The following is a 72,089-nucleotide window of genomic DNA, read 5'->3' on the forward strand; positions in this document are numbered from 1 at the left end:
TAATTACATGCATCTAGAAACTAACATTCTCTCCAAAGATCTCAAATTGGCAGCACTTGGGCAAAATCTAACTGCACATGGGTTCTGTCTTCAGACACAATATTTTTAAAAAGTTTTAACTTATTGACAATCAATATACAAAAATGTTCTGAATAAGTAATAAGACACTTAGACTAGCCTAAAAAGTGGAAGATTTGGCAACAATGGGGGCATATATATTACATGTCAAAATTGACTGGAGCTGAGTATTTCCAGGCTTGCACTTGCAGGAAGACCATATTACGGTTCCTGTGATACATTCTTTTCCTTAAACCTGGACCTACTTCAGGCAATTATGTTACCTGCCTGGTTATTATAGCCATTTCATTCTGTGATTTCTGAAAAAGTAGGTGCCATGTAGATACCAATTCACTTTACATAAATTATTTCTAATCATTACAATTTTATAAATTGGATTCAATATGAATATTATTATTTTAAAGATTCAGAAAATACTGAGAAAAGTTAATAAAGTAAATGCTTATGAAAGTTACTGCTAACTAGTAGGAGAGCTGAGTTTTCCAGTATATCACATAGACTTGCATATGGCTAACCATATTTTTAGTGTTGGCAAATGATAAGCAGTGAATATGGAAAATGTATTTTTTCACATATTAATGAAATTTTAGTGACCATATCCAAAATGTCATTTGAGATATTTATTTAAAATGTTTTAGATTAGAAGAGGCACTGAGGTACTTCCAGGAAAACAAACAAAAAAACTTACCCTGAATGACCCAACTAGTACATGGAAGAGGTGAGCTACACAAACATGAAATATAGATAATCACTATACATTGTAAACTCCTCCTTACCTGTTATCATGTTCTAAATCAACCTGAGTGGAAGCACTCCTTGGACTATGTGGTACAAAAATTGGATGGAAAAACAATTCTAATCTTCATGACTTCTTAGAATTTGAATTCTGTTTAGGAATTTCAAACCACAGAATTACCATGTAATGGAGGAACAAGGTTTAAATAGCACTGTGATAACCCATCATAGATCTCCCACTGTCTGGACTATTTGTCTTCCTTTTAGGAAACAAGGTAATACTTTCATTTATCTTCTTTGTTATTCTATATAACTTGTAATATTGTAAAACCTAATAACATTGTTCTAAAAAGTATTTTTAAAGAAACTAATGTCAGTGTACCTTAAGATTCTTTGAGAAATTGGTAACTAACATAGCTACTGATTTATCTCCTTTTCAGTGCTTCTGAATATAATCAACATATAGACACTGGAAACTATTATAGAGCTCTATCTTATGATGAAATGCCACAATCTTATTTTAAGGATGAGTTCATCATAATGAGGCTTTGGGAAATCCAGGGCACTGCGTATTTGATGTATGACCTCCTGAATCATTTTCTTCATCTGTTAATCAGACTCATGTACGTAACAAAATGGTTCCAGAGACTAGAGAAAGAATTTACAACATACCTAGCACAATGTCTGGCAATAGCAGTTGCTTAGTAACTACAACTATTTCTATGGTTCTCATTTATCAACATGCTAAAAGCATTGCTTTAACTTTTAGTTAACATTTGCCCATGTTCCAATTTCTCTCATCCATGGAAAATAAAATGTCTTAAGTAAAATTGCGGTAAATGGCTATATATAATAAACTTATTTCAAAATTTTAAATTATAAAATTTAATATATATCTAATCTTATTTTAAAACGTACTCATTATGAAATGCTTCTAAAGTGAGTGTCATATGCCTCATCCTGTAAGAATAAACAAACATATCTGAGATTCTTTAGTAAGAATGAGAAATTAATAACAAAATCAGGCAATGCAAATCTTAAGATAGAGAATAATTCCCGTGCATACACATTCTCTAGATGTGCATAGGTAAAGATCACCAGTAAATTTAACAGTTTGAGTCAAATAAAATCTTGCCCTTTAAGAATAATTAATTTCATATTTGTAGATCTACAGAGTAAAACACTGTTATATGTCAAAAAGGCATTAGAATAACTTTATTTCACTTTTCAGTTCTCTGTTTATCCACTGGAAAAGTTGAATTGATAGGTGGTCAGCAAACCTGGGGGACTTATATGTAGTCACAGTATTAGAGATGGAGCTGGAGGGGATCTTATTAATCAAATCTTTTTAGTTAAACGTCTCTTTTGCTAGATATTCAAAGTGAGGTTCAGTGAGGTTCAGTGACTTGCTCAAGGTTCAGCAGCCTGTCCCAGGCTGAGCTGGGATCAGCAGGCCTCCTTGTACCCATCACAGTGTTATTTCCAACTGCTAATTCTTCCCCTTATGAGGGAGCCAGGCTCTTTTTGCCTCACCTGAAATCTGATTTCAAAATGATTTTGCATTTCTGATAGTGATTCTCCACAAGATTAAAGAAGAATTGTAAATAATATGGCCTTATTAGTATAAGCATAATTTATTATTTTCACCACTGTATCTTCATGTCTAGAATGGTACCTGACACAGGGTAGCAAGTATTCATTGAATAAGTGAGTAAATTAATAAATAAATTAACCATTTATACATAGGGTCAATTATTCTACTAACTTGCTAAGCCCAAAAAGAACTTCCACAATTTAGAAACTAAGATTTTCCATTATGTTGTGTTAATTTCTCCTTATAAAAAACTCATCATATTCATATCCATGTGTTTCTCAGTGAATCTGCTTTTATCAGTCTTCATTTCCCTTTCCAAATTATCTAGTACAAAGATAAATTAACACATAATTAACGAGGAAATATGTGATTTTAAGGAGAGTAAAACTATTATTGATTAGCTCCATATCTGTTCCACAGGACCAAGTAAACATGAAGTTCTTCCTTTTTACCTGCCTTTTGGCTGTTGCTCTTGCAAAGCGTGTAAGTATAATAAGATATTTATGAGTATCTATTATTACCTGAATATAAGAATAGTGAATCTTTTATGCAGACAACAGCAGGGGTAGGCAGCAAGGAAGTGTGACCTTTAAAACCTATAATCAAAGATGGCGTTGGACCCACCCTACACAAGATATCAAGGTGGACAAAAATACTTTTTATAAAGTGTTCTCCTTGTAGGGTTGGAAAGATTTTAGTCCTAGGTTAAAAGGCATACACTTTCTTCCATATCTGTTTGAATTTACTGGGGAACTATTTTCACTCCAAGAACCACTTCCTAAAAGTTAGAAACATATTAAACCATAACACGGACATCTTTCAAACTTCAGGAGAGCGACAGGTAAAATGTAGATTCCCAAACCATCTCTCAAGCACATGTCAGAATTCCGTCATTCTTGACTACAGTACCTCAGCAAATATGACGTTTAGACAGGAAACAAGCATGTGTTGAAGAGTGCTAACTTTGAAAATTACTTGCCAAATAACCTAATGCAAAGTCATCCCTTAACTTCTCAAAGCATCGTATTCTTCTAGTGAGAATGTAATAATAATATTCATATCACACGATGATAAAGAAGGACTAGATTCTTCATGTGAAGTGCTTCGAAGACACAGGCACATAATCTATTAACTTCCTCAGGAGTAACTCAGTTTTTCCCTTACCCTGCAGCCTGTGCTGCGAATCCCTCTCCCATACCGAGGGTCTCACTCCCTACAAGTGCACTATATCATCAGGGTAACCAGAGTTCTTTGCATCCTTTGCATTTCCATATCTCACACATCAATCTTGAAAAGTTTTTGTTATTAAGTTTAGAGCCAATCCAAGAGCATAGCCAGAGTAAGAATTCTAGTTAGGCAAACAGAAAAATATAGTAATAATGCTTCAGTGATCAGTCTTACACCAAGCTTCATTGTTTCTTTCTTCTGTTTACAATCTCCTAGTCTTAACTACTCTTCTCCTTTTCTCTCTAAATCAGTCATTGTCAGTCTTTCCCTTAAGATTAATTAAATCTAGCAATTAACATAAATGAAATAAAACAAAATGTGATGGTATTATAATATTTTAAGATTCTGTAGCACATCTGCACATACATCGTATTATATTTTAAACTGTGATAAGATTAATATCAAATACTTAAAAACTAAGAACCCAACACTTCCTAAAAGCAATAAATACATTAAGCTATAAAAAGGATTCAATTGAAGTACAGAATGATTTGCTTATTAATATTATAGCATATAATATTACAATAATAATGAAAAAAATCAACTAAACACTACACATTTCCAGAAACAAATTTCTAAAAGTCTCTTGCCATCAAAACAAGAACAATAAAAACAGAACAAAACAAAACAAAAATAGTGAGATAGCTTGGCATTTTAAATCTACCATAAAACTGAAACTTGTATTTGTTTTTGTTTCTTTTATAGGAGATGGAACATGTCTCCTCCAGTGAGGTAAGATACTTTGGTGTCAACATAAAATCCTTTCACTTAGTAAAAACATAATATGCCCTAAACTCTTGTCCATAAAATAGTTTTTCACCAGTGAGTATAGAACTACAGTCAGAGACAATTAGAAGTGAAGCCATAAAAAAAAAGTAGATACGGAGGAGTAAAGACCAAAAAATCTACACATTCAAATCACCAAGATTAGATTTGTGCATTTTTTTCTAAAGACCTCTCAATATTAATGATGTTTGTTCACAAGTCGTGATGAACATTTTGTGAGTACAATGACAGGAATCCATTCTATGTTTCTGCAATGAGGACTCAAGCTTTTCTGGAACTACGTTAAATGTTACTTTCCAAATGACTTCCTGGCCATAACAGATGCCCACAGACAACTCCAAGGTCACCTAAGCATTTTCTTGTTTTCCTGTGATGTATTTAATCTCTTTTAAAAAGACAAAAGAAAAAACATGATAACAATAAAAAAAAGAACATTGGAAATTGTACAGAGGAAATAGGAAATATTTTCTTTCTTCTCTGTGGATGATATTTGGGAGAGCTTTTGATTCAGTTATTCATAAACCAAAGCACAATGCGAAATTAGTTAGTTATCTGAAATATAATAATTATGTAGAGGGAGTGAAACTTTGGCTAACTTTGTTGTGTAATTCAGGTAAAAACTAATACGTTATCTACCCAATGGATAATGGTTGTAGATTGATATTTTATTACACTAGAATGAATTCAGTTTAGGTAAATAAGTAATATTGTCTTTCTCTTTCTAAGGAATCTATCAGCATGTCCCAGGAAGTAAGTCCTAAATTCTTAAATTAAATATATTTTAACTTTCTTTTTTTAATCAAAGTTATAAAATAAATTTATTTACTTCGTAGAAACATAAGCAGGGAAAGAATGTGGTCCTTCATCCCAGCAAGGTAAATCCTGATTACTTTAGTCTGTTAATCTTTGACTGATGAGATTGCTTTTTCTATCAAACATGGGTCACTTTCTCATTCAGCCAAAAAGAGTATTATTTTTAATTATGATTGTGAAAACGGTGATGTTTTCATTGTTTTGCCAAAATGCTATGGACTAACATGAAAGGAATTCCAGGAAAAGACTTGTGAGCCATTTTTGAGCAACAATGTTAAAGCAGAATATCTTAGAAAGAATTTCTTGTTAAAGGTTCATCACCTTTACTTTTCTTCCTTAATTCTGTACCCTTTTGTTCAAAAAATTATATTTTCTTTGCTATCACTTTATGCCCAAGAATATTACCCTGGATTTCAGTAAATGCTATATCCTTTTGGTCTTGTTTTCTTTTAGGAGAACATTTGTTCCACATTTTGTGAGGTATATATTGATTTCACATCAGTAGTACAATGTGAAGTAAAATATAGTATTAGAACCACATTGAAATTAACCTGGATTTGGAAAATATATTTCAAGTCAATCAAATTTGAAAACCAAGATTATCTTTAAAGAATGAGACCAAAAGTATACTGTCTTCTCTTAATTCTATGACTAATTCAAATGAAGAAAATATATCTTCGCATGAATCAACTAATACATTTGATTCCCAGATTCTATGAGGAATGAAGAACTTGTCTTTTAATGGTTTTCATTCTTGAAGTCTCAAACTTATTTTCTTCTTTTTAAAATTATTTTTCTATTGCAATATTTTCTTAAAATTGACTCAATCAATTTGTTTATCACAGAAACAATATATATTTACTTCCAAAAGCATGTTAGTTGGGCTAGTGATTTATTTTTCCTAATATATAATAAAATAAGTAAGGACTATTAAAATGAGAAAGAAAAGCTTATCCATGCCTTGCCTTAAATTATCTTGTGCATTCATTCATTCCCTTGACAAAGCATTTATTCAACAAGAACTATGTCCCCAACACTACCTTAGCCTCTAGGAATACAATAATAAATATGATACTCTCTGAGGATACAACAATAAATACAATAAACAACGATAAATACCACTGGTTGTATGTTTATCACCAAATAGAAAATTCTATTATAATTCATACAAAACTCTTACAATGTACGTTGGTGCTCTTTGACAGAGATATCAGGTATCTGACTCCAGAGGAAAGTACACTTTAAATCAAGCCAGTGTCAAATCAAGAACCTACCATTCACCTTCAATGTAGTTTTAGCCTGAAAAACCTCTCAATATTGCTTAGGGCAGTGTTTCTCAAAGTGCTACCCTTCAACTAGCAGCATCAGCATCACCTGGGCATGCTTATGCACTTTAAAATTTGAGAACCTCTTGTTTAAGGGGGGGTGAAAGAGGGAATGGTCACTAGTATAATAAAGACATGCTGTGGTAGAAATATCCAAGCAATGAGCACAATGGGAAAAAGTGTCTGGAAAGGAAGAAGCATAGCCATGGCCCGGAGCCTTGTGTCCTGAGGCATAGCCTGAAGACTTCCTACTTAGTGTCTAGGAAGCCTGCTTTACCGTTTCTCTACGCTTCAGGTCTGTCTCAAATGGAGAGCCAATGGCGGCCTCTCATAAATAACAATTGTGCCCTGTAGAAAGGGTTTGCAGGATTTAGTTTGCCACACACCTCACTAGTCCTACTTTGTAATATTTTTGTCACCTGTCTACACTCCCTAGGCATCTGATACTGTATGAATAACATAGAATTGATGAAAACTTTAAAATGAAACATATTTTCAGTCACATGTTATTAATTTGACATAGAGTGAGGGCTCTCAATAATTTATTTAATCTGTAATAAATAACATAATTTCTCAGTAGCAGTAGCTTGGGCCATAAATATATTTAATTAACTGCCCCTTCTACTCTAGTACAACTCTAAGGCTAAATCATGCAAGTTAAGTTAATTCTTCTTTTCTTCCCCTAAGGAAACTGCTGAAGTTCCCAGGGAGGTAAGTAATTTTCATTCAAACAAAATGAAATTCATATCACCCAGCCCTGTTTTCTTTTTGTGTATTTTTATAGCAAGTGCTTTTGTTTTCTTAACAGAAAGTTAGGGTTACTGTGGAAGATAAGCAACACCTGAAACAACTGGTAAATTTCTCGTACAAATTATAATTTCAAGTAAACCATGATAGTATTGCTGTTTCTTCTCCCAAATGTTCACACAACTCATTCCATCCCAGTGAGTTATTTACCCCCAATTTATAGTAAGTAATATATTTTCTGTTACTTTAATTTCCAGCTATTATCTTATCAAACTTGTGGATTTATAGTTTAAGAAAAATGAGTGTTGAGCAATTATCCAACTGATTTTGAAGGAATTACGAACTTTAGAAAATGTGTTTCAAGTTTAAATGGTGTGAGTGAGATACCGGTGTAGTTGAGGTATCACATTTTTGTCCACTCAACTTCTCTTTGACAACAGTGTCATAGAAAGATATCACAAGTGTAAAGGTTTCCAAGCCATATATAGGAGGTCATGTAACCCATCCTCTGTGGACTAGAGAAGCTTGCTGTGTGCACAAGGAAAGAGCACCTGCTTTGGAGTTAGCAACTTGTATTCCAACCACAACTTCACAAATCATTACTTAACCTCTCCAAGCTACAGTTTCCTCAACTAAAAATGAAGATAGTTATATTGACCCTGAGGAATTACATTAGATGATATGTATTTCAATTATGCAAAAAATGCTTGGAGCACAGTAGTTAGGTGCATGTAAAAAGAAGGTAACAATTATTGTTATCATATCCCTACACAGAGCAGACATACCTGCTAAAACCTTTAGAACAGAAACAGTCTTTCTTTGAATACTTAAAAATTGGGACTCCCCAGATAATACCTCTCTTTTTAGGAAATTCTGACTGCTAGAAAGGCCATTCTTAACTTTGTCAAAATGCTTCTAGTAGCATTTTCCTTTTGTACCACTCTTTTAAGGTAATTCTGAATTCATCCAATAATTATTCCCAGGCAATTCTAAAGACCAGTCGACATTCTACATGCCGATTTATTTTCAAATCTCTATGAAATTAAAATTCTCCTGAGTGAAGATGCCACTGTGGCTTTATATTTAATCTCTAAAAAAATCATCAGAGTCAGATCAAAGGCTCTGGAATTTACTAGAATATTTACTGAGCTTGATAGATAGATAGATAGATAGATAGATAGATAGATAGATAGATAGATAGATAGATAGACATAGCAGGCACTATGAAAACTGCTATATATTTTAACAGATATAATCCTACATGGTAAATAATGCTCAGATAAATTAAGCAGTTTGAGCAGGGTCATGGATTCCAATACCCAGGATTAAGGGAATTAAAGTTCAGTTCTATCTGACTTCAAAGACCAGACTTCTTACATACATGGAAAAGAAAATGACAGACACTTACCTTCTAATTCAAGAAATGTTCCTTTCCTTTCTTATACATATTTTTGTTTTTTCCACATAGATATTGTTCTGGAGGCCTTAATAATCAGACAATTTCTTTAATTTTGCAATTTATTATAAATGTAGGAACAGTTACAGTAAATGTTATGTTACTAAACTATTCTTGTTAGGTAAATTTGCCACCATTTATAAATTATCTAATTCAATAAAGTTCTAAGTAACTTGGTCTTCCAAAATCTGCTTTTGACACAAGGAGGAAATTCAGCATTGGAGTAAATATTGATAATTTTCTTTCTCTCTAGAGCAAAATCAGTCAGTTTTATCAGAAGTTCCCCCAATATATCCAAGCTCTATATCAAGGTCCAACTCTTATGGACCCATGGGGTCAAGTTAAGAGAAGTGCCGTGCCCTTTATTCCCACTGCGGTGAGTGCTGCTTTTTTATTTGTTGTTTGTTTGTTTGTTTTTCTTTTTGTTTTTGGTGAGGGATGAGTTCAGGATAAATATATGTAAAATAGCTAGAGACAAAATGTCCCCAACAAGTTTTAACTGAGAAAGCAGAACAAATGAGAATAAAATCTTGTAGTCCAGAGATTAAATAGCAAACAAAAAATAGCCCAAATGTAGTAACAAATAACAATAGTAACCATAGTGACAAATAAGTAATTTAATTTGAATTGTCCTAAGTGTATGTTCCTACATCATTTTGCTTGGCTCCTCAAACAAGTCTCTAATATAGGAGGGGATAGTAATCATTAATTTCATGTAACAAAAATATTGTATTGTTAAGAAAATACAAGGAAGTGAAGTAACTTGCCCAAGTTCCAAGTATTCTCTACCATTTTTTTTCATAAAACAGTCTGTCTTAAGGAACTTTCTCTCATATGAGGAATAAATAACAAAAGTTTTCTTGACCCTTTCTTTGGTTACAGAGCAGACAGCGTCTCTCTACCAGTGAGGTAAGGCATTTTACTATAAAGGCAATACCCTGGTAACTAGCAAGATATTATACACTTATTATACACTGTACTAGACAGTCTTTGATGTAGTTTTTAAGCAATAAATCTAGATTTACATAATATAGGAAAATCAGATCTTCAGATCTCTAAGAAAAATCTGGGGAAGGCAGAACAAAAATGTACACATCCAAGGATACAAAGATTAGATCTGTGCTAGTAGACCTTGCCAAAAATGTTAATACTACTTCTTTTTTAAAGATCACCATTAATATTGCTATCACACCAGAAGACATGGTGTAGATCTTACATTTTATAAACAGAGTGGGAGGAATCCAATGTATCATTCTGAAATAAGAACTCTAATTCATCCAGATCCATACAAACTGCCGTTATCCAAACGTCTTCCGGCATATCACACATGATTAAATACATTTTCACATCACACAAGAAATTGCCTAGTTTTACTCCTACTTAATAATGACTAAAAAAGTTCAGAAAAGAGAAATAACAATTTTACAAGTAAGATTAAATGCATCATTTCAATTTTTTTTAAGGAATCTGCCAGCTCCTCTCAGGAAGTAAGTCAAAACCACTTATATTAAATATAGTTAAGAAATTACTTTTTAGTTTGTTATGGTTATAAAGTAAATATTACTTATTTTGCATAAATATAAGCAGGAAACAATGTGGCTATGCATCCAGTCAGATAAAATGTATTTATATGTTTATTGGTTCATTGATAAGATATGTCATTCATCACTCACTTAAGAAATATGTATTTAGCAAGTATTATGTCCTTACATGATCTTAGATCTTTGGGATACAACAGCGATTTAAAACACAATAAAAATAAAATTAATTATTCTTCTTTATAAAAGAGGGGTTTTCTGCATATATTCAAGATGAAATTATGTATAACCAATACAGTGAGAATAAAATATCTAATTCTTTATTAAATTTTTTTAAGGAAAATCCAAAGAAGACTGTTGATATGGTAAGGTATTATTTCTATATGAAGCTCTATTTAATTCATATTTTCAAAAATTAATATGAATAGTTAGGTCTATCTGAAATGTTCTGCTTTTAATAAAATAGAGTTATATTTGTAAGTTACTTAAAAATATAATTTCTCTCCACCTTTTAATTTGTTTCTCTCAATTGCCCTGAATTCTTTCAATTAATCCTTCCATGTAAGCCAGACTTTCCACATAATTTTTATATGGTTTCCACTGCCTCTTTCTTTTTTTTAATCAAACTTTTACTATTTTTTTGAACTGGAAATTTTACTTTTTCTTTTTTACCTGTCATACTAATATCCTTTTTGTAATATGAGAAAGATCTTTAATTCCACAAATATCAAAAATATACTGCTAGGGATTCAATTATCCTGGTCCCCAGATTTTGACTACTTTTTTTATTTTTCAAGGAATCTTCTAGTAGCTCATACAGTGAGGAGAATGGTACTTTTAATATAAAACAACTAGTTTATTGAGAAATACTGTATTTTTCTGCTGTTAATTATTTTAAGTAAATTTGGTATTGATAATTTTTTAACAGAGCCACATCAAAATAGCCAGTAGACATGAAAAACACATGTAAGAAATATACACAGAGTCATTTTAGAGGTCTGAATGAAGTAGATACATAGCCAAGAGTAGCTGTTTTAGCCCATGCTTTTGATAATGTTCAGCTGGACTCTGGTTCATTGGTAATAGGCATTTTTAAAATAAGCCAAAGCCAAATCAACATCCTGTCAATTGCCTTCACCATAGTTCTACCCTGAGTCTCTCTCGCTATTTAAGGGGTTGAATACTGGATTGGGTTATGGGTTGTGTAAATCACAGGTACAAGAACATTTGCTGTGTTACAATGAGCCAAGTGCGTAAGCACAATGGGAAAACTTCCTGGGAGAGGATGAAGCATGGATTGTGGCCCACAGTCTTGTGGCCTGAGGCACAGCCCAACATCTTCCTCCTCAAGGAAGGAGGAAGCATGCTTTACCCTTTCTCTCAAATTGGGGGTACCCGGGCACTAAAAAAAAGAAAACAATGGTCTTCCCAGAAAGGGCATGCAGGCTCTGCCACATACCTCAACAGCCTGATTAGTTTTAGTTTTACTCCTTTCTCTCTCTCTCTCTCTCTCTCTCCCCCACATTTGCATCTGCATATACTCCATGAGAATTTGACATTATATGAACAATATAGGTAAATGGAAAATTCAAAACATATTTTCAGTCAAATATCATATGGACACAGAGAATGCTCTGATAATGAATATTTAAACTCATTAAATCCATAATAAATTCCTATAAAGTAGTACTTTGTTTTTTGGTAACAGTGGTTTGGCCTTGAATTATTAAAATAATTAGCTCTAGTTCTCTACTATAATGATATAGACAAAATTACTCGTGGGCTATCTAAGTCAAGCTGATTCTCATTTTCTTTCCCTAAGGAATCAACGGAAGTACTCACTAAGGTAAGTAATTTCCGTTCAAACAAAATTAATTACATATTATCCCATATTTTCTTTTGTATTTATCGCAGTTTATTTTTATTATTAACAGAAAACTACATTGACTGAAGAAGAAAAGAATCACCTAAAATTTCTGGTAAATTTTCCATGCAAGCCTTTGTAGCACAACCAGTCTCAGCTTGGACACTGCTGAACTGTGATCCTCTCAAAAAACAAAAAAACAAAAAAACAAAAAAAACAGAAAACCGCTATTTTTAATAAAGTCTAATTTCTATAAAAGTTTTCCCTATACTTTGTCAAAACTATTACAAAAACATTCTCCCATTGTACTAATTGGATCATTGCCATGTATCCACCCAACCATTATTCCCCAGTTATTCTAAAAACCCATTGATTTTTCATTTTGTAAAAACAGGAAATTATCCTGAAGGCAGATGCCACTGTGTTTAATACCAATTTTAATCTCTATAATAATCTACAGTTGGACCCATATAGATGGTGCAAAATACAACACAGAGGAGAGGGATATTTATTAATAGGTGACAGGCACTATACCAAGTGTTCTCTCTATGTTAATTCATTTACTTCTACAAGGTAAGTGACACTCAGAGATTAACAATTGACTCAGTGTCACAGATTCTTCTAAGATAAATCACACATTCTATATGACTCTAAGGACAAGGGTGTTTCCACCAGACATGGAAAAGAAGCCACAATCTGAGACACTTATTTAGTAAATTAAGAAATTATCCCCTTGCCTTCTTACACACACCTTTTTTTTCTTTTCTCTCTTTTTTTTTTTCTGCTTAAGTATTTTGGCATCGGGGTCTGAAATAACCAAAGAATATACTTAATCCTACAGTTTATTTTATGAATGTAAACATAGAGTTAATTTTATATGAATAACCTCTCCTTTGCTTAAGTCTGTTTGGTATCATTTAGAATTTATCCAAATAAATAAAGCTTTAGTTTATTTGGTTATGTCCAAGTGTGCTCTGACACATCGGATAATGGAAAAATTATAATTTTTTCTAGAACCAAATCAACCAATATTATCAGAAATTAACCTGGCCCCAGTATCTCAAGGCTATTTCTCAGTATCAGAAAACTATGAAGCCGTGGAATCACGTTAAGACAAATGTTATCCCCTATCTGGTGAGTTCTCCCTTTTATTTTTAATTTTAAAAACCGAGTTATCTTTTATAGTAAAAATAAGATAGGGAAATTAAATTCCAACAAGCTCTCAAGTAGAAGTTGAAACAAAATTAAGTAAAAATTCTAGGCTGGAAATTAAATTAAATTAAATTAATCATATAGTACAAATATAGTTACAATAAGCAGAAATAATGATATAATGATAAATTGTGTTTATATTAGATTTAAATTTCTTAAGTGTTTGCTTATAATATTTCAGTTTATTCCTATAGCAATTCTTCAAGGTGGGTCAGCATAGAGAATATGACTTCCATTTCACAAAAGTATCTGAAATTCCAAAAAGTAGCCTGACAAAGCTCTAATTAACATTTCTCCTTTATTTCATTTTTTTTAAAATGTGACTTAGGAAACTTTTTTAACATTAGGAATAAGTGGGAGAGCAGGAAATTGCACCCAGAGAACTGACAGTTTAACATAAAAATATAGGATTGGAATCAGAAGCCCTGACATAAATAAGCTTTTGACTTTGGTCAAGTCACTTCATTTATCAGGATTTTTAAAATATGATTTAATTTATTAGATATACATGTAGCATTTAAAGATATCTGCCCCATGATTAGAGAAAATAAGAATTTAGCATCTGTAGTTTGAATATGAGATGCCAAAATGATGCTCTAAATATTTCCATGGAGTGGTAAATATTCTTTTTGTTTTTTATTATAAGCACATAGCTAAAATATATTATTCCTTTCTCTTTTAAAGAGATACCTTTAAGATTCTTGAATTAACTGCTTCCACTTGATTATGGTAAGTATCTTTAGGCTTATAATTTAAACAATAAATAGGAGTTTTGTATGAAGAATGCATAATGTTGTTAATAGAGTTTCAACTTTAATTAAGTCATACTTGGTTTATGAAATATTTTAAATTTTGCCTACACCTCTTTGATTCACAAATGTAAGTGATCTGTGTATTTGCATGCATCTTATAAATATTTTGAAAATAAATTATAGGAAAGTTTCTCTATAGCTGATAACACATTCAGCCAGAAGCAACAGCTCTGGGTGGAAATTGTCACAAGCATAATGGTCACAGGGATGTTAACTTATCACCTTCGAGTTCAGACTCAGAATTTCAGTTTGGTGGAAGAGAGTTTTCCTACACAAGCTAGTTTAAAACAAATTCTCTGCATTATTTTCTCTGGAAAAATCACCACTGTTTTAAATACACAAAACCTACTTTTCTTAGTGGCTCTCTTTGACATTTTAACCATTGCTTTAAAGCCATGATGAAGGGCCAAGGAAACAAATATACAACAATGTTGCTTTTTTGTGCAGTCACCTTTTCTTTTTCTTACGTTGTCCTTGCAGTATATAGGTCATCTCCAATCTTGGAATTCGGTCTCACTCAAGTTATCTTCTTGTTCCTTTTATATGTCCTGCAGTGAGACAAAGTAGGTTTCAGAGAAATGAGTAATAAATGTGGTAGTAATTTATTGAGGCCTTACAATGCTAGTCACAATTCTAAGCCCTTTGCCTATATTAACAAATTTCATATTCACAAAAAACCGAGGAGATGGTTAATATTATCAGCCAATTTGAGATAAGGAACCTGAGGCCCATGGAAGTTAAAAAAATTGTTCATAATCACCCTGCAAAAGTGGAAGAGCCAAGACTCTAACACAGATTTCCAGTTCTAGGACTCCAACACACCACTATTGATGCCAAACTACACCTAAAGTCCAGCTAGGGGATTTTTTGGCTTTAAGTACATTGTCACAAACATGATTTGCTTTGTCATGTCATTTTGGCTCTCCAAATGATGAAAAGGGGTCAGACAACTTCACAAAATGATTTTATGTGAGAAAAATAATAACTATTATGAATAAGAGCTGAAATTAAGCTGTATTTTATAAACAGCAATATTTCCATTGCTATAGTTATTTATACATTTATTTTACACTTTTAAAAAGCTGATCATGTGTTCTATACTGTGAGAGACATGAGGGAGACAGAAATAAGGTAACAAACTTATCCTCATTAAGCTCTATTCTAGACATAGACACAGGAATGGCAATACGAGGTGCCAGATGCTAAATTAGAGGCATGAGAAGTATCTGGTAGTACAAAAAGGTCAAGTGATGCATCAGACTTAAGTCATAAACTAAGTCTTTCAGATAATTAGAACTAGACTAAGCAAAGCAATGGCAGAGGAAAAAAAAGTCAAAAGGTATTGAATTGGCAGAAAAATTACAAAAGAAATAGAGAAATCAAAATATGCACAATAGATTTTAAAGAATTTAATAATTTTAAGCAATTTCTTAAAGTATCAACCCAAGGTAATTATGCATAATGAATTTTTTTCCCTAAAACCTAGATTTCAATTAGATAAAACGGTTTTAAATGTAGAAAGCATTTTATGTCTAATAAACTATTTAGAAAATAAGAATAAATTTTCCTTCAAAACTGGCTGAAAATGTAAATATTTACCACGTAATGAATAAATATAAGTATTACTTTTATGTGCTGAATTGAAGAACCTGGCTATCAATTTTCACTCATTCATTAAATTGTTCCACAAATAGTTATTAAAACCTTACTATGTGCTAGGTGTCATGTTGGGCACTAAAAAATATTAACTAATAATCATTATAAATAACAACATTCTGCTAGAATAGGATGGATGGGTATGTGTGGGTTCTGTATACAAGCATACATTATTTCTTGAATATAAATCTAATAGATAATATAGTATTATCTTTTTCTTTTTAGGCTTGACCGGAAAATCTATCTTCTACATTTTCTTATCTACCACTTTACTTCATACTGCCAACATGTTTGGAGAGGCCCACTAATAAGACAGAAGTGTTGAGGGAAAGGAAGACTGTGCAGAATATTTCCTGAATTATTTATATTCTCCCTGTTAGTTCATGTTGAATATACTGGGTTTGTATGGTGGTTTCATAAAACTTAGCTGATGATTATTTTAAATGCTTTCCCTACTCTTTCTGAGTTGCAGAACTACATTTCTTTTCCTCTGAAAATAAAATTTCAAATGCACTCTTTGGTGTGTAATCATCATTTCCATTGTTCATACTGGCCCACTAGGCTATGGATGATAATATTAACAGTCCTTTAACAATCACTTTAAACCAGCTTGGCTACCACCAAAATAACTGTACACTTTCTGGGTAATGCAATTTTACTTCTCATAATGGATAACCTTGAACACTATAAATTATATTCTCCAAACACAGCTAGGTTTACAGTACTATTCAACCATTGTTTTACCAACTTTTGATTTATTTGATTTATTTATTTAATCTGCCACAGCATTAATCCCAAACCTTCACCAGAGCCCTCAATCCTCCTCTCCCAGGTCACATTTTCACACTAAAGTAGGGAGTCAGGCACTGAGAACATAAACCTTCCAAGGCCCCCCATTAATGGTATCAACAAATGGAGAAACAGGAAAAGCAAGTAAGTGGATTCATGCATGGAATGTAAGGGAAAACTCTAAGGAGGTGACATGTCCAAGAAGACAAAGGGATAGGGAAAGATAAAGGAAAGTGGATTTAGGAGGAAGGGATAAAGATGAAAATTATTTGAGCTTAGAAATTTGTGTTAAGCATCTGCTTATGATGGGAAGACATTGGAGGAGTTTTCACAGGGGAGTGACATTATATGATATGTACCTTTGGTGAAAAGATTTGAAAATTGGAGACTTTTTCTTTGACACGGTAGAATACTCCAATCCTTTAACCCTCTCATTGTATTCCATTCTATCCAAGCCCTCTTTAGGCTCACTTCTTCTTATTCAAGCTGAACACTGAAGGGTTTTTCAGAAGGAGGTAACATATGCCATATATTTTGAAAGGGTAAGAGGTAGAAGCTAAGAGAATTTTTCTTTGTCTTCGTAGAACACTCCATCCCTTAACACTCTTATTACATTCCATTCTCTCTATTTCTTATTCACCTCACTTCCTTTCTTGCACAGCTCAGAATTCACCCTTGATTTTTTTAAATATCATCTTGATAACTCATGTAACTCTTTGCACCTCTGCACTTAATCCTACCGGAAAACATCCAACCAGGAACTAAATTTCTATTGCCACTCCATGCAAGGAGCTGAGCATTGAAGTAAGTTTGTTTTTTAGCATTGTTGGTCACCAAAGACTACTTGTCAGACTTTGTCTTGTTGGCATTAGAGTTAGCTGCCTTCTTCAACACTCCCTAAACTTCCAATTATCTCACTGGAAAAAAATTTGCCTTTCTACTTTATTGACAAATATTGTGTCCATCAAGCCTAAACACTATCCACCTCCCTAGTATGACACTTCAATAACTTGATCTAACTCTGAATGTAACTTTAACTGTCTCCTTCAAGTCTCAAGGGATGTGGTGATCTTCCTCTAGTTCAAAGCTAACAGCTTTTTTGGTGCTTTTTATAATTTCCTCTGTAATCTATCCTTTTCAATAATGTTCAGTGGGGCAAAGTAATAATGATGATTATCATCTCTAAAACCAATTGAACAGCTATGTGCAGGGTAATTTATATATTTGTCTCAATTATCCTTACAATTATTAATATTACTCTTATATTTCTAATAGCTATTAATATTATACCTTGCAGATGAGGAAATTTTAGTAGAAAAAGAATAAGTTGTCCCCAGGGGCATCATTCTATTTGGACCTGTTGATATTTACTTCCTGGTAATTCTTATAACGGTCTTTATCTAGCTACTTTTTATAGGTATTTTGCAGGACTTCTTTTCTTTCTCCTGCACAAACATTGATGTTCTCTAGGGCTCTGACCTCAGCCACTTCTTTTCAAATTCAACATATTTTTTCCTAAATGATCTTATCCACTTTAAACACTTTAATTGCCACATACAATCAGCTGATTAAAATCAACTCCTAATTATCTAGATAATTTCAGCTCTAAATTGCTGTCCCCCAATATTAGACAGACATACCCAATTGACTTCTGAAACTCTCTATATATGGTTAGCTTCCCAAATTAAATTGTAAACAATATTAGGGGTAATATGTAAGCAGAACTTCACTTGAGTCCCCAGTGTTAAAACGTTATCTGGTATTTGGATGAATTCCATATATTTCAGACCTAATATTTTATTACAGTAAATTAAACTGGAGCATAGCATTTATCATAGCTCCTAAAATTTTATGCCATAGCACATGGTGAAAACACCTTTAGGACCTGAAATGTTTCCCAGTAGGTGATACCAATCTCCCAGTGAATCTATAAAAAGAAAATCTCAATAAAGCACCCATAGAATGGCTACTTTTAAGCAATTTTATTTCCTGGTAAACCCTCCAAGACAAATTAATTGCAAAGTGTAGCCCTAGGTAAGTAAATGAGGTGACTTCCACTTAAGGAAGTTTAGCCAGAAGCCAATTCGTTGTTGAAAGACATCTGCCAAAAAACATAGTTTTGGTTTTGATGTCATTTATGTTAGGTAATGCTGACAGTAGTTAAATAGCAGGACCAGATTTTATGTGAAGGGTCTTCCTAGTCAGACTAATAAAGCCATACATTCTTTTGTCACTCTCTAGAAGAGAAGTACAAAATATATTGTATATTTTCTGAAACAACCAATTTATAATATTAATGTTCATAGGGTCAATCAAAATGAAGCTTTTATTTTGGGCCTGCATTGTGTGTGTCGCTTCTGCAAGGGTGAGTAAATGGACTCTTTAAATTACAGCAATAATATACCCATCAATTAATTATAGACAGGGATTCGTGTTAATGATATAAATTATCATAGTGTTGATAATGATGCAGCAGAGAGATATGTTAATGGGCATGTGGTTTGCTGTGCCAAACTTTTCAAAAGAAATTTTTAAAAATCTGAATTTAAAAAGTTGTGTAATCTGAAAATGAATAAACAGCAAGGAGAAGAAGTGAATTCAGAAATGCAGTGGGCTGGAGAAAGATAAAATTAAAGGGAACCAGAATTCCATGTAGATGATCTTCACTGGTTATGTCTTCAAATTATACAAAACTGGATTAGGCTTCCTCTGGCAGTGAAGTCCCACTGCTGGAGGTATTTATGTAGAGTCACAAGGAATACTTGATGGAGTTAAAGTAAATGGACATAGTGACTACCAGTGTATTATAAATAGATGAGCCTCTAATGTAAGAAATAGCTGATGGAAAATTCTTAATCTTAGCCAACAAGTGAGCTAAATATCCTCTTTTGGAAAAAGAGAAAATTATGACATCTACTCCATAGGATGGCTTTGAAGATTAAATATGATAATTATATAAAGTATTTAACAGAGCACCTAGGATATAGTAGGAGCTCAAATGCTACTTGTTATTATTAACAATTATTATCTGATTATTGACTGATACTACTAATTATCACCCTGTGCAAACTTCAAGATATTTTCCAATCTCCTAAAATCACCTGAATTAAATTCTAATTGCTAAAATAGTAAATGATGAGTTTCCTACACTATCTTGTCATTCTTATCTCATGCTCTGTTGTATAATCTGTGAGAAATTCATAAAAGATATTGAAGCTTAACTGGAAAACAAGTGGACATATGGTCCTTCTGCAACTGTTAAGAGGTGGCTACAAACCACATATATACACACAAACACACACACAAATGCAAACAAAACCTGAGAGGTGAAAGAGAACAGCAAAACAAGATATATGAAAAAGACTGAATGATTTTTCAGATGGTAAGATTTATGTACATGTAGAAAATTACAAACCGAAATCTATCAGCCAATATAAAATTTCCTGAGACAATGGTCTATGTTAAAAACATATAATGATGATAACAATAATAAACAAATAATTTATACTAGTGATTTATATTTCAAGAAGAAATTAACTATATTAATAATACAGTTGTACAAATTCTTCAGTAATAAAATCTGGGTACAGATGTTTTCAAATGAATAACCATAGTGAATTAATTTTTTTCCTTTTGCTTTAGAAGTGTTTCTACTTCATTGATGAGGTAAAACTTTGTTTTCATCTGTGTACAAATGTATTTGTTTTTACCTTAAAGTATATTTTATGTTTTAAAACTCTCTGATTTTTTACAAGGCAATTTTGTGACAACTATTGCTGTTAAAATATTAATGCTATTAATCTCTTCTTATTTGATAGAAAAATATTTGTGGAGTATAAATATATTTGTGTTAAACATATTTACTGTAAGGTCTTTATTTCTTTTAAATGAGCAGAAGCATTAAGTAAGTGTACTCCCTTTAGAGTGTGATAAAATTTTTGCTATACCCAGGTTTCCTCCTCATGCCTCTATAAAATTTTATGACAGTATTGTACTAAGTTTACTTCAGCAAACTAAGTGATGAATCTGGGAAGGCTTTGCCTGTATGAAAGATTAGAGCAGAAGAAAGCATGACCTAGGAACCACCAGCAGGAGAAGTATGTCCCAAAATGTTAGATGACTTCTGTGCAGCAAATACTCATAAATTATCACTACGCAGGACACCAAAACATTCATCACTTGACTGATATTAGAATTTTTTTAGTTCTTTGTCATTTTTGCCTCAATTCTGATGACAGGAGCATGCTAATAAAATGATACTGGTATCTATCCACAAGCATGCAGTAGATAAACATGACAATCTAGCAAGGAAAGGCCAAGAGATATGATCTGGATGTGCACAGTTTGAACCAAATACCATTAGATATATGGAGAAGAAGTAGAAAGGTTGTGAAAATAATTTTAAAAATGAAAACAATATGAGATACTACTTTGAATTTCTTATAAGAGTTAAGATTTTAATCATAAGAATCTAGGGCTCTCTGGTCACAGTATGAATCATTGACATTCGTCTTTGTGAACACTCTGGAACATCTATCACTTGTGTATTATTCATCATACCTTCAGGTGACAATATGATCCAGGAGCAAATATTTTATCTCAGTAATTCAGGAAACCAACCTAAAATTGGAAAGAATATGGTACACAATATTAAATTTTAATGAAGAAGCTTGATAGCTGGGAAACAGTAACCCAGACACAAGCAAAGAAACCTTGTCTGTTTTTTCCAGTACCTAAGATCTAGCATGTGGACAGCACAGAGGAGGCACTCACTTTATACTTTTTTTAAAAAAATTCTTGAAAATCTATCAAGAGAAACAAAATATCCCAAAGCTACTGAGGAAAAATCTACATTCATTGAGAAGTTATATTGCAAAGCCTTGTTTAGTCCCTAGGGATTCTGTGATAAACCTAAATGATGATCTAATGTAAATATCTGGTGTAAATAAGTCACTAGCCACAGAATTAATCAAAACATTTGGTTCCCTGTACATAAGTATTTATAAATAGTTATGAACAAGAAAATTTAAAGAGAGTGTAGAAACACTGGAACCAGTAGGACATTAAAATCGGTCATTGCCGATCTACTTTGTAATAAGGTATTTAGAATAACAGGACTGGGTCTACACAGTCATAGAAAAACAAGGCAAACAACTATATCGCTTAAGAAAGAAAATTCCAGGTTACTCAGAGAGTTTTGGCAGTTATAGTCACTCTGAATGCCAGTAGAGATCTAAAGAAAGATTTTTTTAAGGGGCCTGAAACTTAAAACCAACTTTGTTTTCTTTGTTGTTTTAGAATTTTGTCTCATCCAGTGAAGAGGTAAAATATATCTATATTTGTTTATATTTTAAGAAATATACATATATTTTAAGAAATATATTTTATATTATTAATTTTCTTTTTAAAATAGCATTTTCTGCCTAATAACGTTAAATAATTCAGTATTATTAAGTTTTTCCCTGAAAAGCTAAGTAATTTCAGAACATGTTATCTTTTCTTGCTGTGATGGTCTCATTTAAAAATGCATCTATAAGGATGAGCATATTTATATTTACACATACTGTAATTTTTTATTCATATTGATATCCTGCCCAATTTCACTGCCAATTCATTAAGTAAATACTTTTAAATGAAAATTATATAAATAAAGTTTTATATCATAGAAATGTATTGCTGATTTTAAAAAGGCAGTATTTTCCAACAAATATGAAAATTGGGTCTATGTTTATCAATAGTGCATGTTACTGACAGGTTAACTTGGAATACATGAAAAGAAAATAGCTCCATCAACCAGTTACCATTAAAATAAACATATGATAAGAAATATTAAACATGGCTTATTATATTTTAAATGATATTTATGATATATAAATTTTTACTTTCTTGAATTATAATTGGGCTATGCAATGAATCAAAGAATCTAGAGTCTTAATATATAAGCAAATATGTACCAAATTTGCTCAGAAAACTGACAAAGTTATAATAGGAAATAAAACTTCATGTGTGTGAGACTAAGAAATGTCTTAATTTTCTATAAATTCTTACATAAGGTTGTGACCTTGGAGCTCCCTGACAGTTTTACATACATGTAATAGACAAACCTAGAGAAATTAAAGGAAAATGAGGAGGTCCTTCTACCAAAAACTAATCATGTGAAATGTAATAGTAAATGCATTAGTAATATTTAGAATTTTCTCATTTAAAACACAAACACTATCAGGAAAATTAAATATGAAAAGCCCATAGTATATATTGTGAAATGATCATCACAATTAGTTAACATCCATCACCACGTATAGTTACACTTTTTTCTCGTGATGAAAACTTTTAAGATCTGCTCTCTTAGCAACTGTTAAACACACAATACAGTATTGTTCACCATAGCCAATTATATCTCAATTGGAAAAAAAAAAGCCAGCAGTCATCATCCACATCCAGTCTGCTTTCCTTCTTAATAACAATTTAAGATGCCTAGCCTTGAAGGAGTAGAAGCTTTGAGGAAGGGTGGGAGGAATTCAGAAGGACACCTAGAAAAGGTATAACTAAGTGAATGCACCCCTGGGGGCACTTTAGAGACTCAGCGGGTCCTGAGGGGATCCAGCTGGGTGTGCTGTGCAGATAAGGAGGCTTGGAAGGACTGATCCTATACTGTGCATCTTCTTTTCTTCTATTGTTGTCCTGGCCTAGCTGGCATATTGTGCAGTTTATAACACTCCAATTCACCGACACACAAAATATTTCCTTCTACATTGAGGTTTATTCCATTTTCTTCAGAAATGATTAGTTCTTATTTTGTAAGTGTTGCAAGCACATTAGCCTTGAGAATGAGACTAAATTGGAATTCTTTAAAAAATCACCTTCACTCATTGTACATCATCACAGTCATAACATAAGTAAGTAATGTAGAGATAAGATAGAGGTAATCAACTTAAACTGACTTCTTTGCTCTCGTTTAGGATTACAGCGGCAATCCTGGCAGTCGTTACCCAGTTAATCCAGCTCTGAATATTCCTTATCCCATGCCAGACAGTGATTTCGCTCTTCCTGTCTATCCTACAAGGAATAAGTTCCCCAATTATCCTGGGAATCCTGACCGTGATACCGGGGTACCCTCATATCCCTGGGTTCTCACTGCTCCTGGAGCTCCCCTCTACCACATTCCTAGTTTTCCCATACCTTCTTGGTTGTCCCGTCATCCTCTCCTTCCTTGGGCTTTCCGCCTTGTTCCTCCCTCAAAAAGACCTATGGGACCTTATTTCGCACCTGATACAGCTGCACCCACTGCAGCCGATCCACATGTACCTAAGCCTCTTGCCCCACCTACTACAAACCCACCTACTATCCCAGAGACTGAGCCACCTGCTGTGACAGAGCCTGATGAAGCAGAGCCTGCAGCAGCTGCCCCAGGACCTCAGCCCTCTACTTCTCTTGACCAGGTGGGTTGCCTCAGTCTTACTCCTGTGATCGTGAGAAGTGTAGGAGCAGGAAAGAAACACAGTCTCTCCACAAGCAAACATATACTGTATCAGCTGAAATATTCTGAACAGCTTTATTGAGATACAATGACATACAGCAAACTACCAATACTGAAAGTGTATACTTTGGTAAGTTTTGACATATATATATACACCCATGAAAAAAATCACCAGGATAATGAATATATCCACCACAGCCAGAAGTTTCCTCCTGTTTTTTTTTAATATTCCCACCCTCCCCTTTTTTCCTGTCCTTGATCTATTTTCTGTCAGTACAGATTGGTCTGCATTTTCCAGAATTTGATATAGGTGGAATCATACTGTATATACTTTTGCGTGTCTGGCTTCTTTCACTCAGCACAATTATTTTGAGATTTATCCATGTAATTATGCATATCAATAGTTCAGTCTTTTTATTTTTTTTGGAGAGTAGTATTAGATTATATGGATGTATCATAATTTTTTACCCATTCATTTGCTGATGAACATTTTAATTTCCAAACTTGATGCCATTTATTTATTTCCAATTATATATTGCATACTGTACTGGCTTAAATTGTGCAGTTCAATATTAAATAAAAGTGATTAGATGGACAGCCCTGCCTTGTTTCTGACATTAGGGGAAAGCTTTTATTCTAGGATACCATTAGGTTACTGTGATTTTCACCTTTAGTAAACAGGAACAGAGAAACATTTTGATCTAAGGCTAATTTTTCCCATTGCAGAGATCAAACTATTCTGAGTGCCCTGTGAATTCTGAGCTTTTTTTACTCTGGCTTATGTGATCAAAAACTTTTTCCTGCCCTGTGTGAGCACTAGATATTGTTCCATTTTGTCCTTTCAGGTGATTCTTTACCTGACCTGAGGTAGTATCTTCATATGAATAATATATACTTGGTTGAAAACCTTAGGATAACCTATTTATTTATTTATTTATTTATTTATTATTTATTTATATTAAAGTATAGTTGATTTATGATATATTAGTTTTAGGTATACATCATAGTGATTTGATATTTTTATAGATTATACTCCATATACACTAATACGTATAAAATAGATAACTAATAAAAAAAAAGTTGAAAGAAAAAAAAAGTTATTACAAAACAGTGACTATATTTCCCTGTGCTGTACAATGTATTTTTGTTGCTTATCTATTTTATACATAGTAGTTTGTATCTCCTAATCCCATACCCCTATCTTGCCCCTCCTCCCTTCCTTCTCCCCATTGATAACCACTAGTTTGTTCTCTATAATTGTAAGTCTTTTTCTGTTTTGTAATATACATTCATTTGTTTTAATTTTTAGATCCCATATATAAGTGATAACATAGAGTATTTGTCTTTCTCTGTCTGACTTATTTCACTAAGTATAATACTCCTACGTCCATTCACGTTGTTGCAGATGGGAGAATTTCATTCTTGATTATGGCTAAGTAATATTCAATTGTGTGTGTGTGTATATATATATATATATATATATATATATATATATATATATATATATATCTCACAGCTTTATCCATTCATCTATTGATGGACACGTGCATTGTTTCCGTATCTTGGCTATTGTAAATAATGCTGCTATGAACATAGGCTAACATTTTTAGATCTTTGTATCTATGTCTTTGTCCCCCTTTTTCCTTCAGATTCTCTGCCCTGTGAATTTCAGCTATCTTGGTCTTCCTGGGCACCCAGGTCCATCTCCCTTCACTAAGTCCTGGAAACAATCCAGGCAGTAAGATAGGACAATCATAGGGTTCATCTCCTTTGCTTCCTGTCTCTTAGGGATTGCTGTTCTTCATAACTTGATGTTTAGATCTTGAGGAACTGTTGCTTCTGATATTTTTATTATTTTTAAAATTTGTTTCAGGCAAGGGGGTATATCCAGTTTCTATTCCTCATATTGACCTAAAGAATAGTTCTCTTAACTTTTTAAAAACAATGATTTTTTGAAAAATATGTAGAAGCACTTTGTCCCCAAGTTTTAGTAAATGTGCCTATTTTATAAAAGGGAAAGTGGGGGCTTCCCTGGTGGCGCAGTGGTTGAGAATCCGCCTGCCAATGCAGGGGACACGGGTTCGAGTCCTGGTCTGGGAAGATCCCACATGCCGCGGAGCAACTACGCCCGTGAGCCACAATTACTGAGCCTGCGGGTCTGGAGCCTGTGCTCCACAACAAGAGAGGCCGCGATAATGAGAGGCCCGCGCACCGCGATGAAGAGTGGCCCCCACTTGCCACAACTAGAGAAAGCCCTCGCACAGAAACGAAGACCCAACACAGCCATGAATAAATGGATAAATAAATAAATAAATAAAAATTAAAAAAAAAAAAAAAAAAGAGTCCAGCCTGGTGGAAATTGTACAGGACAAACAACCCGATTGCTTATAAAAAAAAAAAAAAAAAAAAAGGGAAAGTGGGATTCCAAAGTACTTCGAAGATACTCTGAACCCCTGGGCACAGGCTGAAAACAAATGAGAGCTTAAATCCAACAGTGAATAATTTCTAAAGTATATTGTTACTAATTGAATACTCCTAGTAGTTGTTTCCTAGAAGGGGGTACCAACTTTTCTTCTTGTTCCCTTGTTCTGATAGGGATCAGAATCAAGTTAAATGGTTGCTTGGAACTACTCCAGAGAAGTCTGAAGAGCCATCCTTATTTTCCAAAACTCCACACATTAACATGTTTCTTCAGTAGGTTTCTTTGACACAAAGCACTCTCCTTCTACCAGTATATACATACCTGTAGTTCATGACTCACACGAAGGTAGAGAGAAATTTAAGAAAGTATGGATAAAAAGAAATTGATAAAAGAGGGCCTTGAAAACACTGCTAAATATCTTAGACTGTTTCCTGTAACCAAAGGAATTTATAAAGGACCTTCATTGAGTAATTTGACCAGTTCTTTGTTTCCAAAAGCTAAGTCTGATGGCTTAGAGGATTCTAAATATGAGTTATGAAGAAATCACCAGGGCACAACTTCTTAAGGAATAAAGATTACCCAGAAAAGATAGGTCCAATACTAGGAAATGAAGTACATTTTATCATTTTGTTGTTGTTGTTTGTTTGTTTTGTTTTGTTTTTTAGGTAAAGAAATGAAATTTTCAAGAGAAGAGAGTACCATGCATTTGTTTCTGTAAGTCATACGTGATCATGAGATTTTAAAATCATGAATTATATAGATGTCATCTTCTGAACCCACTTTTGGATATATTTTTACTATATGAAATTCAAAAAGTGGGGTATGAAGAGATACTACTAGTCTGTGCCTAAGATCTCTGAAATTAGGAACTCATACCCTGTGTAAGAAACTCAGGCAACTTTTGGACAGTTCTTCCTGACATTGATCCAAATGGATTATGACTTGAATATCCTAAAATAATAGAAGTCAATATAGGGAAGAAACTTCCTTGGGGGAAGGGGGTTGAGTTATGGGTGAAAGAAACCATTGTTAAAGTTCTCACAGATCATTTTGTATGTTATTTATTCAACTGCCATTCTTACCCCACACTGAGAACCACTGCTTTAGAAAACAAATAAACAAAGAGGCAGTTTAGATCTCAAATCTCCTGTCCCCACCTCCTCCCCTGCCCCAGCCTTGCCTCCCACTTGTCATTACACACTGTCCTGGGAAGAAAGGCACTGGTCAACTAGCTCATTGGTTACACTCATTCCAAGCTCTTATTCCTTTATCCTTTTGTAAAGCTCTTCCAATTTTACTGTTATAAATATTCACTGGACAGGAAAATGGCAAGGCTTTATTTGACTGTCAGCCAAATCAGAATTTCTACTGAGGTGACATCAGTACTTACAGTAGAATTGAAGACCAAACTTGATAGCCTTTAGTATTGTTGATGATGCCTCTTAACAGCAGCTTTGCCAAGGAAATTAAAAGGCTTAAATGTTGAGTTAAACCCTGTCTACTGCTATATTCTTTGGGGTTTTTATTTGTTTTACTCTTATATAAGATAAAAGGATATTGATTAGGAAATTAGTTCAAGATATTATGTAAATTTAACAATTTCATATTTTCAATAAGCATTTGCATTTCATTCCTTATTATATTAATTACTTAATTCACAACAGATAAAGGAAAGAGTACTACTTTTCTGGAAGTCTCTTAAGGCAGAGAAGGAATTCTACTTCAACTCATTCAGTATTAGGAGACTGTTGATCTGAACCCAACACTCACACACACAAAAAGTTCTGTATAATACATACATACGTGCAAATAAATCATAACATTGAATTAACATTGCATTTTTAAATTGTTACAAGAATGCGTAATATCTACAAGAAGATAGAGGAAAACAAGCTTGATTCTCTTAAATGTGTCGTTGAATAGTAGCATGGATTTGTAGATGACCATTCAATATAATCCCTTAACATTAAAATCATAAAGAAGCAAAAGCAATTTTCTATAATACAAGTCATTTGGTATGTTTTACACAAAACTAATATTTTTTTTTCCTTTTTCAGGAATAACTGGTGCAGAAATCAGTGAAAGCTAGAAAAATTTATTTTCCTTTCCAAAAACTACCATTCTATTATATTAAAAATATACTTCAATAAAAAAATAAAAGTTAAAAAAATCAGTCTGACCATATTGGTTGGTTTGTGATATTTTTTCATTGGACTGAATTCATATAGAAATGATGTTTATGGTGTATTATTTTTCCAATTCACGATCTTAAAAGGTTACTTCCTAAATATGTACATAATAATTGTCAGAGATTTAAACATGTGATGGCAATATGCGCCTTTCTTTTGAACAAATCCCATCTAAAAAATACAGCACAGAGGAGTTTCAAGATGGCAGAAGAGTAAGACGAGGAGATCACCTTCCTCCCCACAAATACATCAGAAATACATCTACATGTGGAACAACTCCTACAGAACACCTACTGAACGCTGGCAGAAGACCTCAGACTTCCCAAAAGGCAAGAAACTCCCCACGTACCTGGGTAGGGTAAAAGAAAAAAGAAATAACAGAGACAAAAGAATAGGGACAGGACCTGCACCAGTGGGAGGGACCTGTGAAGGAGGAAAGGTTTCCACACACTAGGAAGCCCCTTCGTGGGCGGAGACTGCGGGTGGCGGAGGGGGGAAGCTTCGGAGCCGCGGAGGAAAGCGCAGCAACAGGGGTGCGGAGGGCAGAGTGGAGAGATTCCCGCACAGAGGATCGGTGCCGAGCAGCACTCACCAGCCCGAGAGGCTTGTCTGCTCACCTGCCGGGGCGGGCGGGGGCTGGGAGCTGAGGCTCGGGCTTCGGAGGTCGGATCCCAGGGAGAGGACTGGGGTTGCCGGGGTGAACACAGCCTGAAGGGGCTAGTGCACCACCGCTAGCCGGGAGGGAGTCCGGGAAAAAGTCTGCAGCTGCCGAAAAGGCAAGGGACTTTTTCTTCCCTCTTTGTTTCCTGGTGCGCGAGGAGAGGGGATTCAGAGCGTCGCTTAAAGGAGGTCCAGAGACGGGCGCGAGCCGCGGCTATCAGCACGGACCCCAGAGACGGGCATGAGACGCTAAGGCTGCTGCTTCCGCCACCAAGAAACCTGTGTGCAAGCACAGGTCACTATCCACACCCCACCTCCCGGGAGCCTGTGCAGCCCGCCACTGCCAGGGTCCCGTGATCCAGGGACAACTTACCCGGGAGAACGCACAGCGCGCCTCAGGCTGGTGCAACGTCATGCCGGCTTCTGCCGCCGCAGGCTCGCCCCGCATCCATACCCCTCCCTCCCCCCGGCCTGAGGAAGCCAGAGCCCCCAAATCAGCTGCTCCTTTAACCCCGTCCTGTCTGAGCGAAGAACAGACACCCTCAGGCGACCTACACGCAGAGGCGGGGCCAAATCCAAAGCTGAACCCTGGGAGCTGTGCGAACAAAGAAGAGAAAGGGAAATTTCTCCCAGCAGCCTCAGGAGCAGCGGATTACATCTCCACAATCAACTTGATGTACCCTGCATCTGTGGAATACCTGAATAGACAACGAACCATCCCAAATTGAGGAGGTGGACTTTGGGAGCAACGATATATGTATTTTTTTCCCTTTTTCTCTTTTTGTGAGTGTGTATGTGTATGCTTCTGTGTGTGATTTTGGCTGTATAGCTTTGCTTTTACCATTTGTCCTAGGGTTCTGTCTGTCCGTTTTTTTTGGTTTTTTTTAATTACTTAAGAAAATTTTTTTTTCTTAAGAATTATTTTTTATTTTTTATTTTAATAACTTTATTTTATTTTACTTTATTTTATTTTATTTTATTTTATCTTCTTCTTTCCTTCTTTCTTTTATTTCTCCCTTTTATTCTAAGCCGTGTGGATGAAAGGCTCTTGGTGCTCCAGCCAGGAGTCAGTGCTGTGCCACTGAGGTGGGAGAGCCAACTTCAGGACACTGGTCCGCAAGAGACCTCCCAGCTCCACGTAATATCAAATGGCGAAAATCTCCCATAGATCTCCATCTCAACGCCAAGACCCAGCTCCACTCAATGACCAGCAAGCTACAGTGCTGAACACCCTATGCCAAACAACTAGCAAGACAGGAACACAACCCCACCCATTAGCACAGAGGCTGCCTAAAATCATAATAAGGAAACAGACACCCCAAAACACACCACCAGATGTGGACCAGCCCACCAGAAAGACAAGATCCAGCCTCATCCACCAGACCACAGGCACCAGTCCCCTTCACCAGGAAGCCTACACAACCCACTGAACCAACCTTAGCCACTGGGGACAGACACCAAAAAAAACAGAAACTATAAACCTGCAGCATGAGAAAAGGAGACCCCAAACACAGTAAGTTAAGCAAAATGAGAAGACAGAGAAACACACAGCAGATGAAGGAGCAAGGCAAAAACCCACCAGACCTAACCTAACAAATGAAGAGGAAATAAGCAGTCTCCCTGAAAAAGAATTCAGAATAATGATAATAAAGATGACCCAAAATCTTGGAAATAAAATGGAGAAAATACATGAAAAGTTTAACAAGGACCTAGAAGAACTAAAGAGCAAACAAACAGTGATGAACAACACAATAAATGAAATTAAAAATTCTCTAGAAGGGATCAATAGCAGAATAACTGAGACAGAAAAACGGATAAGTGACCTGGAAGATAAAATAGTGGAAATAACTACTGCAGAGCAGAATAAAGAAAAAAGAATGAAAAGAATTGAGGACAGTCTCAGAGACCTCTGGGACAATATTAAATGCACCACCATCTGAATTATAGGAGTCCCAGAAGAAGAAGAGAAAAAGAAAGGGACTGAGAAAATATTTGAAGAGATTATAGTTGAAAACTTCCCTAATATGGGAAAGGAAATAGTTAATCAAGTCCAGGAAGCACAGAGAGTCCCATACAGGATAAATTCAAGGAGAAACAAACCAAGACACATATTAATCAAACTATGAAAAATTAAATACAAAGAACAAATATTAAAAGCAGCAAGGGAAAAACAACAAGTAACACCTAAGGGAATCCCCATAAGGTTAACAGCTGATCTTTCAGCAGAAACTCTGCAAGCCAGAAGAGAGTGGCAGGACATATTTAAAGTAATGAAGGAGAAAAACCTACAGCCAAGATTACTCTACCCAGCAAGGATCTCATTCAGATTTGACAGATAAATTAAAATATTTACAGACAAGCAAAAGCTAAGAGAATTCAGCATCACCAAACCAGCTTTACAACAAATGCTAAAGGAACTTCTCTAGGCAGGAAACACAAGAAAAGGAAAAGACCTACAATAATAAACCCCAAAAAATTAAGAAAATGGTAATAGGAACATACATATCGATAATTACCTTAAATGTAAATGGATTAAATGCTCCAACCAAAAGACACAGGCTTGCTGAACGGATACAAAAACAAGGCCCATCTATATGCTGTCTACAAGAGACCCACTTCAGACCTAGGGACACATACAGACTGAAAGTGAGGGGATGGAAAAAGATATTCCATGCAAATGGAAATCAAAAGAAAGCTGGAGTAGCAATTCTCTTTTCAGACAAAATAGACTTTAAAACAAAGACTATTACAGCAGACAAAGAAGGACACTACATAATGATCAAGGGATCAATCCAAGAAGAAGATATAACAATTGTAAATATTCATGCACCCAACATAGCAGCACCTCAATACATAAGGCAAATACTAACAGCCATAAAAGGGGAAATCGACAGTAAAACAATCATAGTAGGGGACTTTAACACCCCACTTTCACCAATGGACAGATCATCCAAAATGAAAATAAATAAGGAAACACAAGCTTTAAATGATACATTAAACAAGATGGAATTCATTGATATTTATAGGACATTCCATCCAAAAACAACAGAATATATATTCTTCTCAAGTGCTCATGGAACATTGTCCAGGATAGATCATATCTTGGGTCACAAATCAAGCCTTGGTAAATTTAAGAAAATTGAAATTGTATCAAGTATCTTTTCCAACCGCAATGCTATGAGACTAGATATCAATTACAGGGGAAAAAATTGTAAGAAATACAAACACATGGAGGCTAAACAATACACTACTTAATAACCAAGAGATCACTGAAGAAATCAAAGGGGAAATCAAAAAATACCTAGAAACAAATGACAATGAAAACACAATGACCCAAAACCTATGGGATGCAGCAAAAGCAGTTCTAAGAGGGAAGTTTATAGCAATACAATCCTACCTCAAGAAACAAGAAACATTTCAAATAAACAACCTAACCTTACACCTAAAGCAAGTAGAGAAAGAAGAACAAAAATCCAAGAGTTAGCAGAAGGTAAGAAATCAAAGATCAGATCAGATATAAATGAAAAAGAAATGAAGGAAATGATAGTAAAGATGAATAAAACTAAAAGCTGGTTCTTTGAGAAGATAAACTAAATTGATAAACCATTAGCCAGACTCATCAAGAAAAAAAGGGAGGCGATTAAAATCAGTAGAATTAGAAATGAAAAAGGGAAAGTACCAAATGACACTGTAGAAATACAAAGGATCATGAGAGATTACTACAAGCAACTATATGCCAATAAAATGGACAACCTGGAAGAAATGGACAAATTCTTAGAAAAACACACCTTCCGAGACTGAACCAGGAAGAAATAGAAAATATAAACAGACCAATCACAAGCACTGAACTTGAAACTGTGATTAAAAATCTTCCAAAAAACAAACAGGTGAATTCTATCAAACATTTAGAGAAGAGCTAACACTTATCCTTCTCAAACTCTTCTCAATGGCGAAAAACTGAAACCATTTCCTCTAAGATCAGGAACAAGACAAGTTTGTCCACTTGCACTACTACTATTCAACATAGTTTTGGAAGTTTTAGCCACAGCAATCAGAGAAGAAAAAGAAATAAAAGGAATCCAAACCGGAAAAGAAGAAGTAAATCTGTCACTGTTTGCAGATGACATGATACTATACATAGAGAATCCTAAAGATGCTACCAGAAAACTACTAGAGCTAATCAATGAATTTGGTAAAGTAGTAGGATACAAAATTAATGCACAGAAATCTCTTGTATTCCTATACACTAATGATGTAAAATCTGAAAGAGAAATTAGGGAAACACTCCCATTTACCACTGCAACAAAAAAGAATAAAATACCTAGGAATAAACCTACCTAAGTAGACAAAAACCCTGTATGCAGAAAAGTATAAGACACTGATGAAAGAAATTAAAGATGATACAAACAGATGGAGAGATATACCATGTTCTTGGATTGGAAGAATCAACATTCTGAAAATGACTATACTACCTAAAGCAATCTACAGATTCAGTGCAACCCCTAACAAACTCCCAATGACATTTTTCACAGAAATAGAACAAAAAATTTCACAATTTGTATGGAAACACAAAAGACCCCGAATAGCAAAAGCAATCCTGAGAAAGAAAAACGGAGCTGGAGGAATCAGGCTCCCTGACTTCAGACTATACTACAAAGCTACAGTAATCAAGATAGTATGGTACTGGAACAAAAACAGAAATAGAGATCGATGGAACAGGATAGAAAGCTCAGAGATAAACCCACACACATATGGTCACCTTATTTTTGATAAAGGAGGCAAGAATATACAATGGAGAAAAGAAAGCCTCTTCAATAAGTGGTGCTGGGAAAACTCGACAGCTACATGTAAAAGAATGAAATTAGAACACTCTCTAACACCATACACAAAAATAAACTCAAAATGGATTAAAGACCTAAATGGAAGGCCAGACACTATGAAACTCTTAGAGGAAAACATAGGCAGAACACTTTACGATATAAATCACAGCAAGATCCTTTTTGATCCACCTCCTAGAGAAATGGAAATAAAAACAAAAATAAACAAATGGGAGCAAATGAAACTTAAAACCTTTTGCACACCAAAGGAAAGCATAAACAAGATGAAAAGACAACCCGCAGAATGGGAGAAAATACTTGCAAATGAAGCAACTGACAAATCTCCAAAATTTACAAGCAGCTCATGCAGCTTAATACCAAAAAAAAAAAAAAACCCAATCCAGAAATGGGCAGAAGTCCTAAATAGACATTACTCAAAAGAATGTATACAGATTGCCAACAAACACATGAAAGGATATTCAACATCACTAATCATTAGAGAAATGCAAATCAAAACTACAATGTGTCACCTCTCCCGGGTCAGAATGGCCATCATCAAAAAATCTACAAACAATAAATGCTGGAGAGGGTGTGGAGAAAAGGGAACCCTCTTGCTCTGTTGGTGGGAATGTAAATTGATACAGCCACTATGGAGAACAGTATGGAAGTTCCTTAAATAACTAAAAATAGAACTACCATACGACCCAGCAATCCCACTACTGGGCATATACCCTGAGAAAACCATAATTCAAAAAGAGACATGTACCACAATGTTTATTGCAGTCCTATTTACAATAGCCAGGACATGGAAGCAACCTAAATGTCCACTGACAGATGAATGGATAAAGAAGATGTGGCACATATATACAATGGAATATTAGCCATAAAAAGAAATGAAATTGAGTTATTTGTAGTGAGGTGTATGTGCCTAGAGTCTGTCATCCAGAGTGAAGTAAGTCAGAAAGAGAAAAACAAATATCATATGCTAACACATGTATATGGAATCTAAAAAAAAAAAAAAAACGGTTCTGAAGAACTCATGTGCAGGACAGGAATAAAGACACAGGCGTAGAGAATGGACTTGAGGACTCGGGGAAGGGGAAGTGTAAGCTAGGACAAAGTGAGAGAGTGTCATGGACATATATACACTACCAAATGTAAAATAGATAGCTAGTAGGAAGCCGCCGCATAGCACAGGGAGATCAGCGGGGTGCTTTGTGACCACCTAGAGGGGTGGGATAGGGAGGGTGGGAGGGAGACACAAGAGGGAGGAGATTTGGGGATATATGTATACGTATTGCTGATTCATTTTGTTATAAAGCAGAAACTAACACTCCATTGTAAAGCAATTTTACTCCAATAAAGCTATTTTTTAAAAAAAGGGATACCACGATTATTAATCTTCTTGTTATATTTTAATAATTATATGTGTTTGTGTGTGCCTGTGTGTGTGTATTGAATGTACAATTATTTAGATATTAATCAATAGTCACGGTATTACTTTTAATAGGCTCAGCATGCTGTGGTAACAAATAGTCCCCAAAATATTAGTGTCTTATGTAATAGAAGATTATTTCTTACATGGCATTACATTCTGATGCAGCTGTGATATATGACTTTCATGTGCTACCTCTGGAACTCAAGGCATCCAAAGTCCCAGCATCAGGATAAGAGAGAGTAAGGGGACACATGAAACTTCCTGTGGTTAATTGCCATAACCAGATAATGGCACACATGAAACTTCTCACTGTCCATTTGTCAGAATTAGACATGTGGCTCCATCCTACCTTCACATAAAGGAGAGAATGGAGACTTTACTCTCTCGGGAACCATAACACTACGTCTAACTGTGATGTAGTAGCATTGGTATGTGTGTTTCAGGGGCAGAAAGAGAATTTGGAGAGCAGTCAAATGGAACTAATGCACCTTTTGGTTTAAATTTTGAGTGACTCAATTCAAATTTTTTATATTCTGATATGAACCTCTGAAACATCTTCCTCCTAGAACATTGATTTGTATATGTCTTCAAATGAATCAAAATTTTATTCCGTGTTCTTTTACTCAAGTGTTTGGTTCTAATATGATGGCATCTGTGGACTATATCATGTACACTAAAGAAAATGGATAGCAACAGTAATACCTTTGGGATTTGAATTTCTTTACTTTTCCTATTAAATCTCTTTTGTAAGCATATAATTTACTGTTGTATTTTATTTCATTTCCTGAGGCAGTAAAGGCCATTATTTTTTGCTTGCCTTTCCTAACTTTCATGTCTCTGTTTTTACTAGTATCACATATGGTATCACACACTTTACCACTCATCTAAACATAGCTAATTCTTTCTGTGAAAGACCCAAGAACAGCAAATCATAGACTAAGTAACATAGCTAAAGTAAAAGACCTTACCTTGCTATTCCCTGAACTCTGCTCCAAAGATATTCATTAAAAAGAATAGCTTTTTAATCTCCTTTGTGCCAGGAACTGTTCTAGGAACATAGGTGTGAACAAAAATAAAAATAGCAAGAGGCCTACTCTCACTGAAATTACATTACAGTGAAGCTAGGCAGAAAATAAATAAATGAAAATTTATTTCATTTGAGGAAATGAGGGTAAAACAGGTGCTAGAACAATAAAACATGGTGCTGTGAGAGAGAGTTTTGAGGGATTTCTAAATAATTTGACACAAAAATAAGCACCTGCTAATAACATACTTGAGTGTAGGAGCACATTTTCTGACTCTTCTCAATGAATCAGAGAGGAGGCTTTAATTGGATACCTCTTCAGATTCTCTTTCTTATATATGATGTATATTAAAAAAATTATTAAAGTCATGTGGGTCATTCAGTATGCAAAATGCGGTAAATCTCAATGATTTTTATCCATTGGCCAAGAAATTACCTTCACTTCATTCCTTTTATTCAATGAATATTTTTGATTATCTATTACAAGTCATGCATATAATAGAGGTGCTGGGGATAAGCATCTATGACAGTAAGACCAAGTTCCTCTCCTCGTGCACATATATTCTAGAGGTGCACTCAGGCAGTTAACAAGTAATATGCAGTAAAATATAGATATTAAAGAAACTTATAAAGAAAAAACACAAAAAGTTAAGCTGGCAGAGAGTGACGGAGGGAGAGAAGATACATAATTTAGGGGGTCAAAGAAGTCTTCTTTGAGCAGGTGAGGGTTGGTCAGAGAGCTGAATGGTGGGAAGGAGTAAGGCATACAAAGCTCCAGGAGAAGAATACTCCCGGAGGAGTGGCTGAAATTGCAAAAGCTCTGAAGTAGAAAAGAACCTGCCAAGCTCAGAGAAAAAGCCAGAACACTAGTGTGGCTAGAGTGGGTGAACAAGGGAAAGAGAAGTAGAAGATGACCTGCCAAAGAGGTATGCAGGCCCTGTACATTGATAAGGACTTTTGTACTTTGACTTACAACCAGAAGACATCAGAGTGTTTTCAGCAGAATGCCGCCCAATAGCCCATCCTGCTTGGAAATACGTGAGGTTTTCATGCTGAACTTCTTCACTTTCCAACCCAGACAAGGAAATACAATTCTACACACACACCAAAAATAATTATTAATATTTTGCCTAAAATAAGAGGCTTAGATAAGAATATAGTCATTTAATAACACAAAAGAGATGCAATAGAGTCTGACGTCTTTTCAAAGCATATCCTTGGAAACTCTGCATTTTGTTTTCAAGGATGATTAATAAATGTCTTCATCTCAAAAAGAAAATTACCAGTTTGATATTATCTGACCCACCTATAAACATACCAATGTGACATCAAGTGACTTACCCAATACCCTGAAAGTTACTGGAGATGTGTTTGGGGTGTCAGAAGATTTCCCAGGGAGCTTCTCCTCTCTATCAAAAACTTCTTCTGCACCCACAAACGTCATTAATAGTCTACTTCTAGGAAAGTTTGAGGTGGGAGCTTTATCCTGCCTGCCCATTATGCATGACAATTTTGTAAAGGTTTCTGAGCCTAAAGCAGAGGTTTAAAAGGTAAACTTCAGCCTTCATAGCAGAGAAGACTGACACCAACACTACAGAGTGAGCAAAGACAGAATGTATTTGAGGACCCAGAATTAAAATCAGCAAACCATAAGGAAGAATGTTATTCTATTCATTAGCATAAACATTATGTTTCTATTTTTCCTTAGTATTTAAATGATCATGGGCATGATCAAAATGATAATCATATTGACCACCTGACCATAGAACGGACTCTCCCTGATTCCCTGGTGATCAGTATACCTCAGTTTTGAGCACACTATTAGCAGATGCAAGGTAACTTATGATTTATCCCCGAATGTAACAAATCAACTCTAAATTTCTTTGTTTTTAAGTTTTTAATAAACTCAGATTAAATATGTGTAATAAGTAGCATAGTAAATTGGTTTAGCAGTTACATAATATGGATGCTGGAATCAGATAAAATAGGTTCAAATCCCAGATTCAGTAATTAAAAACAATGTAGCTCGGGACTTCCCTGGTGGTGCAGTGGCTAAGAATCCGCCTGCCAATGCAGAGGACACAGGTTGATGCCCTGGTCCGGGAAGATCCCACATGCCGCGGAGCAACTAAGCCCGCGTGCCACAACTACTCAGCCTGCGCTCTAGAGCCCGCGAGCCACAACTACTGAGCTTACGTGCCACAACTACTGAAGCCAGCGCGCCTAGAGCCCGTGCTCTGCAACAAGAGAAGCCACCGCAATGAGAAGCCTGCCTGCCACAAGGAAGAGTAGCCCCCCTTCACCGCAACTAGAGAAAGCCCACGCGCAGCGATGAAGACCCAACACAGCCAACAATAAATAAATAAAATAAATAAATTTATTTAAAAAAAAAAAAAAAGAACTTCCTTTTCCCTCTAGGTCTGAAGCCTGTTTAAAAAAAAAAAAAAAAACAATGTAGCTCAAGGCAAATTATTTAATTTCTCTAATGATGATTTTCTCAACTAGTACTGTAGCAATACTATTGCCTAATGGAGTTGTAAGTACCACGTGAGATTAGGTTGCGTATCTGCAAAGTATTAAGTATCTACTAAATTGTTAATGTTGTGACATTTTACAAATCAACAGGATTTTCCCTCCAAAAAATGTCTTGGCTGTGTAAATAAAATCAAACAGTTGCATATGGAAAAATATTCATTTGTGGCTTAACCCTCTGACTTGTCTACAATATAAAACAAAACATTTTCAGAAACAGTTTAACATCAAATTACTTCTGCTCTTCCAGAGCAATAGGCCTTTAAAAACAAACGTTGGCTTGCCCACTGTTTCCAGGCATTATCTTTGATGCTTTCACATAAGATCTATTTTTTTTAACAATAAACAGAGGATAAACATTATTCCAATCATCCTTTACTCCTCTGTTTGTCACATGCCACATATGAGATCATCAGTAACTCATAATACCACTACCTTCAAAATATATCTAGAATCCAGTCACTTGTCATGGTCTACACTGCAAGTACCTTGGTTACAATCACTATCATTTCTCACCTGAGTTTCACAGTAGCCCTCAACTGAACTGCTTGCTTCTCCTACCCTTTTAGAATCTATTCTCAACACAGTTGCAACAGTAATTCTTTCAGAATAGGAACCATATCTTGTTGCTAAGAGAGTACATATCAAGTTTTCTCACTACATACACACAAATGGTAAGTAAATGAGAGGATGGAAATGTTAATTAGTTACATTGTGGTAATCATTTCACCATGTACATGTATATAATATTATCACATTATACACCTTAAATATATGTAATTTTTATTTGTCAATCTTACCTCAATAGAGCTAGGGGGAAAAGTTGCAGTGAAATTAAGTAAAAGTCTTTCTGCAAGTAAATGTCACGCCTGATATTAAAGGAGGAGAAACTGTGATTAGTTGGTTGTAATTGTGGCTAAAATCATCAAATAATTATGGAAAGGAGTAGATTCACTCTAATAAATGCAATAGAAAATCAGGACAATGCACATGAAAAGGGGATTCAAGTATGATGTCTGCAAATCCTTTCATTTCCCTCCAATCATATTATTAAATGTTCATAGGTACAAATGAATTTTCACATTAAAAAATATGAAATGCTAGTGGGAAGCAGCCTCATAGCACAGGGAGATCAGCTCCGTGCTTTGTGACCACCAAGAGGGGTGGGATAGGGAGGGTGGGAGGGAGACGCAAGAGGGAGGGGATATGGGGATATATGTATATGTATAGCTGATTCACTTTGGTATAAAGCAGAAACTAACACACCATTGTAAAGCAATTATACTCCAATAAAGATGTTAAAAAAAAATTTTTAATTAAAAAAAAAACATGAAATGTACTTCTTTGTATTGTCTAATTTCAATCCCTGCCACCTCATTGTAAGCTCTGTTTCTATCACAAATTCTTACTGAAGAAAGAAAACAAAGCCCCCAATGGTGGCTCTAGAAAAATCTCAAAAGCAAATTTCATACTTTAAGTAGGGTGTTATGGGGAAGAGGTACAAGCCACCACTTTAACTTTGTGCAATATAATTTCAAATACTTATGGTAATCAGTGGTCCTATTTTACACGAACCCAAAGATCTCAGTGCTTTACCCTACATGCCAAAATCAATTTCGCAGACATTTAATTATTTCAATTGTTTCTCCGTGATGCCCTATAAATCCTCCAAACACCTCAAATTACACATCTAGACACAGTAATATAAATAGTTGGCATTTATTTGCCTAATTTAGAATGAAATGATGCTTATTTCAGGATAGTTGTTCCTTAACTCCACCAATCCTAAGGGTCAAGAAAATTACAATACACAAAGGACAATTTTTAATGATGTCATCTTTGGGAATAATTATAAAATAGTCAAATGTCTTCAGTGTCCCCAGGCTCAAAAACCTATTCCCTTCTACCTTAATAAATGTTCCCGCTTGTCCTATTCTATGCCTATCTAAACCTGGTCTTTCGAAGACATCTTAACAAATATGAGTGACCTTTTCCAACCACTTCTCTCTGGGCGCGACCTGCACTTCCATCTCTAACCTTCTGAGGTTCTAGGTCCTTAGCACCTACTCATTTAGGTAAATGATTGAGCATTCTTTGTCAAAAGGCAGCATTTAAAAGAGCTCGAAACTTTGATATAAAAAGGCTGCATTTGAAGAGTTCAAAAGTTCTAATAAAAATGAAATCATACTCTTGGAGAAAATTCTGGCATCAGTGAGCAGCTGATAAGCTCATGGATGAAAAAAAAAAAATCTGGCTCTTGAAATTGCCAAACCACATAAACAAGTGACAAAAACACAAGTGACATCTATGCCTTTGGGTATGTACACAGGTGACTGGCCTCTGGTCTGTCCTTTTAAGCTTTAGTGAAATCAGTATCAGCACTGTCCACAGGACACTTTGAATAAGCCGCTGAGTTTATCTGAGGTGAATTCAGCTCTCCTGACTTTTCCTCATGACTTTGTTTCCCTTGGCTTTTCACTGGTTGACAAACAACCTGTCTCTCTTCTTGTTTGTGATTGTCGTTATTGATTCTGTGGTCACATTTATTTTCCTTGTACTAAACTTTAGTCCCTGGTATATGCCTTGAGTAAATTTGTCCTTTGTTGCCATAAATGACCTTAGTCTATGCCCTTCTTAGTGGAATTCTTACAGAAGTTGGATACACCTCCTAATGTTGTCACAGGCATTGAGCAATCATTTTGTAAGCTTCTGAGTTGGCATTGAATCTCCTCTAGCATTTAACATTCTAAAAGCCTGTTCCATTAAAAAATATATATATATATATGTCTAGATTTTAACTGATTCTCACTGCAAGGGATACCACTAGGTTGCCTTATCTTTCGAATGGTCCTGTATATTGGCATGACTTAATAAACAGTAAAAGTCAAACAAATGGCACCTGTCCATCACGTATTGGATTTCAACAGATACAGAGCTCTTCCGACAGAAGCAGTCTGAACTTTTTCTAATTTTTACACCTCCATACTTTACATACAGAAAAATACCAAATATACAGCTACATTTATGATTACCAGTGAGCTGCATAACCACAAATCCATCCAGCGTAATTTGGCCCTTAGCCTTAGCCTCCATAACCTCATATTCATCAATATATCTGGCTGGCTAAAATTAAATTTGAGTTACCTATAGTTATTTGGAATGCATTTTATATGGTATGGATCTTGCATGACTCAAAAATATAGGATGTAGCATGATTAATTATATTTTCTGTTAAGAAAGAACGAATCATACTGAAGGACAAAAATCTGTTATGTATAGCTAATGAAGAGAGCGCCCTCAAGTGGTGATATGCGGATACGGTAAAGACCTAACCTGCTTTATAGCTGACAGCTTTATCAAGTCATGGGTCCATCCTGTGCCAACTGCAGCCATTACTAGTTGAGTTAGCCTTAAAATCTATCTCAGTACAACTTGTTAAGTAGCTATATGCAGTCAGTTGTGACTGGCACTTAAGATCTAATTTTTGTTCCTTTAATTAGCCACAGAATCATTTAGATAAAATCCCCAAAGGTAATCCGATTCACCAGGAACTTACTAGTAAGACTCATGTGTTCAGGTTTCTCATTTTATATTTCATTCAGTAATTTTCTTTACATTTTAATAATTCTATGTTAACGATTTGAATGTCTGAAAACAAACAGATAGGAAGAAAAACTTAATTCTGCAACTAAACGACATCACCAAGGTGTATTTTCTCTCTCCTCTCTCTCTCTCTGTATCACACACACACACGCACGCACACACATGCACGCACACACACACACGCACACGCACACACACACACCATGTTTCAGCATCATTTCATTTAGGGATCTCTTAGCCTAATACCTGTAGTTTATTCTTAACAAGACAATCTAATGATTTTTATTCTATCATCACCCATCTATATACAAATAGAGTCATACAATTTGTAGCATTGCTGGTTCTATGCATAGTTCATAGATACTGAGGACTCACATCCTAAAGTAAAATTATTGACAAAAAATATAAAAGTATACATTCATGAATGGGAACCCTTAACTAGCTGTTAGTATTTCAAGAGTGAAGTTGTAACTAGAAATCTTAGAGAGCTGAGAGCGTCAAGACCATCATTAGATCAGTGGAACTCAAAAATTGCTGAGACATCAATAACAGAATTATAGAACTTAAAGTTCAATGGGAGACTGTGAATGGTCACTGAACTGATTGTCTGTTACAGAAATTGAGCACCAGGAGTTGAGAGGTTGAGATGAGTGAAGTGGAAATATTAGCAACATTAATAATGGTGGTTACAGCATCTATTTAATGAGTAACCATTACATGGGCATCAGACAATGATAAAGTACTTCCTGTTGATGAAGGGCAAGGAGGGACCGATGAAAGAGGCAGAACACTCCAGATTGGTAGATGGCAGTTTTAATAAGAGAGAGAACTTACATACAAGGCTTGTCTTGGGTGCCACTAAACCAGTAATCTCTGTACCTGCCCACCAGAATCTTAAAAGTCTATATAAAGGTCTTTAATTGGGTTCAGTCATGTATACTGTTCATATTTTCTTGACAACACATTTCTCTCTCAAGGCTGCATCTTTGAAAACAGTTCTGGTTGTGGGGACAGTGAGTAAAAGGTACATTCCCAGGACAGGGGAGGGGACGAGAAGCCTCTGATTGCCTGGGCCCAGCTTGCTGGTCAGTCATCGCATCTTTTTGATGACTTCCTCCAACACAATAGCTCCACAAGGCAAATATTATTAGCCTTATTTTACAGATCATCAAACTAAGGTCTGGAAAGATGACATAGTTCACTTGAAGTCACTTAGGTAACATATCACAGAGCTAGGATGGTCTATTGCCAATGCAGTTCACATGGCAGTGAAATAATAAAGACAAGCTAACTTATGCTGCAGTAGCAAACAACCCCCAAAACTTGGTGGCTTCAAACTGTAAGATTTATTGCTCCCTTACACTACATATTTACTGTGGATCAGTTTAAGTTCTGCTACATATTGTTCTCACCGGGGGAGTCAGGTTGAAGAAACACATACTGACAGAAAAGTTACCATCTATGACATTGCCAGTGGCCACAGCAGAAAGAGAGAGTGGTGAATTATCTAAAAGCTTCCAGCCAGAAGTGACACATGCTATTTCTTGCTCATATTTAATTGGCCAAAGCAAGTCACTAAATTTAAGGGCTGGAAAGTAGAACTTTACATATGACCAGGAGGAGGAATGGAAATATTTGGTAGACACTACTAATGTCTAACACATGTACACTTTGCTTAATGGATAGATGCCAGATGCCAACAGGATGAAATCCAAGCATGTTTATTTGTCTTAGAAAACCCAGTATGATGTGGTCTCTGATTATCTGCCATACATCATCCCATCAATTTCCCACAGGAATCCTATATTCCAGTGATCTCAAACCAGTAATTATGCCCCCAAACTATCAAGCTATGTCATGCCCCATGCATTTGCACATAAGGTACACTTTGGGATTTTCATTCCACTTATATCTGCCTGATGAATTTCTCCTCTTCTTTCAGGACCCAGCTCAGGGTTTTCCTGCGCTATGAAGGTTTATCAGCACACTCCATCCCTGACCCACATGTGCCAGGGCCGTACCTCTATTCTATCCTCATCAAACAGTATCACACTCATTTGTTTACATGTTATTCTCATCTATTAGACTGTAAGTGTTCTGAGTGCAATATCTCTGGATCATTGCTAGTACTCAATAAATAATGTCTGGATGAAGGAATAAAGTCATCTGTATTTTAATAGGGGATACCAAGATTTAGCAAAAAATATATATCATAAGTATTAAACTGTCATTAATAAACCAGGGAAGGTTTGAAAAAAATATAGGATGGTAGGAGATAGGCATATCAGCAGTAGCTTTTTATCCTTTACTGTTAAAACTAACAATTTTTTCTAAGTAACCATTTTTTTTAATGCAACCTGGTGATTTCAAACTGGAGTGGAAGGTCACATATATATGAATAGTTTGTGAGGCTTTTTCAAATGATTGTTATCTCTTAGAGACTTCTCCCTGGAAAATCAGATGTTTCAAGTTTCCCCTAAAATGATTTATTGAGAATTATTACCATGGTGAGCAATGAGTTTTCTCATCTAGTAACATTTATTTTCTGTAGATATGCTGGAGATAAGTATATAATTTGTCCCATTTTACAGAAAAGGGAACAGTTTCAGAGAAGTTAGTTAACTTGCCCAAATTACACGGCTGGTAAATGCCTGAAATGGGGTTCAAACTCAAGACTTTTTGATGATGAAGCCATGTTATTAATAATTCCATTTGTACAATAAATGCAGTAGATGTAGTGAATAAATTTATCATACTCATGCATTTATGATGTTCTAATAAATCACCCTATGCTGTGTTTTATCAGAGGGTCTTCCTTTCACAATGTTTTTATCCAAAGAGCATTGATAAGGTATAAACTTCAGGTTTTATCACTTATATAGGTGATAGTTTGGGACTTACAAATTTTTCTGGAATTGTAACAGCTGTGGTTTTTGCCAAATTCTAGGGCCTCTTTTGGGTCTGGTGCTGCGTGGTAGTTACACATCTAGAAGTCTTATGACCACCCTACCTACCCCAGCTGTCACATGTCGCTGGGTAGACTATGCCCTTGAAATCTTTGGTACTTTTGACATTTAAAAGAAAAAAGTAATGCATTTGTTTTCCAGGAACTTCTCCTACCAAGAATTTCCTAATAGCACAATGTGACTGCCAAGGTTTCTAAAACACATTCTCCTAAATGCACACAATTAGCCCCAGGCCAGATTTCCACAGTTATTCATTTCCAGACTCGAACTGTATCCATCTGTGAACAAAAAAATTTCTATCTGAAGGCGCATCTAATCTTTGAATCTAAATCAGTTCTCTGAAGTACCTATGAAATATAGAACTAGGAACTTTTTTCTACCATCCAACATAAAGAAATTCTATATTCCTTTACAGACAATTTTTTCAAAATTCTACTTAGAGATTGCACTTGTTTATTCTAGCTTTCAGTGATTTCCTAGGCTTAGAATTGGCGTGAAGGCCCCAAGCAAATGCAAATTGCTTATTTCAACAAGTCTTCTTCACTGGGGCAAATAAAACATGACTGCTCAGTGAATTTTACCTTACAGAGAAATCAGGATGAGCAATTACTGAAGAAGGAGTGTCCAATTCCTGCTGTCCTTGCAACCAACAGGCCATGCTGCCTCAAAATTATTTCCCACAAGTCGTTTCATTCACATTGGTTTTTAGGAGAATCATTTCAACCCAACCTAACACTTATTCAAAGCCCAGGCTTAGACAGATAACCCATCCTCAGACGTTTTGCAAATCATTACATAATGTTTATTCATGGACTACTTTAGTCTTCTTTATAGAGATTAGCTGCCTGTTTCATGAATGTTTCTTGGTAATACTTTTTCATCCATTCATACCTTCAGGGTTAGAACTTATTTTGTAGCGTTTTTATTGTAATTATGTGTCTTAAAGACGCTATTTTTTAATCTTTGCCTGGTAAGTGACAGCCTAAGAAAATGATATTTTCCACAATAATGTAAAATAGGCATCACAACAGAAAAGAACATATTAATAATAAATTATCAATGGAGGTTAAATTTCTTCAACTCTTATGTATGCATGGATGTTACAATAGGGTACAAAAGAAGACAAATACATTTGTGGAAATGTAGGTTCATAATCATCAGACCCATGACAAAACACTATTCAATTCACTGAGATTTTTTTAAAATGTGTACATACATGAAACTGTAAACATTAAGGTTATGGAATAAGACTTTAATAAATTTCCTGCCTTAGTGTAGTATGGTTGTTAAGAAGAGTATTTTGGGGTTGCATAGATCTTAGTTCAGATGTTGACCCTGGAACTCATCAGTCACATATCCTTGGGAAGATTTCAGAATCTCTGTGATCAATATTTTATCCAACTTTAAATGAGAGTATCAATATCTACAGCTCAAGATTGTGGGATGATTAATACAATTTTGATGTATGTAAATAAAACACTTAGTATAACACCTTGCACAATATACATGTTAGTAAGCAATATTTTTGTTCTAATTAACATCATCATTCAGAAATAAGGGCTGAATGCAATGCTTTACAGGAGTTTGCAAGTAAATGTTTGCATGTATGGTATACATATTTATATATGGGAAAAGAGAGAATACAAGAGGAAGAATATGCTCTGGAAGGTTATAGCACATACGTTCAGAAATTTGATGAGGTATCCAACATAGTAATAAATTTAATTTCAGAAAGAAAGTAGAACTCTATGTAAATAATATTACTAAAACATCCAGTTAAGCAGATACCTTATGAAAACACAATATTGGTGTTTCCACAGAGTTTCTATATTTCTGAAAGCAGTCCTGATGAGGAAAGTTGTCTGTGGCACTGGTTTATTTGTTCTTGGCTTATGCTGCCTTAAATAATTGTTTTTTCAGGTGGAAGATCTTCTTGGAAAGAGAATAGGGAAAATCACACTTCCTTCACTGAAATGTGACCAGAACAATAAGCAATGTTATTAGGTGACCTTCCTGGTTCGTAATCTCAGCTGAGAGCACTGAAGCTGTATACTGGAACAATAATCTTGGATATATTTCCTCACGTCAGAATGAGTTTCTTAAGACTATTGAAGAAGCAGAAATAAGTTGTCTGACTTAGTATCTCTTTCTTAGAAAACTCCCAAATGATCTAAGGCAAGCCTCTGAAAATTCAGAAATCGAGACATATTAATTATAACAGGATATATGTCAGGGATTATATTATTCAAGACATCTGAGGCATCTTCAACAAATAATGAGAAGGAAATTTTAATCAAGAAAACCGTGACATTTATTGAATGTATCTCCAAAGTACATGGGAAAAAAACTATCCAATGTCTTCATCTTGGGCAAACACATAAAGAATGGTTTAGAAATAAGTATTTACTTTAGAAAGAGACCTGGGTTCAAATTTAACTCTATCACTAACAAGCTATGCCACCTTGGGCAAATTACTTAATATCTCTGAGTCTCAGTTTCCTTGTAAGTATAATGATGATAATGATACTTTGTAGATTCTTATGAGGGTCAGTTGAAAAAATGTATTCAGAAAACACAGCTGAGAACCTGATGCATGGTACCAAACAAATGTTAGTTTCACATATCTCTAAATACCTGTATCCTCAGCATAAATTGACAGTTATGTGGGATACATCATGTAAAATACTACTACCAGGGCAACGAAGCTAGATTATTTGGGCGATTCAAGCACTATCCATTATGCGAAGGCATTATTTTGCTGGAGCTGACTCTTACTGCCTCTTGAGATTCAATCTTTAATATTTAGGAATTTTAAAAGCCAGCTGTTAAACAGTTGGTAACATGAAATGGGCCTGGTGGGAGTTTTACACTCTGGAAATTGGGAGATACTAAAAATGAGGTTTTTGTTTTGTTTTGTTTTGTTGTCAGAGATCTGGTTAACTGAATTTTAGCACACCACTGTCTAAAAGAAAGGTTAGAATTTGAGAGAAAGAGGAATTGGTAGAACCAAGTGAAGTTTTCTTAATAAAATGTTGAAATCAATATTTCAAAAAATTTTCAAAAATATTTTTAATTAACAGACTAATTGATCAATAATATATATCCTTAGTTTTGGTTCAGTGACTTCCCTCTATCCAAGTGCTCTGTGGATCTTCTGTTTCTAACATCACACTGGCTATTTGCTGTTCACTTTTGTTCTCCTGCACCAAGTTCCATTCAATTTACCAAGCTGGTCTTTGTAATAAAATATATTTCTGTGTATTATGCTTCATTCTTTCATTCATTCAACAAAAACTCTGTGTCAATTTTGTGCCAGGCCCTGGGGATGTTCAAGGTCCCTATTGTCTAATGAAGAATCTAACATTGGGTGATTTTATGTGAATAGAGCATTAATTATCTCAACAACCCTATGAGGTTATCCCCATTTTACAGAAAGGTAAACTGACCATAATTCAAAGGCTTGTAGCTGACAGAGTTAGAGCCAGGCAAAATAACTCGAGTCCATGTTCTTAATCTCAATCCTTATATAGCCCCTCTTTGAGATGGAGACAAGTTAAAAATTGGTAACAAATGAATGCAATAAACTGAGAGGTTTTGTAAGGGATTTTGGAAATTAAATTTCTGTAGCCCTGGATTATTCTGGTACTTCACAATGCTAACCTTTCTGGTGTATGCTCAGCAAAACTGCCAGGTGCTTTTTACCCTAGTGAGATCTTTGTTCTCTCTCTCTCTCTAAAACTTGGTCAGAAACTCATTGCAATGATGTAGTGGGCGGCAAGTTTTATCAATCATTCTGTGAAAAGAATAACCAGCAATAATTTTCCAGCATGGACTCTATATGTAGGGCCTTAGGGTTTTCTTGTTTAGTCATTTTATGACCCATTATATCATATAATAGTGGTTCTTATTCAATATACATCTAATTGCTAACATATATAATAGTAGCAAGTCTAATGAGAAGTTTAGTTCTGGGTATTAGACTATGGCTTAAGGCATAGAAAGAGCATTCACAATTCAATGCACAGGATAAACGAGACTAATGTGTTAGAGGCTGTTTCTCAGAAGTAATCTATTCTCTGTAGTGATTCAGAGCTGGCTAACTAATGAGAAATAACACTTGGTGAACAGGCAAAGGGAGAAGTCAAGCTGCTGTGCAGTCAACAAAGGCTTCAGTCAATCCCATAAGGAATTCTGGAGCTAGGATGGCGAGAGGCCTGGCCACTAGTGGATTAGTTAAATGGTGTTTGATGGCCAGGGAAGGGAGAATACCCTTGAGGGAGGGAGGTGAGGCAAACCCTGAAGAGGCTGTTGTCTGGCAGCACTGCCAGCAGCTGGGATAAAAAGTCCTTCATTTTAATTGTTATATTAAACAATATAATGTCTTATCATCCTGAGTGGGACTCTGGTTGGGGCATTGCAGCATCGCTTACAGAGACTAATACAGAATTCTGAAAACGAAGAGTTTGAAACCAAAGATGACTTTTTTTCCATCACTAACTCCAGAGGACAGGCTAATGTGAATATGGGTGACCAACTGACTGACACTGGTAATTTGGACAGAATTATTCCCAAGGTGAAGCAGGAGACAAACTAGAGTCTGTAGCACTTTTACTCATATTTGGCTCCATAATCTAAGCTTGTAATAGTGTGACCTCCAGCATACAGTTCCCATTCACAGCATTGTTTTTCATAAACTTCATACTGATTTTTTTTCCTATTTCTGATCATTCTGTCTGCCAATTTAGCTCCCATTTCTGGCCTTGACTCCATAATCAGATTTGACAGTCAGCTTTATTTTCCAAGCAACAAATATTAAGTTCTCCTTTCATTGCTCAAATAGCGAGCAGAAAAAAATAGATATTTCTAAGATTGCTAAGGTATGGATTAAGATATTACAAATAGAGAAACACATAATTACAAATGACTACTCCTTTCTACTAAATTCTTCATATATATATGTAAGTTCACCAGAAATGAGGTAACAGATTCTATCGTACAGAAGTATTTAAACCAAGCTAGATGTATACTTTTTGTTTGGACTATAAAAGACATTGCATTAACAACTTTGTTGTATCATAATACTCCTATACTACAGAATGAGTTTCTAGAAAGTTTGTTATATTAAACAATATAATATCTTATCATCAAACATGTCAATGAATTTTTTTTAACATCTTTATTGGAGTATAATTGCTTTACAATGGTGTGTTAGTTTCTGCTTTAAAACAAAGTGAATCAGTTATACATCTACATATGTCCCCATATCTCTTCCCTCTTTCAATGACTTTTAATATTTGTTAGTGCTCTAAGAAGCATTTAATCTCTTTATGTTCAAGTGTGTCTTTGGAATTTCTTCAGAACAATCATCATGCAATTGTTCAACAAATATTTGAATACCTGATATGGGCCAGGCACCATTCTAGGCACTGAGGATAAAGAAGTGAACAAAACAAAGATTCTGCTCTAATGAAGTTATACTCTAGTGATGGAAGGTAAAAAATAAAAACAAATGTTTATGAGTAACACTAAAAAGAATAAATAATCAAGTAAATAAAATATCAGTTATGAGACACTGGCACATGCTTCGCAGGGAATTTAAGTAGGGTGATATGACAGAGGTGACTGCTCTAGATTGGATAAGAGTCTGGGAACATCCTTTTGTGGGGTGATTCCTAAATTGAATGACAAGAAGGCGTCAGCCCCTCAGTGGTACCACAAACAGGTGCCACAAAAGGGCATCCCAGGCTTAGAGAACAAATACAAAGTCCTCAAGGCAGGAATAAATTTAACGTGTTCAATATTCAGAAAGAAAGTTGGCATGGTTGGAGCTTAGCGAACAAGGACCCGAGTGAGAAGCAACAAAGTAAGAGAATAAAACAAGGGTCAGATAATTGAGGGCTTTATAAACCAGGTTAGGTGGAAGAAGAAAAAAGAAATAGAGTAGGAGATAAAGGAAGAAAAAGAGTAAATAGATGGAAGAAGGCAAGGGGAAAAGAGAAGAATAGAGGAAGACAGGCTAGCAAATATTTTGAGCAATAAAATATCGCTGCTGTCAGAAGGCATAAAATCTTGTTGCGGTAAACTTTTAATGTAACAAAATGAAAAACAAGACAATCCACAGAATTTTGAGAGAGACTAAAGCATACTGACCTGGGCTACTAGGCTCCCTTGACAGGACGTTCATAGGAGAGTGAATGACCACAGCATGGGCTCGGCTACATGTCTGAAAAGGAGAAAGCAAGAAATCAGCCAAAAACACTAATCTTAAATCAAGTTACTGGAACTACAAGATTTTGGTTAAAATGGATGTATTTGTTTCTGAGAGGTTATAGTACAGAAAAGAGGTTGGGGTCAAACTCTGATGACAGGTCCAAAAACAAGAAATAGATACAGGGTTCTGTATTCATAAAGAGCAAGGGACACAAATAAATACCCTAGAGGTCCAGTAGAAAAAGAAACCAGTTCAGGTCAGGGGACAAAAGAAGTGATTTTCTGAGAAGGCGGATGATGATTATTCCCAGACCAAGATGGGCTGTACTGGAGGGGTGTGCTTCCATTGCACACTCCCAGGCTGCACTGCACGGCATCCCAGGCAGTCGCCATCCTATAGCCCGAGCTTCGTTGCGGGCTGGCTTCTCAGTTACTCTGCAACTCATGGGTCTTTTTGTGAAAGGAAGAGGTGTAGATTATTTTTCTTACTACCTCTATTCCTGAACAAACTACTCCTAGAAATTATACTTTATAGTCATAATTTACATGCACATAACTACCAATCTTAAATATAATAAAATTAGACTCATATTATCAAGTCAGAGCCATAGTGGACATGTGATCATTAATATCCAGTAATGTACACTATTAAACAGAGGGGCCACTTTAGTAAATTAAAAGTGAACACTATGTAACAGAAGAGATTTGATTAAGAGCTTGCTTATTCTCTGTATTTACTACACAGGCTACTCTTTAAATAATTGTTAGCATCACAAAACCTATTGCCTTCATTGAGATGAGGTTTATTGTTCAACTCTGGCAATATATGAAAATACCCACTTTTACCATTTATTATTGTATCTGCTAATTATCTTTGGAATTCTGCTATGTATCTCTCCTCTCTGGTTAGGTAGCTTGGTGCTTTAGAAAGGCTACTTGGTTAAGAATCAAAAGACCTGCATACTGGGCATGTTTGTGGTACCTTTTTGACAGTGGAAGAAACAGCAATTTCCATGAAGGCAGAAACCATATCTGTTTTATTAACACTAATTTCTCAGTGCCCAGAAAGGACATGAACTATAGAAGCTGCACAATAGGTTATTTGTCGTATGAATAAATGAAAGGAGGAAGTCACTGAACTTTCTGTACCTCAGATTTCTCATTGAAACGTGGCAGTGATATATCTGTCCTGCCTAACTTGGTGCGTAATTAGAAGTTCCTGGAAAAGTATAACTCATAAGCAAGAAATTTATTTTTATTATAAGCAGTGCTAAAATTCAAATTCGATTCTCTTAATCCAAAGAATCTACTTGACAATGGTTCTCTGTAAACCTTTTAATTGATTTTCAGGTTAGATGAACAACAACCTAAAAAGCAGAGATAACATTTTGAAAGGACTAACTTATAACCCATTGTTGTTTCTGCTTCATCATTTATGTTATTGGAACAGAGAAAAGATACAGATAATTTCAAGGGTACGTAATCCAACAGTCAGATGTACAATACTTGGCATTGTTATGTGTTTTTGTACTTCTATTTGAATAAAGAGATGTCTGGTGTTCTGGTAATTGAGCTAAAATAAAATAATGAAGTCACAGTGACAATACCTGGTTCAGGATTTCCTCATCTTCAGGTTCCTCTGTTTAATGTCCCTGCCCCTTAATCCATACAGACTGACATTGCTCTGTGCCTGGATGACCTTCTTCTCCCCTGAATGAAAGAACCCATTTATTTAACAAAAGCCAATGGAATACCTACTGGGTGACTGACATGGGATAGAAAAATTAGTAAGTTCAACACAGTTGAGTGGGAGAAAGAGACACAGACTCTATTCACACTACAATGTGATAAGAATTAAACTAGAGCCCCTTGCTATTTTCCTTCCTACTCAGAGGAAGGAAACTTTGCCTCTAGAACTTTGCCTCCGGTGACTTAGGAAATTGAAAGCGATCACATAGGAAAGCATAGCCTACCTTTTTTCCACTTCAACTTGTTGCATAACTGGAGAGTTTCAACTGCTTTTCTTTAGAATATTCAAGTAATGGAAAATAAAAACAAAATGAAAACAATGACAGAAATCTCCTCCCAACTACCTTCAGATTTGAGGAATGCAGCTAGGTGAAACTGTTCATCATCAGGGTAATAATGTTCACATTGACTCTATTTTGGCTGTGTAATAGAGGTGATAACTTTTTCAGTGCTTGGCCCTGACAACTTTCTGGCTCAGTCGTGGGGTTAGCTGCCTAAGACCCTGCACAGTGCAGTAGCAAATCTCAGGAGACTGAGAGCTTATGGTTTACTAAATTTAATTTGACGGTATTCAGGATAAACTAAGGTCAATATCTGAAAACATATCATCAGGCAATTTAGAGCCATCACCCATTCAACAGACCTACTGGATTTTCCAGGTAACAATTGGTTAGATTACCTAACAACCTGGTTCTAGTAAAATCTGCATTAATATCTGGGGTGGTCTAACTATTTAACTAATCTAAAAAGACAACTCTTCTAAATCTTGGGATGGTTCCTTTCTTCAATCCTTGTAGTAGCTTCTCTGCTTTAGTAAAGAAAAGGGTCTTGTTATCTTAAGTATTTTTTTGTCCCTGTAAGGTTTTTTTTTGGCTAGATAGCAAATGGTATCATCATTTTAGTATTAATGAGTTATTCAAGTTCTAAGGGTCTCATTCTACTAAGAAAGACAAATTTATTATAACTTTGTTTCCCTGCATGATAAGGCTACCGTTAGTTGTACAAGATTAAATTAACCAAAGAACTCTTGCACAATGGAAATTCACTGTTAATACATTATCACAAAATTTGTGATCTTTGACTATTTATCAGAGTGGGGTGAGTATTAACAATAAAGGAAAACAAGACAAACGCAAAACTCACTTTATGAAGAAAATTTAAATAATAATAATGGGCAAATAGTAATACTTAAGTTGTATTTTGAATGCTAAAATCATATTTAGCAAAATAGAATTTTTTAAAACACAAAGCATTCACTCTCCATTGTTTTTAAAATGTACGCCATCATGCTTCATATTTATTAAATTATTTATTCCAAGCAACATGATCACCTGGAAACATATGTCATAGACACATAGAGATTTAGCAATATTTTAAGGATTTAATTCCTAGGTAAAAGGAGATATACTGGTGTTTTTAAGGTTGAACCTAAATGAAATTAGCTCATATTTACTCAGTCCAGCACTGAAGAACCAAAGAATCTTCACTGCCCCTAAAGAGGTTTTGAATTTTTGTCTTTTAGACCCACGCCTTATGTCTAATAATTTTGTATTTTACTCTTAAAATAAAAACAATCACCCATTAATCCTTGAATAAAGCATTTTAAAGTTGCTCTATTAAGGTATCCATTTTAAGGAGGGTAAAAGAAGGAGCAGAGAAAAATTATTATTCTAGAAGAATTACTCATAACCAAAGCAGAAGCCAGGAATGATCACAGGGAAACATTTCTGAGGATAATTTAATGACATTACTAAAACTGTGGGAATCCATATACCACCTAGATGATTAGGAAAGGGGTTATTAGCTAAGCCATTGTCTGAAGCCCACTGAATCACTGGTCCCTTTGAAAAATGATTGGTCCTCCTCTTCTAAAGATGGGGTTTTAAAATTTAAGAGAAGCTCCAAGCAGCAGAGCCGAAAGATAAAAAGGACACAGACCTTGAATGAGTCTAGATTTCTCTTCATAGGCAAAAGAGTGAGGTAAGATATCAAATCTTTGCTTTCATAATTTTAAGAACACGAATCAGTCAACTCTGCACAATAAACTGCCAAAGTCACCCTAAATGCTTGTGTAGGTCAATGATTTGAACTAGGGCAGGAGTTTTCAAATCTGGAGGACAAGAAATAATATATTTCCACGGGTTAGACTATAAATCAGTATTACAGTTTAATTTTATAAACTATTTCCTTGAATTAGAAAAATTTTGACTCCGTCGCTTAGTTTTAATATATTTTAATGTTATTAGACTTTTAAATAGACACTACCTGGTACTAACTGCTATTGTCAGACCTTTATTGTGGTATTCTTACCACTACATTAAATAGACAATAAAATTGTTTGCATAATAAAGACCTAGTTCATTGACCTCAGTCATGGGCCTCCCATGGTCCAAAGGACCGACTACCTACAATGTAGAACAGCACAGGGAATGGCCATCTGGTTCATAAATTCATTCAACTACATCACATGCCACCAAATGAGTTATTTGGCGCAAGCTAAAAGGAAAAGCAAACAATTTTGGTTTTTATAAAAAGCTGCTCTGAGAAAAAGAATGAGTTCTGTTACAGATATTTATAAATGTACCTTTTTTTATTTTAAATCCTAATATATAAGTAAATACTGTAAAATTCAGCCAACTACCCTTCTGATTGAACAATACCAGCTAATTTACTGTTATCATGATTTTTACATAGAAAAGCTTTTTTAAAGCTAAGCTTCACAACGTATTTTCTAGATATTTCATCTGAAAATGAAAACTATAATTCTTCTTGGGATACTGGGAGCCACAATGTCAGCCCCGGTAAGTGATGTCATGGTACAATTGAAATCATTGTGTGAAACCCATAACAAGTCTTCTTTTACCATTTCTGTTTTTTGTGTTTTTTTGTTTAGCTTATTCCACAGCGCCTTATGTCTGCAAGCAACAGCAATGAGGTTAGTTTAAATACTTAAAACAATGTCCCCTGGCTTTTTTATTTCTTTGTTTTATAGAAACCCAGTGGGGAAGAGATAAAAAGCTTTCTGTTGATTTATCCTGCAATTCTACCCACTAGCTCTTTATATCCAAATGCATTTCCAATGTTTATGTTTTGTATACCAAGTTTTTTCTAGAATATTAATTTGCCTCCCTTGTTTTATTGAAAATTCTTTAAAAGCAGAGACAGATTCTTCTTGTATACCTTTTTGTTCTAATAACACTTGATATGGTGTGCATAGGTGTTTAAGAGCATAAAATGACTAACTAAACCACTGGAATGGGCTAAAGTTGTGCAATCTCACAGCAGGGGAGAGGTAGTTAAATCCTAACCTCTAATCACTGTCATTTATTTTAAGCTTAGTAAGAAAACATCTCACCTTCAACAGGAAATTATGATCAGCTAGCTCTGACTTGTGCTATATTTGTAGTAAACATTCTTAATAGTTTTAACATGTGTAGTAATCTTGTTTTCATATTATCTTTCCTTCTCTAGTTACTTCTGAATCTTAATAATGCTCAGCTTCAGCCACTACAGCTTCAGGTACCCCCACCTCAATAATTATTTCAAGAGTACGTTTCTACCGCTCATTTCTTGTGGTACTTGGTACGAGAACAAAATGTTTTCTGATTCCATTTCTAAAATCTTAATTTTTAAAGTTATGAATTTGTCCTATATATTCTAACTACCATTTGTTTGAAGACTAAAGTAAAAACTATAATCGGGTGAACATTTATTTATTGAGAACTTGTTATATGCCAGGCACAAACTCTCATAACTATGAGATATTTAAATTAACCATTTTACACAAAGTCATACTCAGCTAAGTGGTTAAAAAAAAAAAAAAAAAAAAAGATTTGAAACCAGTCTGGCAACTGCAAAAACTGTAGCCTTTATCCACCTCATTCTGCCCCATATGTCACATTATGAACACTGGGGATTTAGCATTGTTCCTGCTGCTTGCATGGCTCGCAATGTGCCAGGATCTGCCCTTTTTTTATAATGGAGCAATGGAAATATAGAAATTATTTACATTTTGTCTCCTTCTTGCTCAGGACTGATTTTAAATTCTTTTTGAAATGAAAGAGAAATGCTTCGTTTCTTTTGTGTCTTCCCAGGGTCCATTTAATTTATGGATTCCTCCTTTCCCTGGGATTCTACAACAGCAGCAGCAGGCTCAAATTCCAGGACTCTCCCAATTCTCTTTATCAACTCTTGACCGGTTTGCTGGACTGGTCCCAAATCAGATATCCTTCCCAGGACAGGTCAGTTTTGCCCAAGAAACCCAGGCAGGACAGCTGGACCCCTCACAGCCTCAAACACCACCGCAGACCCAATAGGGCCCAATAACGTAAGTCAGGCCTCTTCCATCTTGTTACCCAGAAGAGAGATAATGCACATGGAATGTGAAAAAGAATATGAACCAGCTTTGAAATAAGACAGGAGTTACTGAGCAAGAATTCTTTCTCATAATATGTTTCTACCATCACTGGAAGTAATTCCTTATCTTTCTGATTTCTGCCATAAAAAATGCTATTTAAGTCAGCATTCTAGGATCACGGTCACAAATCAAAAGTGTTAAAACATGTCTTGGAAAGGATAACTAGGGAAATTTCATCTTTAAAAAAAGGGCAATTTGCATTAATGATGGTACACACAATAGATGACCTTTTGTCGTCATAGAAGTCTGCTAATACAAATTATACATTTATATGGCTAGGTCTAAAGAAAACAGCTCTGGAATTTTAAATTAAAAAGTCAAGTATAACTTTTTTATAATTCCTTTTTTGGCAGGTTATGCCCTCTGTGTTCTCCTTCAAAATGCCTCACGAGCAAGCACAGGTAAATGAAAGGAATACCATCACTCCTATACAGATGGCTGTATACCCTCTCCATTGAATGCTTTCTTCTGTATTTGTAGCTCTGATTCCTATAGCAGGGCTACAAACACATACAGTGCTATCATGATCTAGATACCACCACTGCTGGGCTGGTAACAGTCTGTTAATATTAGGCTCACTTAAGAGCTCCAAAAGAAAGACCAGCTGAGACTCTTCAGGACCCCTGAGTTTCCAGGACATTACTGTGTTGGGAATTAAAGAGCTCACTAAGCCTTAGGTTGTGTCCTCTCTGCACCTAGAATGCTGGCATTTGGTAACAACTCTGGAGAAATACCATGGGCTGACTTTGTCCAACCCTAAATTCTGGTTCAGAGGAAGATGCATTAATCTGATAAAATACCATATGATATAGAGAGAGTTTTTCTGAGTTATGCTCAAAATATTTCCAGGTTGTTGTATATTTTCAGTTTAACTCCAATATTACAGTCAAATGGTGGTGATTTCCATTAAATAACAGAATCTTTAAAAAATGAATGCAAACTAGTAGAATCGTTAAAGTTTTGCTAGTTAATTTTATAATATCCTGGGCTCAAAGAAACAGGGATATGGATAAATTATATTATTCACCAGCAGAATATTGACCGTTTTGTAAAACATTACACCACTTGGCTTTAGTGTAATCATAATTATGTAATTTTGTCCACCCCTATTATAAAACAAAAGTTACCTCTAGACATTATCTCATTCTATGCCACAGCATTTAGAGAGTTAGATACCTGACAAGTGGAATTACTTCATTTTAAGGATCAAGAAACTAAGTCTTTATGAGATTAAGTTCCCAATCCTAATGAAAATAAATAGCTGAGTTAGAATATAATTCTTCACCCCTCCTTTAACCACCTAACCAGTGGCTCTCCAACCTGGCTTTGCATTAGAATCTCTGGTGATGATTTTGAAAATTACAAATGCCTGGACCCTGCCCCACACCTAATGAATCAAAACCCCATGAGTAGATCAAAACTGATTATCTGTTAAAATGTTCAATTAGTGTTTTTGATTCTTAGCCAGGGTGAAGAACCACTGTACAAAATATACCTCTTCTCAAACCACAGTTATCGTTTTTTTTAGCTCTTATATCCAATAAGGTCTCATTTAATTATACAAGGAAAGAAAATAGCACACAAAACCCCATGTATGTACAATGATCCTCATTTTCTATAAACACATATGCATATACAGACATAAGTGCAAGCCAATACATGATAACGTGGGTGGTGAAATTGCAGGTGATTTTATTTGTTCCTTGTCTATTTCTGGATTTTTGAAGTATTCTACAATACTTATGGACTGTTTTAATAAAATGGCAATTATTAAAGGATATACGTTCCTGAGAATTCATTCATGAAGGTAGAATTTCTAATACCATGTTCTGCAGAATATACAGTCTCAAAAAAACATATGGAAAATGCTGCACAGGCTGTCCTCTTAGATATTTGCAAAGTAATTTATATATAAAGTCCAAGGTGCCCTTTTTAAAAAGCCTGTTATTAGTTGAATTCACTACTTCCTAATGTGTCTGACCAAGCAACCTTGAAACAAAGTTCAGTGTCACTTGCAATACAAGTTTACTCTAAAGTTTGGGAAGGACTGCTTTATGTGTTCTTTCGTTCATAAAATTGCTAAATACAAATCAGCTTTAATATAATATTGATATTAGAGGGTTTTTTTTTTTTAAGTCTTGCACTAAAGGAAGCTCTTCTATACTTTTCTGTTTACAAATAGATGCCTCTGTACTACCCAGTTTACGTGCTCCTACCCTGGGGACAGCCTCAACAAACAGTCGCACAGTCACCTCCGCAAACCGGACAGCTGCTGTTTGAGGAGCAGGTACCACAAGTGTTTGATTTTAGTTTGACTAGTTCCACCTGAGAATAAAGAAGATAAGGTAAATTTTCAGAGAAGAGAATATCTGATTATACTTAGTGCAAAAACTCAACAGCTTGAACTGGTGGTCATAATAGGATATAGTGCTTTCTTTTAACATGTCACTAATTTGGAAATATACTCCAAGGCTGAATTTTGAAAGAATATAGTCAGTGAATGGACTTCAGTCGAATCAGAGGCCAAAAGCTGAATCATATTGCAAAATGAAGTTTACTAACTTTTAAAAATCTACCAGCATCCCTTTTCTCATATACATGTGGTTATTATTTTTTTAAATAGCTACCATGATAAAAGGCACTTATGATCACCAGATCTTGAGGTAAAATTAGGTAACATTATTTTGAGTTTTGTGGACCTGCAATAAATTGGTAGAATTCTAATATAAATTCAGGTGTCTCATACATAACTAGTTTTAATTAGAATGGAAATTAGTTTTTTTTTTTTAATTTATCATCACTTAAAACTTGCCTAACCAATTAGAGAAAACTGAAAATTGTGCTTTAAATGACTGGTAGTAGTACTTCCAACGAAGTCACATTAATTTAAAGAGAAAGGGAGAGTTTTAACCTAGAAATCATATGGTGGTAAAAGGATGCTTGGTAATTTAACAATAATTTTTACCACCTAGAACATATAAACTTTCAAAAGTATTTACTATAGCATAAGATAGATATACATATATATATATATATATATATATATATATATATATATATATCAGTAATCATTTACCACCACATTATGACAAAAATCATCAGAGCAAAGCTAATGCATTTTTCTAAATTCTGACAGATGCCATTCTATACTGAATTTGGATATATTCCACAACAAGCAGAACCTGTAAGTAAATGTATACCTTTCACTAAAAAAAAAAAAAAGGAACTAACTTTTGAAACTACTTGCTTCACAAACTATTAAATCTATCAGTGCCCTTTAGCCAAAAACCACCAGGAACACACCCCTAGTTGGACAAAATTGGATTTATCCACTCATTGTAACAGGGGAGAACACACCATGGAGAACTGTGGGGTGTCTTAACAGGAAGGTATTGGAATGCCTTCTTACAGGGTCTGGCCTTGTGTCAGGTGAGTTTGGGGAGAGTTAAAGGAGTGATGGTTCACCTTGGATTGGGTGTTCTCAAGTAGTGGGGGTAGTTCTGTGATTGGGTAACTTTCCAATTCTTACCTAGAAGGTAAGAACAATGGAGAGAGGCAAAGGCTGTGACTGGTAAAGAAACAGGAATTATTCAGATTAGCCAGGACCTAAGGATGCCTGGTATTTCATGCCTTGCACAGGGACCTTGCTTTGGACAAGATTACAAAGTGGTGTTGTTTTGATTGTACTTCATCATGTTCAGAGGCGACCTTGTCTGATGTCGGTGTTCTGTAGGATTGTTAATGTACAACAGGAGAACACGGAGGTCCAGAATAGAATGTCAGGACAGCTCCTGAAAACACTGCAGCAGAGCTCTTATGTCAGTCCATTTTCTCAGCGTCAGGAGCTGCTTTTCTCTTTCTCAAATCTAAATTATTTTGTTCATTTTTAAGAAACTAATTGAAGAAGTTGGGAAGGGTTTAACTGCCTTGGGTGCAAAACAACGTATTTTATCGATTAATAATTTAGACTTTCTTAAACTTTGCAATTTTTCAGGTTATGCCGAGAGGACAGCAGCAACCAGCCTTTGATCCCTTCCTAGGCACAGCTCCTGAAATTGCTGTGATGGTAAGTTTCCTTACCACACTTTGCTAGCTACTGTAAATCAGCAACTGACAACCTACAGGTGCCTGCAGTACTGTTCATTTTAATGAAAATGTTATTATTCCACACAATTATTACTCCTTCCCCCTGTAATCTTTTTCCAAGCAAGATTCAATTCACTCAGTTCATCAAATATTTATTGAGGGTTACTATATGCCAGATACTCTCCTTGGGTACACTCATTTAAAGTCAGGTATTAAGACACATCCATGTTTGCTGGCATATATTCATAGTCTTTCTAAAGGATAGATTATAATCTAGAAAATTAATAAAGGTATTTACTTCTCAAATAAAATCCTTGCTTTGCATCTCAATACTATTACTTTATATTCTTCCCAATTTTGACCTTGCCCTTGAACCTGTAACCACTTTTTTTTTGTCACCCTTATAGCCAGCAGGAGGAGTGTCACCATATTTACAAAAAGAAATGATAAATTTTAAGCACGCCAATGCAGGAATTTTCATTCCTTCAACTTCACCAAAACCCAGCACAACAAATTTTTTTACTTCTGCTATGGACCCAACTATTACCCCAGAACTCATGGAAAAGAAGGTAGAGTAATCAAACATTCATTTTATGTAAGAAATTGATGTCTAATAGAAAGTATAAAGTTAGTGCTTAATTTATAGGACTTAGTCATGGAAATAATGACAGTTAAGATATAGTAGAATATATGGTCTTAACCTTGAATAGGAAGACCAATAATTGCTTACGGATAATCAATTAATCAGAATATAATTTAATTTTGATTTAATAACAGCTTCTTATGCATATCCTTTTTTCACTAGGCCAAGACCAATAGCCTAAAGGAACCATAAGATGTTGTCCTAATCATTCAGAGTTTGGGGTAGGTATTTGCCAAGAGGCATGCCTTAAGTACCATGACATGTAAATTAAAAGAAAAAAAATTGTAAGGAGAACTAATGAAAAGGTGTACACTAAAATAAAAAAAACAAGTTAGTGCTTATATATTCCTACAAAGCTAATAATAATTAAGAGACTTTAGCAATTTTTTAAAACTCAAAATAAACTTTTGAGGATCATGTCTGCTTATGCCATAAACTTGTCATAAACTCTGAAAACACAAATAGTAAATATACTAGGTCCATGTAAAAGACATTCTACAGATACTATATACAAAGTCAGTACTCCCAAATCACCACTTCACTTTGCAAGCTAAAAGTTGTAACAATGGTAATACATCTGTATTAGTTTGGAATGAAATAAAGTCTCAAAGTGATAAAAAATTTGTACAATCACATGGAAATTTAAAATTCCATGATTTTTATATTAAATATAACTTTAATTAATTACCTCTCCTAATGGGCTTGTTTGGCTATGAGGGTAGTGGGTGTTTGATAGAAGGGCAGGTTGGGATGACTCCAAGAAGTAAAAAATACGCACTAAAAAGCAAACAATTTGGCCTGAAATGGAAAAAAGACAAAGATTTTTGAAACCTCCTCCCTGCTGCCTATGAGTCTCTTCTGATTTCTCCTTCTGTGAAAATGAATACTTAACATTCTTCAGATTTAAAAAAAAAGTCTATAAAATTACAGCCAGAAATGAATAGTGTAAGCACCTCTTTAGAAGTCTCTTCTGTAATGTAACATTTCGTTCAATGCAAGTTTCATGTTTTTTAATCAGAAATACTAAAGGGATTTCAGTAGAGTGTGACCTTCTGCACCAATGCCAGAAAAGTATTTTATTTCTTTTTAAGCAATTTAGAAAATATCTAGGAAATTTTACAGAAGACAGTCTAATGGTATTAAAATGCTCTTTTATTTTATTTTTCAGAGAAAAAGATGTGGCAGTGCCTTGGATATCATCTTAGGCTATTTACTTCTTCAATGTTAACATCAGGTCTTTGAAAAATATAAAATATTTTGGCTCTTCTCCTGAACTTCTTTTTACTTATAAATAGTATTATACTCTTTAAATGTCACAGAAAAGTAATGCAATCACTTAATAAGCCTTAGCTTTACAAAATTGTATTTCTTTTCAAATATCCTATCATTGCATAATCTGGAAAGTAACAACAATGAGAATAAAGCAAATATCACTGAATCAATTGTATAATTGCATTAATAAAGGAAGGCTCTGGAAAATGGTGGCATCAATGAGAATAAAGACATCCTGTCATTGGATTTACAAGTGTGGTGATTGACACTAATGAACTAAAGTATGTACTTAACTTTGACATATCATCTCATTATTTCTCCCAGGCCCCTTCAGCTAGATTCCTTCTGATGCACTCCCTATTAAAATCAAAATTATTTGGTGGCAGATGTCATTAAATGCACACTCTCAATATGACACAGATACATGGAGAGATGGCTGTCATCACCCAAAAGGATAGCTCCCCAGGAAGATGTATACAGGTTTGGAGAAGCAACATCTAGTACAAAATAGGGCATAGATTCTGGATTTCATCAGATGTGGCTTTCAATATGGCTTTCAACCTTCAGCAAGTCACCTAAGCTGAGTCTCAGTTTTCTGGTGTAAAACTGAGATAACAATATTTACCTTTTCAAACTTTGTGAAAGGACTACATGAAATAACACATGTAAGGTATCTGGCTCATACGAAGTATGGCTGTCCCTTGAGCAACACAGGTTTGAACTGCGGGGATACAGTTATACGTGGATTTTTTTAAATAAATACCTCCAACCATACTATATGATCTGCAGTTGGTTGAATCCTCGGATGCGGAACCACAGATGTGGAGTGCCGGCTGTAAATTTATACATGGATTTTTGACTGTGTGCGGGTCGGTGTTCCTAACTCCCACTTTGTTCAAGAGTCAACTGTACTCAGAAAATGTTAATTTTCTCTCATTACTTGTGATTATGGAAGTACTTCTTAGTTATTTTCTCAGCTTTGAACTTTCAGCTGAAATTCTGAGAAAACAAAAATTGACATTCAATATACTTCACATATTTGTATGTAGATGTGTATTGATGTGTGTGAAACTATGTGTATGAAAAGGAAAATGAATGAATGAGTGAATGGATGAGTAAATAAATAAATGCATGAACATGTATTAGGTGGTTTCAAGCAAATTTGGTTAATATTTTACTTTAAAGTTGATCACAATTCCTAGAATCATATCTTTTTCCAGCACTTAGTAATGTTATGACTCTGGAATATGTTACTTACCCTATAGAATAGTAACCCAATAATCACCTATTCTACCTTCATCTTATACATTGTCCTTTTTTTCCCTAAATTGGTGAGTTGAAAGTAATTCTGAGTAATTGACAGACCTCTTAATGTTGGACATGACATGGGGAGTCAAACAACGAGATGTCTGTTAAAACGCACGTTTGGCACTTAGGAACATGGTAATTCATGCTAAATGTTTAGAAAACATTCTGGAACATAGCAAGTATTCCACTTCTCTTTTTAAGGAGGAGGAGAAAGGGGATGGTCAGAGACTAAAGAAGAGAAATGAGCACAACATAGCTCTTCTACTTGAAGGTACAGTGAAGAGAATCAGAACTCAGGGAAAACCACAAAGCTCAAAGCATCATGCTATAATCGTTAAGAACTTGGCAGTATTAGGAGTTACAATAATAAATGCTTTGAAAATTACAAAAGTTATATAAACACAATATTAACATATAAAAGCATAAAATAGATACGTTCTACATAAATAAAATAATGCAAAGATAAACATTGAGAAGTTCCTTCAAGAATAAATATTTTGATAAAAACATTAATACTAAGCTAAGCATGCCAAATTTATTTCTTTATTCTAGGCAATATTAAAAGGACCTTATTACTCTGGATGGTTTTTAAAAATCCAATTTAGTGACTCAGCTTAAAAAATTTCTGAATCTCAGACTGCTCAGGATCCAATCTGTTTCAGGAAGATGTTAAATCTTGGTAAGGTATTCTTGAGCAACAACTATGTTTGAAAACATGAATACTATAATCACTATCAATGAAATATTCTATATTTTCAAACTACTTTATAGAAGAGCTTTAAACTCTATCAATTTCTGTTACTAAGGTTAGGAAGACAAGAGTGTACAGTTAATGGAAATATCGCCAGGATACATGCAAAGAACTATGTTTTATGTGTCTGTTTGTTTTAACCCTGGCATCCAAATCTCTCCATCCCAGGCCAGTGTAAGAAAGGCAAAGCAGAAAAAGCAGTTCAATTTTGAACAGATCTAACCAGAAAAACTTTATGTAGAATAATTTCTCTAGAATCAGCATTGCTTATAGTTGATAATCCACACGTTAGCCTCAAAACTTTCCCTACCAACCTTCTCCACTGGCTGCTTCCTATCTAAATATATTATAACAGCATTAGTTCAAGACTGACATACAGAACCCATGCGTGTTCTCACCTCCAATACTGCTTACACAACCAATCCATCATCATAGTCTTGTCATACTTTTAAATGTATAGTTTAAGTTTGATGAGTTTGATTTACATATACACATGTGCATACATATACATATATATGTGTATACTTTGTAACCATCACCCCTATCAAGATGCAGAACATTTCCACCACTCCACCTTCCTTCTCTTTTCTGGTCAATCTAGTCTCCCTGTTCTCATGCCAAGCTACTAGTTTCAAAAATAAAATTTCTATCACCATGTATTAATTTTGCTTGTTCTGGAACTTTATATAAATTAAATCATACACTATGTATTCTTTTGTTTGTTTGTTTGTTTGGTTTGTTTTGTTTTGTATGTTCAAATTGGTTTTTTTTTTTAGTATAGTTTTTAACACTTGTTATCATTGGTGGATTTGTTTTTTTGGTTTGGTTTCTCTCTTCTTTCTTTTTTTTTAATTTAAAAAAAATTTTTTATTACTTTATACACTTTGTATTCTTTTGTGGCAGCTTCTTTCACTCAGTATAATGCTTTTGTGACTCATTCATGTTATTGCTTAAATTGTATGTTATTATATGAATATACTACAGTTTATTTATTCTCCTATTGAAGAACATTTGGGTTGGGTTGTCCTTATTTACCATTAAGAATAACGATGCTATGAACATTCTTGTACAAGTCCTTTTGTAAACATATGTTTTCATTTCTCTTGAGTAAATACCACAAAGTGGAGATAAATCATAGGGTAAGTTTATTATAAGTAACTGCTAAGTAGTTTCCAATGTGGCTGTAACATTTTATACTCTGGTCAGCAATGTGTCACAATTCTAGTTCCTGCACCTTCTGGCCAACATTTAGAATTGTATTTTTAAATCATTTCCATGAGTTCCTCTTCTATCAAACATCCCTTCAAAATTAACCTTCACAAAGTTTGACCTCTACCCTCTCTCCTCTCTCTCAGAAACCACTGCATGAACATTTCTATTGTTGTGACTTTAATAAACATATATAAGTTATCCCTGACTCCTAAATCTGTTCCTCAACCTAATATATTAAATAGTTCAGTCTGTATCTACTCTAATATATTACACATTTTGTAGCTTTAATTTGCATTTGCCTGATGACTAATAATATGTTGTTTTTCTATGCTTACTGACAATTAGTATATCTTTATTTTTCAATCAATTTTTCAATCATATCCTTATGATTGATTTGTAAGAGCTTTTTATGTATTCTGGATCACATGCTTGGCCCAATAAATGTTATTGTGAATACTTTTTCCAGTCTGTAGCTTGTCTTTTCATTCATTTCTTAGCGTGGTTTTTGAGGATTGGAATTTTTTTTTTTTTTTTTTTTGGCGCAGTTAAATTTGTCAGTTTTTTGAAGCTTAGTGTCTCGTGTCCTAATAAAGAAGTCTTCACCTACCCCAAAGTAATGAATATATTCTCCTATGTTTTCTTACAGAATTTTTAATGGTTTAGCTTTTATATTTAAATCTTTAGCTATTGATTTTTGTGTAGAGTGTGAAGATAGGGGTCAAGGATAATTTTTTCCATAAAGATACCTAATCATTCCAGGATAATTTGTTTAAAAGGTTATACTTTCCTTACTGAATTGCCTTTGTATCTTTATTGAAAATCAATGGATTTTATGTATCTGCATCTATTTTTGACGATTTTATTCCATTTAACTGCTTTTCTGTCTTTGCATCAATACTAAACAGTCTTGATTACTATAACTTTATGTCTTTCGCATTTCCAAATAAATTTTAGAGGTGGATTGTCAATTTCTACCCTGCTAAGTTTTCATGGATAGTGTTGAATCTCAAGATCAAACAGGAAATACTTGGCATCTTAACCATATTGAGTATTCCAGTTCATGAACATGGCATATACTTATTCAGGCAATAATAAGAAAGAATTTTTTGGCTTTACAATGCTTACATAAAAAGAGAAGAAATGTTTAGAATCAATGATCTAAGCCAGGGGTTGGCAAATTACAGGCTGAGGGTCAAATCTGGCCCATGTCTGTTTTTTTGTAAATAAAGTTTTATTGGAAGACAGCCATATCCATTCTTTGACATATTATCTATGGCTGCTTTCACCCTACAGTGTATGAGTTGGGTAGTTGCAACAGACAGTTTGGACCACAAAGCCAAAAATATTTACTATCTGGCTCTTTCAAAAAAGAAAGTCCAGATAGTAAATTTATATTTTATATAAATTTTTATATTTATCTCTGAAACGTTCTGTGGTTCTCAGTGTAGAGGTCTTGCAATATTTGTTAATTATTTTTCTAAATATTTTTATGTTTTTAAATTTTATTTTCTATTTTTAGCATATAGAAATGCAGTTGATTTTTTTTATACAGCAGGTTCTTATTAGTCATCCATTTTATACACATCAGTGTATACATGTCAATTCCAATCTCCCAATTCATCACACCACCACCCCCACCCACCGCTGCTTTCCCCCCTTGGTGTCCATACATTTCTTCTCTACATCTGTGTCTCAATTTCTGCCCTGCAAACCGGTTCATCTGTACCATTTTTCTAGGTTCCACATATATGCGTTAATATGCTGTATTTGTTTTTCTCTTTCTGACTTACTTCACTCTGTATGAGAGTCTCTAGATTCATCCACGTCTCAACAAATGACCTAATTTCGTTCCTTTTTATGGCTGAGTAATATTCCATTGTATATATGTACCACAACTTCTTTATCCATTCATCTGTCGATGGGCATTTAGGTTGCTTCCATGACCTGGCTATTGTAAATAGTGCTGCAATGAACATTGGGGTGCATGTGTCTTTTTGAATTATGGTTTTCTCTGGGTATATGCCCAGTAGTGGGATTGCTGGGTCATATGGTAATTCTATTTTTAGTTTTTTGAGGAACCTCCATACTGTTCTCCATAGTGGCTGTATCAATTTACATTCCCACCAATGGTGCAAGAGGGTTCCCTTTTCTCCACACCCTCTCCAGCATTTGTTGTTTGTAGATTTTCTGATGATGCCCATTCTAACTGGTGTGAGGTGATACCTCATTGTAGTTTTGGTTTGCATTTCTCTAATAATTAGTGATGTTGAGCAGCTTTTCATGTGCTTCTTGGCCATCTGTATGTCTTCTTTGGAGAAATGTCTATTTAGGTCTTCTGCCCATTTTTTGATTGGGTTGTTCATTTTTTTAATATTGAGCAGCATGAGCTGTTTATATATTTTGGAGATTAATCCTTTGTCCATTGATTCGTTTGCAAATATTTTTTCCCATTCTGAGGGTTGTCTTTTCGTCTTGTTTGTAGTTTCCTTTGCTGTGCAAAAGCTTTTAAGTTTCATTAGGTCCCATTTGTTTATTTTTGTTTTTATTTCCATTGCTCTAGGAGGTGGATCAAAAAAGATCTTGCTGTGATTTATGTCAAAGAGTGTTCTTCCTATGTTTTCCTCTAAGAGTTGCAGTTGATTTTTGTATATTGAGCTTGTATGCAATGATCTTGCTAAATACATTTATCAGTTTCCACAGTTGCTTTGTAGGTTCCATATTATTTTCCACCAAAAAAAAAAAAACATGTTTTCTGGAAACAAAAATAATTTCACTTGTTTCTATTACTCTGTACATTTTTAATTCTTTTTCTCACTTTGTTACACTGGGTCAGCTGTACATTTCCCATAAATTACCTTTAAGGATTGTGGAAATTCCCTTTTGGTGAGAATTCCTAGTTTGGTGAGAATTTTTATTATGAATGAGTCTTGACATTTGTTAAATGATTTCTCTGCATTTACTGAAATAAAAATATGAATTTTCCCTTTGATTTGGTTAATGTAGTAAATTACATTGTTTCACTTTTCAATGTTCAATCAACCTTTCACTCCTGGGAAAAAAATGCTAATTTGTTATAATGTGGTATCTTTTAAAAATATTCCTGTATTTTATTCACTAATATTCCATGAATGATTTTTGCATCTGTGTTTGTGAACACTATTAGTCGACAATTTTCTTTTCTTATAATGTCCCTGACAGTTTTATATTGGGGTTTGGTTTCATAAAATGAGTTGGGAAATGTTCTATTTATCTATATTTTAATAGAGTTTGTGTATTACTGGTATTATTTCTTCTTTAAATGTTTGACAGACCTCACTGGTGAAACCATTTGAAACTAGAGCATTCTTTGGGGGAATACTTTTCATTATAATTCAATTATTTTATTAAATATAGGATTGCCTCAATGCTTAATTTCTTATGTGGTTTTAGCAAGTATGTCTTTCAAACAACTTGTCCATTTCTCTAAGTTGTCAAATTAATAGGCATGTAGATGTTAATCAGGTAACTTTATTTTCCTTTGAATGTCTGTCAAATCTGTAGTTATGGTCTCTTTCCGTAATCTCTACTTCCTCTCCTTTTTTATTTATCGATCTAGTTAGGAGTTCATCAGTTCTGTATTAAATTTAAAAAAAAAGTTTTGACTTCATTGAAGTTTTTGTTTGCTCAGTTTTTATTTAATTGATTTTTGTTTCTTCTTATTTTCTTTATTCTATTTGCTTCTTAAGACAAACGCTTGTAACAGGTGTCAGTGAACTTTTTTTTGAAAGGGCCAGATAGTAAATATTTTTGGCTTTGTGGTCCAAACAGTCTGTTGCAACTACCCAACTCATACATTGTAGGGTGAAAGCAGCCATAGATAATATGTCAAAGAATGGATATGGCTGTCTTCCAATAAAACTTTATTTACAAAAAAACAGACATGGGCCAGATTTGACCCTCAGCCTGTAATTTGCCAACCCCTGGCTTAGATCATTGATTCTAAACATTTCTTCTCTTTTTATGTAAGCATTGTAAAGCCAAAAAATTCTTTCTTATTATTGCCCTCCTTTTTAACTCATGAGTTAGAAAGAAATATGTTGATAAATCTCTAAATGTTTGGGGATTTTCAACATATGTTATTGTTAATGATTTGTAATTAAACCCATTTAAATCATATTCTGTATCATATGAGAACATATTTTATACCATTTTATTCCTTTGAAAGTTATTGATCCTAGTCAGTGGCTCAGACTTGGTGACTATTTCCTGTGCACTTTAAAAACAATGTATATTCTGAAGTTGCTGATCCCCATGTTCTAGAAATATCGATTAGATCAACTTGATTAATTGTATCATTCAAATTTCCCCTATTTTTTCAGTTAAAAATAAAAGTGAAAATCTGAAACTGAAATTGTCGATTCATTTATTGTGCCTGCTTCTGTCAAATTTTGCTTCATATATTTTGAAGCTCTGATTTTATGTACACATCTGGGACTAATATGTTCCTGAGGAACTGATCTTTTAATCATTATGACATGACCCTAACTTATCTCCAATAATATAATTCGTTTTGAACCTTATTTTGTCTAATATTAATGGTGACATGCAAGCTTCTTCTGATTAGTGTTTACATAATATATCTTTACCATCCTTTTCTTTCAGTTTGTCTTTATATTTAAAGTGTGTGTCTTATAAACAGCAT

The 72,089-nt window shown here is 34.7% G+C and overlaps 2 protein-coding genes across 2 annotated transcripts; both read left to right on the top strand.

Annotated features, from left to right (window-relative positions):
- Positions 1 to 2,839: 2,839 nt before the first annotated feature.
- On the top strand, positions 2,840 to 24,191 carry PRR27 (proline rich 27). The gene is made up of 14 exons (XM_061191017.1): positions 2,840 to 2,890; positions 4,340 to 4,366; positions 5,147 to 5,170; positions 5,254 to 5,295; positions 5,687 to 5,767; positions 7,234 to 7,269; positions 7,367 to 7,411; positions 9,015 to 9,137; positions 9,644 to 9,670; positions 10,638 to 10,664; positions 12,122 to 12,145; positions 12,234 to 12,278; positions 13,178 to 13,297; positions 23,592 to 24,191. Exons 1-14 carry the CDS (start codon positions 2,840 to 2,842, stop codon positions 24,189 to 24,191), a joined length of 1,272 nt encoding a protein of 423 aa, XP_061047000.1.
- A 32,278-nt stretch (positions 24,192 to 56,469) lies between these two features.
- ODAM (odontogenic, ameloblast associated) lies at positions 56,470 to 63,057 on the top strand. Its single transcript, XM_061191437.1, is given in 10 exon segments — positions 56,470 to 56,520; positions 56,613 to 56,654; positions 57,191 to 57,238; positions 57,814 to 58,050; positions 58,490 to 58,537; positions 60,319 to 60,423; positions 61,273 to 61,320; positions 62,131 to 62,206; positions 62,634 to 62,791; positions 63,028 to 63,057. Coding segments are annotated over 10 exon segments (843 nt in total).
- The last annotated feature ends 9,032 nt before the right edge of the window (positions 63,058 to 72,089 follow it).

Source organism: Eubalaena glacialis, chromosome 5 (assembly GCF_028564815.1).
Source record: "Eubalaena glacialis isolate mEubGla1 chromosome 5, mEubGla1.1.hap2.+ XY, whole genome shotgun sequence".
In the NCBI taxonomy this organism is placed as follows: domain Eukaryota; kingdom Metazoa; phylum Chordata; class Mammalia; order Artiodactyla; family Balaenidae; genus Eubalaena; species Eubalaena glacialis.

Excerpts from the sequence above, each read along its gene's own strand:
- PRR27 (XM_061191017.1), top strand. The coding sequence starts at position 2,840 with ATGAAGTTCTTCCTTTTTACCTGCCTTTTGGCTGTTGCTCTTGCAAAG. Across the intron at positions 4,367-5,146 it reads AACATGTCTCCTCCAGTGAG|GAATCTATCAGCATGTCCCA; the intron begins GTAAGATACTTT and ends TCTCTTTCTAAG. Across the intron at positions 12,279-13,177 it reads AGAATCACCTAAAATTTCTG|AACCAAATCAACCAATATTA; the intron begins GTAAATTTTCCA and ends AATTTTTTCTAG.